The following is a 72,089-nucleotide window of genomic DNA, read 5'->3' as shown; positions in this document are numbered from 1 at the left end:
TGGCTGGCTGTGCCTCTACTGCTTGGACAATCTCTTGGCAGGTGCAAATGCTACTGTTTGGTGGCATTTACATCTGTCTGGGGATGGTGGTGTAGTCCAGAGGAGTCGGACTATTTACTGCTCTCATTTTACTACTTTTTTGTTTGATTTTTTTTTCCTACTGTGGCAAAATGTATAGATTTTTACTAGGAAAGCAAAACAATTTTGAGTCAGAATAAATCACTACTAACTGCTTAAATAATAGATGAAAGCCCTTAATACTTTTGAGTAAAGAGCTTTTGTTCAAGACCTTTTGTTCCTATGCAAAACAAGCCAATGGAAACAGTATACCTACTGCACCCCACCAGCACAGAAAATGAAGCTCCCCGTTTCTTGCACTGCTTGTCCAGTAAGCTTGTTTGCTCCTGAAGCTGGACATAAAGACACCTCCTCTTCTACAAGACTTAGGACAAAACCAGAGTGTGATTTTAATTGGCTGATTTTACATCAGTAACTCTTTTATTAGCATTTCTTTCACTATTGTAAACCCTTCAAATGGTTTCTGAATGACTGAGGCAGAAGATAGATCCAAATATTTTCACATAAATTAATATTTCTTGAATTGTAGTATAAGGTTTTCTTAAAGTTACCCTAGAAGGGAAAACTGTAGAAATCAATCATTTGAATGATCTTTTTGCAGGTTGTTGYAATTTAAATTAATCCTACCAAATTGAGAAGATTTAAGATCCATGGCGTTATTTAAAAAGACTTTTTTCCTTCCTTAGCTGCATAAGCATAGCAACAGTTGGTGCTGGAGCAAAATGACATCTAATTTGCATATTATACCAAAATTCTGAAAGCATTAATCCTCTTATTAAATGTCAGTTAAACTGAAGTGTTTGATGTGTAGTTGTTGAAAAAGAGCAGTAGCTTAGACTCACTGTAGGTAATTCTTTTGTCTGTAGATCGTCAAAACAAAACAAAAATAAACAAAGAAGTACAAAATGCAAAGCTCTACCAAACCCTAAAATCCAAGCAGACTCTGAATAAAGGGTTTGACCGAGTATTTTATTATTTCACACACAAACTTTTATGCACAAGAACAGATGTTTTCATAGCGACTTACTATGTTTTGTGATTCCTATAAAATGACTTCAAACTAACGATGATAATTGTCTGTTGTTGGTCAGAAAGGTTCTCTGAGGCATGCATATTGCTCTTTCATTTCATAACAAAAGCTGGCTGCTGCAAAAAAGAGTCCATTTTCTTATTTCCGGAGGCCTGATGCCCTGCCTCCTTAACTGTTGTGATCTGAAGTTTAGTATAAAATGTTGAAAAGATCTTTTTTTAATTATTACTCTCAAAGAAATGAGAAAGGTCATTGGTTTGATCGCTGAGACAAATTTGGCTCTCCTAACATTTTTCATAATGAAGAGACATTAGATTAATGTTCATTTAAGTAACATGATTAATGGCATGATTAGAAAGTAGCTCACATCATTGGAATAGAATGAGTGTAAACCATCTAATCAAACGAAATGATTGGGGGGTTTTAATTGTTTATAGCAGTATAAGGTYATGTGAAGTCCGTTCTACTAACTCATCTTTCTCTCCCTGTATTTTAGTTCTCCCTTTCTGTCTTTGGAATGATCATTAGTTATAATTAAAGGAAAGCAAAGCAGTTATCTTGACAAGCTCAGGATTTGGGAATTATTATAGTCATTAAAGGACCTTCTGATAACCATATTAAACTTCATCATCCACATACCATCAGTCATAAACATACCATACTGTCATAAACAAAGCAAAATACATCAGCTACAGCATTGTCTCAAGAAAGTGGAGCAAATGTATCACCTGTTTCAACTTCACTGAAGTAGGTGGAGATAAACTGCAGATTAATTTTCCCTGTGACATTCCAACATTAATATTAAGAATGAAACTGAAATGCCTGGCTAAGAAGGGTTCTTCTAGTCCTTGTCATTAATATATGGGAGCATCATATGAAATCCTCAGATATATCCTTAGATTTGATTTGTTGTTCAGCATCATGTTCTGCTTGGAGGTCTTGGTGAAAAAAAGCACAAAAATACAATTATAAGAGTGTGTTGCCATTTTTAATGCCACCTAAGTCACTGTGCTTAGTTGCTATTTCTGATACCATTTTAAAATGCCACATTGTAGTCAGGGTGAGACAAAAATAACTTAGGAAAATAAAATAAACATATTCTTGAATCCATATTCATATCTGAATGACTGTAAGATTTCTTATTTTTTTCTCTTAAGATTTCTATAATGAACAGGAACTGTATCCGAGCCACAGGAAGTAAGTGACCTAAGTAGGAACAACACTTTAACTTTACAAACATGTTAAGAGTCAAAAATTACCCTTCCTGGTAAAGGTCTGAACCCTTGACACAGAAAGGCATAATGCACTATTTTAAGAGGTCAGTCACACAGAGAGGAGTAACGTCACACAGAGCGCAGTGGCATGCTTCTGAATTTGCTTACCTGTGAGCCACTCRTGGCAGTGGGCAAAGGTCACCGGCAAGCTGATTAAAAATGTGCCTGCTAGACATCTTTCAGTATGTCACAATATGTCATTTTCTGCCATGCATTTCACAATGAAGTAGCTTTCTCCTTACAAGACATTGAGATTTGTTATGTCAGTTTGCTTTAGACAGGAAAAGTATGGGACTCTTTCTGATAGTAGCTACCTAAAACATAGCAATTGTAGAACCATAGAATAAAATAGCCTATTTTTTGTCTCCGTCTAAAGAATAAAGGGTATACTTTCTGTGAAACTAAAAACTATTTCTTCCTTTTTAAGAAATTGTTTAATCAAGTGCAAGTAAAAGTGAAGAGCAAACATTAATGATGCAGTATTTTCTTTTTCCTACTACACAGTAATATATTGCAGTTTCTAGGTACATAATAGAAGGAAAAAAATACAAGATGATTGTGGCCGTTCAGTCTCAGTTGGAGGTGTCAGGCTGGATTTTACATCACTTGTTATTTTTATATGAAGCACTTCCAGATCTAGTTTATGAGTGTGAATTTTTTGCAGTGTTATGGATAAAGTTCCRGTTTTTTGGAACCGGATTTCCTTTCCATCACTTTTACTCTCAAAATTTATTTTCCCCTTCCTGCATCCCTTTTTTCAAAGGTATGATGTTAGGAAAAGTTTCTAGATAGCAGTAAGGATCAGGAACTCCTTCAGAGGCAGTTTGCCACGCTGTGAATATGCCATATCTCTCTCAGGATAGAAAGAATTTCAGCTGACTTCAGCAGGACTTGAATCTCTGAAAAAGAGAATTAAGCCATACTAGCCTACAGAAAGGAATTTAAACAAAATGAATGCTTCTCCTCCACAGAGGAATAGGAGGGAAACATCGATAGATTCATTAGCCCAATAACTGAGGCCTCACTTGAACTTTTTCATCCAGATGTACTTCCTTTATACTATGTTGGCAAGCGGAAGATTTCAGGGCTGTTTTTCACTTTTCTTGTGATTCTGACTCCTAAGTTTTCACACATGTAATAATAGCTATACGGGGCTACATTAGAAGATTGTCGAAGCAAGCCTGCTTAAATCACATATTAAGGATAGACTCAGAAAGGTGCTTATTAATAAAACTACAAAGAGACTTGAGTGCTTACTGTCTGACTTTCAAAATCCCAGCTTGGCTACCGTCTAACCCTAACACTGTATGTTTCCTTCTTCACAGAGGAGGTGTTTTGGGTGAAGTGGTTAGAGACAACAGCTTTGATGTAACCATTCATTCCAAATACAAATGATCACAAGAGAATTATTCCTGTAATGGGGTGCAATTCACGAGTACAATTTAGCCAGAAATTAGTTTTGTGTCATTGACATCAGTGTGAAACAGCAGATGACTAATGAAACAAATGACACAAAACTAATGAAAGAGCATGCTAAATTAATACGCAGGCCTTTCTATTTCTATAAGCCGCTAAAAAAATATCTCTAATGGCTTTCRTTTGTGATCATCTACAGCCAGTATTTTTGAGAGAGTCATTGATCATATTCAAGGGACTAAGAACTGAACTCCACTACTGCCTATGCAAGTCTGCCTTCCCTCCTACCACTCTGACAAATTGAACATGCCAGCTGCCAATTATGCTAATTTTTAGTGGTGATCTACTGTGTTGTTTATTACTGAACTGTCCAATTTCTTTTTATTAATATTATCACTTCATTTTAGAGTGGTAATATTTTCATGTTCTTTGGCTTTATTTATTTTGCATGAAACATTTTAAAATTAAACCCTCTTACTCTTTTTCTCCATCGTATAATGGATTTCAGATATTATTCAATGAATCACCAATATGAACTTTCTTTCTCCRTATTAACTTTGCATTCCAAGGGTTTGGAGGGATAAAGTGGCCTGCACAGTGAGCAGTGTATGATTTTTGTACCATTTAGACAGTGGAACTACCTGATAATGTAGTGTCTCTCCATATAATTTTTATCCCGTATTTTTCAGGCAGCTTTCCTGCATTTCCTTGAAAGCCTGAGTAGATGTGCTTGGGATCTTGGAATTTAGAGTGCATTAAGCTATCTATCTGACTTGCATTGAATAAATTTCGCCAAAACTTTTATGGCCTCAAAATGATGAGTTTTGTGAAAGCCTTCTTATGATTAATTTATACCACAAATGCTAATGGGAGAAGGAGAAATAAAGACAAATTAATCATGAACCTTTTATGTTCAGAGATTTTCAACAAGTAGTTTTACATGGACTTTATTTGGTTAATTTCTCCTAAAAAGCTTATGTTAAAAGAGCTTAGCTGGAAAGTTCTATCTTTTTCTCTTTGAATTTTGCATGAATTATTGCATTTGGTTCCTTTCTTGCGGTATTTCAGTATTTCCACATCCAGCCTGTGCCAAAAGAAAGAATTACAGAGAGGTGCAAAATCAAAACAGAAAGTCAGCTCCATTGTTTCTGACATTAAGGTTTGGGTTTTGGTGGAAGGTTTGGTGGAATAATTCAATAGAGTTTCTTATTTCAGATAAAATGATTCAAACTTCCTGAGACACAGTCCTGACATAAACCTGAAAATAATAATCCACTTTTCAGTTCTCTCCCACCTCTATCTGCAGCAGTATCAGAATCCTCAAATGTGCTATTATCATGTTGTTGGACTCCAACATTTATAAATCCCTCAGTGTTTTAGAGCTGTTACTGCTAATCCAGACACTCACTAATCTCGTTCATGAGATAACTTTAGTAAGATTAACAGTGTTTAATAGTTGCAGGAATGACTTTACTGTGAAATGCTGACATCTGCCAACACAATCCAAAGAAACAACCCAAAGAAACTCGTAATGACATGCAGTTAATAATCAAATGTTGTAAAYAGAGGTTAGAAAACATTATATAGTAGTTTACAAGTGACATAAATACAATATCATCGGATTGGTTTAAGTCTCAGTCCAAGTTTGTTTTATGCAAATGCCCAAGTCTCAGATTCTATAGTTTTCAGAAAATAAAACTCAATAAAAATTTTGGACCAGAAGTATTTACATGAGTTAAATATAGCACAGTAGATCTCACTAGTCATTGATGGGGGTACAGATCAGTTCATGACATAATTAGGAGCAGTCATCAGTTTTGATTCAGCTGAAGTATTATGTTTTTAGACTAGGTTTCAGAATAACTTTCCCTGGCCTTTGGAAGCCTTATATGTGGAACATATCAAAATGGATAGCAAAGTGTAAGCTTTTGATAATTTTACCACTCTTATCACAGTTCCCAAGGTGGCATCACTTTTGGCTTCTTGTTACTAGATCAAAGCCCAAGAGTCTGGTCTTTGAATTTCAAAGTTTTTTCCATTTTTCTGAAAACTTTTTTTCTACATCCCTTCTTCCCATTACTAAGAAAGCCATCCAGGAAGCCAACACTGATCCTATCCACCCTTTCTCAGTGTGTAACCTGGTTTGTATGAACTATCCAATTTATTCTAATTTATGTCAGTGCATGGGCTGATCTTTTGCATACAAGTAAGGTCCCACAGACAAGTGAGAAAGTAATAAATATCTGTACATAGGAAGCCTGCTTCTGAAGCCCATGTTTGGACAAAAATACCATGGAAAAAGATGGCAGGACTAGGTCAAAAGCAGCAATGAGTTGCAGTACATATTGAACTTTTACCAGCCGTGAACACTCAGCTTCCTCCAGCTGACCATGAACTGAAATGAGCAAAGAATAGAGAACTACTGTCTTGAGTAGAATTTTGCATTCTTAATGAAGATGCACTATTAATAATAAATGCAATAATGATAATTTAATAGTCATCATTGTCATCATCAGATTATTTGTTGCTCTGAAATATGAAAGAACTGCACATACCTGTGGATTTTTTTTTCCAAGGGGAGTTCGGTTATAGCATGTTTCCTTATGGTTTATGCTAAGGATCATTGCATCTCAAAATGCCACTAATAATGGATTTCAGACCAATGCAGGGTGTTGTGAAATAAAGGAGAAACAATGGTTTATTATCTTAAGATCCCTGTAAACTACTTTGTGAAAAGGAGGGGTTGAGAAGACATTCAAGGGAAAACATTCATTTTCTTTTTGAAATGTTTTGGTTCTTAAGGCTTGGTTCTGTTCTAGGCATCTGCAATGTCATATTTCTCAATGATTTTCCAAAAGGTAGGCACTTCAATGTTTGGGTGCTCTAATCTTTCATTTCTGTCATAAGTCTATTTGTCTCTAAAAGATACATCCATCTCAAGCAATGCGCTTCTGTGCAGAAATAGAAAAGCTGCCTCTAAAGCCGCATGCTATCTRCTCATGGCAGCACAGCACTCCTTCCAAGGTAATTCAGATTCAGGTGTGGATCTTGTTTATGCATTTGTAAATTTGTGGTTCCTTTTGTACTGAAATGATGATAAAATAAACCAAGTCTGGGAAATTTATGCAGTGTTCTGCCCTCTGCTACCCCCCAAACTGACAGTAAATCAATATTGTTTTCAGAAATTAATTGTAACCTTTCAGAGAACATACAGCTCAAGCTCCATTTCTGAAGTTATAAACAAGTGATACAGACTCCCAGGTATGTGATTAAGTGATAATAATGATAGTGATGTTTAAGATCCTACCACTTTCAAAATCACACAAAGGCCAGAGATATTTAGACACCTTCTTGTTTGGGAGTGTTGAGTGAAATTTAAAAAAAACAGGGTTGAAGCATGTCATATGATGAGGCCAACTGAATCCCTTCCAGGAGGATTTAGGCCAGACCCTACAAAGAGCTGCAAAAGGATATAGTTCCTGTAACATTCAGTCTAAATATTAGACATCTATAACCAGGAGTGAAACCTACAGTTCATATCTTTGAGTTCAAAACACATTTTATTTGTATAAAAGTGTAAGCTATAACTAGGGAACACCTGGACTGACATTCATAGTGGCTGGTGTACAGAGAACTGAACGACTAAACCAGAGGAGAGGTATGTGTCTTGAACTTTATCTTCTGCATGGGTACAAGTGTCTACCACAAAACTATATTTGGACTGAGATTCAAAGCCTGAACTAGCTTCTTGAATGGTTTTCTCTTAGAAATGGGAMTGGTGGTATTATCCCATAATTTGCCTGATAGTTCAACCGAAAAATCACTCACTAAGGAAACATACAGCTTGGGTCCTAGATCCTCTTCAGCTTTTGGGAGATAAAGATCAATAGTTTATTGATTGCAGAGGAGAATAATACCTGTTAGGTGCATGTGTCAGAGGGAGAACTTTCTCCGCTCTTGGTGTTGAAACTGGATTACCATGGTGTAAAGAATGCAAGACCCCCTAGGCCAGGAAGCAGAAAACACATGTAGATCACGTGTTCATTGTAATCAGCTCATAAGTGGGTCCTGCCTCTGTGCCCTTTGTTTATGTCTGCATTTTAATCCAGTGGTCATTTAATATAGAATAGGTAAATAGCTCAGGTCTCCTCGTATCTAGATAGCACTTAATTTTAAGGTTAGAGTGGATTTCCTTTTGCATACTCTTTTTGTGATTCTCTGTATACTTTCCTGGCTGTCCCGCAGCATAACTTTAACAGGAGAGTTAGGGCATATTCATCATGCAGGATAATCCATAGCTGACGCTGAAATCGTTGAACAGAAGTCTACTCAAACTACAGAGGGCCCAGAACTCAGTCACCATTTTCTTAGTAAGTACTCTCAATGTTATGTGGCTAGGTATGGTCCTTTTTCAGATGTGTATGTTGCTGAACCCAAAACAGTCTAATCCATGTCTGAATACAGTTAGAAAATCTGGATTTTCAGGGCATCATCTGCTTGGTCTCACTTTATTTCTGAGAGTAAGACATAGGCTCCTAGGTCACCTAAACAGTACTGAAAATATTATCTAGATCCTCAAATGCTGTAGTTTTGAATATGTGTAACTTTATGCTGAAAATAACAATTCTGCTTGAACATATACTGTCCTGTCCTGAAGGTTACAGGATGATCTTGAGTATTACTCTGAAAGTATTTCCAGGAAAAGCACTATCTAATTGGAATATTGCTTGATTTCCTTTGTGCTGTCTTTTATAAACTTTGCAAAGATTTTTCTTAAATATCAAGTACAGTATCAGTGATAAACTCAGGCCTCTGAAAAATTCACATAAACACATATACTCATACATACAAAGCATCCTGTCATATTTCAAGAGAAACCGGACCAAAGATCACGTTCTTGGATAATGACATAGTTTGCACAAGGGCAGTAAACTAACTGATCACTGAATGTTAACTTTTCTCTAGATAAATAGATGGCTGAATGAGCATTTACTGGGATTTCTTTCTTTGTTTGTTTTCTTAAGGGAAGTAGCTCAAGCTTGACCAGATCAACACTTTCCTAATCAAAACTAAGCCTTAACCTTATGAGATTGTACTCAGAATGATAATAGTTTATGGATAGGTTCTCTCCATTCAGTAAAGGATAGATGGAAGAGAGAGAGACTGAAAAAAACATAGCAAATACTTCACTTTGACTGCCAAGAGTTATTCTGTGTGACTTGAACATATCTAAGAATGGGGTGTAAATTTAAAAATCATTAATGCTATCATTAGTATTTTGAATTGCCTCAGCATCTATCTGAAAACTGTAAAAATTTCAGATAATGCTGTAAGATGCTCAAGAACAAACAAGACACAGTTGAGAAAAACCTTTAGAAAGCCAGTCTGCAACTGCCTTTTCTGCTGGGAACCAAATTGAATCTCATGAGAAACGCACTCCAAATATAATACTGAATCTCACCTGGAAGAATGCCATGTATATACTCTGGCATATTTAAGGGAGAAATACATTTCAAAAGGAGACGCTCAGTGAAATCAGAAAAGGGGAGGTTCTGGCAAAGCAATTTACTACAAATGGGTATGCTGGGAAAGATGCTAGCTATATCAGGAGTTTACAGAGGAAACACAATATTGGTGCCTAATATTTAGTGAGCAGAACAAGTTACCAATGAGTCAGGACTTCTGGGTAATATTCCATTACTGAGTGGCTAATCACTGCGGTCAAATTGTTTCAAGTAACCATTTCTGTAAGGTGCTTAAGTTTCTGCCAAGCCTAACTTCAGATAACTCAGATCTAATTTTCAGGAGGGAACGTTCACATAAGCCTTGTCTCTTAATCAGGGTTTTCAGCACTTCTGAATGAAGAAATCCACAATTAGAAGTTCCCTTTCATCTGTGAGAAAAGACATAAACAACATTTTCTTACTTGACAAGCAGAGGAAGGACTCCCCAAATGTTAGAGAACATTTTGAAATGCCTAATTGAAAGGTAGCACATAAGGGATAAATACAGTTAAAGTCAATGCAAACATCCCTCATGTTTATGGAACAAGTGACACAAACCCTAAAACAATGGTCAATAACAGCAGTTGCAGCCTGATAAGATGTTTTTTTTTTCATGATGCAAAGCTGATTCATCTTGTACTTTGCCACAATAGCTATTTCCTGGCAGGGCCACAGATCGCAAAGGTATTTTTTCACATGCTCTGACTCAAAGACAGCTCCTTCTGGAAGGAAGTCATCATTCACTATCTCGTTCTCAGCCAGGCTCATCAACATGGCTGTAAGTAGTGACACAGCAATTAGATCCATCTCAGTTACCACAAGTCACAATGGTTTCTTAAAAACACTCTAAGAAACTTGTCATTTCCACATGGAAATAGTCAGCCTTGGACTATTCTTTCAGGAACTGACATTTCAGAGTCTGTCCATAACACTGAAAATCTGCCTGCTCTGTATTCCCATGGAAAAACATAATTTAGGTCCTGTAGAGCGCAGTGAAAATTTAGGGACAACTTAATGTAATACTATCTAACAGTAAAATTTTCCGGATACAGACACAATTTCCCTAACCTCATTGATTTCAGTAGTTGTGAAATATGTAGATGAGGACACTATTATATAAAATGCTTAATACGATGTATACGGAGTACAGTGAGAGGAGAAATTACACATTCTTTTTCTAGGTACTATACCACTGAAGGTAAATATCTTTCCCATTACCAAATCAGATACCATTTTGCATTTCAGTTCAGAAACAGAATATCGCTAAGGAAGTCACTGTATTCACACTGTCTTCAGATTTGTTCTTTCTTCCCTTACTGCTTTTCTTACTATGAAATAAGCAATCTAGATGTTGTTTGCTCTTCCTGCAAGAGATGTATAATATTCAGAGAGAGTGTAGTGTTTGAAATGTAATCACTGGATGCTGGAATTGGGTATGAACCAGTCTTAATGGTACTAGGAGAACGCTATGGAAGAGACATAGCTGCTGGTATACATATCCAAGTATAAACAACATAAGGTAATATAACCAATGCTGTCTTCAAAGCCATGTTCACAATGTTCACAAATTAGTACATTACCTGAAATTGTTGTTACACTGCAGATGCTTTTCTGAGTCTTTTCTGAGCTTTTAACACTATCATCTTTATTCAAACAAACAAAAAAAATCATTTGTTAATTCTAATGAGGCTAATTGAGAAGATTATTAAAAGAAAAGAAAAGAAAAAAAGAAAAGAAAAGAAAAGAAAAGAAAAGAAAAGAAAAGAAAAGAAAAGAAAAGAAAAGAAACTAAATGGCATGGTTCCTGAGTAATTTAAGCAGAGATCACATTTTGCTACTCTTGCCATGTCTATTTTCTCCTTGTACAATGATAATTTCCTCTTGTTCCTTTTAGTTGCAAATGTTCCCTTGAAATAATGTATTTTGTTATTGTGTTGTCTGTACCTTGTTGATTTAATTCTCTTTGTCTTATGGCATTTATGTGTAGAAATTGGTCTTTGTTACTGATCGGCCTTATGATGTATAAACTGGAGAATATATTATGCATATATCTGCCAGAAATCTACAGTGTGATTTTATGTATTTTGGGCTTGACTCCAAAACCCTAAATGGATTAAGATCTGGCAAAGCCCACACAATGTTACTCAGATWCATACTGCTCCAAGGATGGGTTAAGTCTCCTTGCACCTCCTCTGAAGGCACATGAGGTTCTTGTCTTCTAAATCATCAGTGACAATATATCCAAATAAATGACTAAGAATGTAGCCTTTTGTGAGTTTTCTGTATCAGAAATAAAATAATCTGTATTTCAATATTTCAGATTAAATCAAAACAAAATTTTAAATAACAATACAAGTTTTTTAAAAAAAAAAACAGTATCACCAAGAAAGAGTTCACCTTTATGGAATTACACTATGAAAAATATATCCTATTTTGACAAGATTTCTGGCCTGGCATATGTTTGAATTAGTGTAAACGTGACTATGGCACATAATTTTAATGAAATACAACATATTAGTAATGTCACAACAAAGAGGAGGCTTGACCATATTTACCATTAAACAAAGCTAGACATGTTTTTCACTTACAGAAAACAAATTTTTTTTTAAATTTGCTTTTGTTTCTTAAAAGCATGTCAAATGTCAAAGGATTTGGAATAAGTGCTGAAAACTTCAATGTTCTTCTAATGAAAGCTGTTTTAGTGACATGCATGCAAGGCTGCTGCTTGTTCTTGTTCTGCTTTAGTAAGAGATGGGAGGGGGACTCCTCCAGGAGAAGGACAGAACTTGTGCAACAGATAAATGCTGTAGCCACAGTTTTCACTAGTCCTGCACATGTGGAGCTTAGTTGTGGCCTTGTCACAAGCTCTGTAAAATAGAACTACCTATAGCAGTGTGGCCTTGGTGGGAAGTCTGGGGATGACCTGCAATAAGAAATACTGTTTGAATTCTGGCTCCTTCCTTGCATCATAAAGGAAGTCATTATTTCAGTGGTTCTACAGATTGGGGAGAGTCCTTCACCAAACTGGGGACAGGCTATGGTGAAAGAAAGAAGGGAGTGAGATTTTCCAGTGCATCCAATCCCATCCATTTTCACAGCAGAGCGTATGGTGTGCAATCAAGGGCTGTTTTCTTTCAGTCCCTTTAAATTTCCAGTCCTTCCAATACTCAAAGGATTTATAATCACAATACCATTCCTGGATGGAGAAGCACACTGATCTCACCATGACAATGTGGAGCTGTGGTACAGAGCAGCTCAGAAGCAGATTTGCAAAGACATTGAGGTTCCCAAAATACAGTGAAGAGTTTCATGATTTTGAAAATATTTAGACCTAAATATTGTCAAGTCTGTACTGCTTCTTGGACTCTTGACACCTACATGTCTTTGACAACCCCATGCTGTACCCCTCAGTGATTTTGCATATGTTCATCACTTAAGGATTCATGAGGTGTTTGGATACTGTGGTGTTTAGTACACACTAGTTTCCAATGTAAATGCATTGTACTCTACTATCAAAATTCAGGCCTAATATGGCTTAGCTGGTTTTAAGAATTCAAACTTGTATATCTACAGCTCAGATATGTATAATTCCATTGACTGGTGTGTTTGTCTGGCCTTCCTGGCATTTCAATGTATTCCATTTTTATGAAAGAACACTGAAAATTGTATAGTTCCTGTAAGACCAATAAAGAGTTTATACAGTCCCAGGAGCAATGAATATACAAGGTTTTTCTCTTTTTCCTAAGTGACTGCAAATGAAGATTTATCAGAAGCTGTTTGTTTTTACCAGAATTTTAAATAATCCATTTGCAGTTTGGGAACTAAAATATTTTCTCACATCTCTAATAATAATTAGATTGGCACTCAAGGCAATAAAACAAAATCATTTAGATAATTATAACCGGGTAAGTAACCAATTATTTGAAGATCTCTTTGTGGCTTAAGGAAGACAAACAAGAAAGCACTTCCAAAGTGAATATTCAGTGTACAGTCTCTGTAAATGTTTCGCATTCAGAGTGTATTATGGGTGTGTCACTTGCAGTCACTTRCAATGTGTTAAATCATTTCACATCTGATGATGATGATGATGTAGTGAAATGCAGAGTGCTCCTGTAATGTCTTGAGAGGAATGCACTGCTAATATCTGAAACACCTCTGAATGTCTCTTCCACGTTTTGAGTCCAGTTATCACATCCTGCTCAATCCTGATCTGCACCACCCTCCAAAACACCTGTGGGAAGCAAAATTCTCAGAACCACCTGCTCTACTGGCCTCTACTGGCATAACAAGAGTAAATCATCATTTTTTCTACTATGTCGCTCTTCAGGTTGACTCATTTCCACTGAATAAGGTGTAAACTGGTAACGAAACATGTAGTCACCACTTACTGAATGCTACCTGGCCAGGGAATAGTGGCAGTTGTTAACCACTTACACTTCCTATCATAGTTTGCAGGCCAAGTCCCAAAGTAGCCTATAAATTGCCCTTTACCAAGAACATCCAGTCCTAAATAACACAAATAGTTACTCTTATATGCTCTGCCAGCAGTTGAGCACTCTGGTCAGTAAAATACTGGAACTCATTTTGTGTAACTTGGCACTCATCACAGTGATCTTTCTTTCTTTCTTTCTTGGCAAAGCTCTTTTCTTGGTGTAATCAACAATAACAACAAAAAAAAGGCATTATAATCTTACTGCAAAGTTAGGATTTTAGCTTACTGCTGCAGGATAGTGACAATTGTCAGCATCTTGCTTGGTTTGTTTAGCTGGCTTTTATTCTTCCCTGACATTTAGAGATTTTTTCCTTTTCCTCCTCCTCATTGCTGGAGCCATCTGTGGGCCTTTATACAGACACATCCATTAGGAATATTAGATTGACAAAGCTAATGTGCACTGGAGTAAAATGACAAACTCCTTTTCTTAATTAATATTATCACTACTGCTCAGGCAAGGATTCCAAGCTTCTGAAGTGGTTTGGAAGTGAATTTGTATTTACATTTCCATGAACATTTTTTTTCTACATTTAGACTGCTTTTAAGTCAAACAGTGGAGTATCCTTGGATCCTGGTCTCCTGAAACCACATCTCTACTTGTGCATTAAGCATTGCCTGGGAACAATCCTGACCACTGGAGCTCAGCCATCCACAGTGCTCAACTTGGGGATCGTTGCTGCTGGGCTGCAGGTTTGCCTGGTTAGCTTTCCACCAGATGATCCGCAGGCCCTGCTCAGGACTCCACATGGGCCGTTCGTATTAGCAATAAACAGTTTTTATATGATTACTCCGTTCTGGAGTCTGAGAGAACTTAACAGTATGAGCTGGTGTCATACCAACTGGTATTGATGCCAGAGGATAGCCTGGGTCATGTTCAATGGCAATAGTTTGGCTGTCCAATATGAGGGACCTGTTAGAGCAACCACTGCTTCCTCCAGTTTATGTCCTGGATTTTCTGTCTGCGTAAACTGAAACCCAAAAGGATTACAATCCAGACACTGAAATCTGACCCCAACATAGATGCAAGACACAGCTGGGACAGACACGCAGAGCCATGACCTGGGAATTCCTCCCTGCTACAAATAATCTGAATTTGACCATAAGAATGAATATGCCTATTGGACACATTCACCCCACACATCATGTGAGCAACAAAAAATGCTAAAACAGATCTTACCTGAATAATAGAGATGGGATAGTGACTAATCCCCACCTCTGCTATACCTTAATGTGGCAATATTGTCAGTGTGAAGGAATGGAGTTCCTTACATTATTGGATTGCTTCATCTTATTGTTAGTAACAGCTGCATTTCCTGGCAAGAATCAGCTGGGACAACATCAGAGAAACTGAGTACTTCTTATTTTTCACYTTTAAAATTTTCTGAACACTTTACTTACCTGCCACTTCACTAGCTTTCCAGCCAAGCTAGGTCTAAAAAAGTTGCCTTCGTATTTAAGGATTTTCCTCTCTCTTCCTCTTTTGCTTTTTGTGTCTGAAGTCTACTTCCTGATTTGTATTTTGATAGCTCTTAAAAATAGTTTGGGAATGTGTATATGGTTGGTTCTCATGCTCAGCTATCATGGAGATAGGCAAGCTTATATGCTGATGTAACATTTTGACTTGCTTTTAGCTGTGTGCTCCAAAATGATTTCTATGTTTACCCCAGTCCTAATTTCATTGCTGCTAGAATTTTTCATTTTGTCCCTAAAGTCCTAAAGAGAAATTACATGCTTCACTTGCTTCTACAATTCTCCTTTGCTCTTTTCCAAAATCTATCCCATTTCTTATCATAACAGCTAAAAGTAATAAATAATATAGGATTCGGATTTCCAGATTTTAAGGCTGTGCACTGATCCTAAATCCTGAAAAAAAAAACAGCTTTGCTTTCCTAAAAGATAGTTTTGAAATGGCCTTCAGGAGCAGCATAGTATCTTAGAAGGCTTCCTAGCCTAAGAATCTAGAATCCTTTATTTGAGATGCCAACATTATGTAGCTCATAAGCATTAGTCAGTTCTCCACTTTTGTTCAGTCCCTTCTTATCCTTCCATCCAAGACCTTTGCTTATCCTCTCATGAAGATCTTGGCAAGTTCCTGAGTCTCAACCAGAATCGAGTAATCTAAAAATGAAGTAATTGACCTGTGGAACTCCCAGTTTAATGGATTATGTGTTTCCCTTTTTGCTCCACATGATTTTCTAAGGCATGATAAAATCATATATGTTACGTCCGACACAGTTCTAAAAGACTTTTAAATGGTATTTAGAGGTGGTTGAAAAAACTAGCCTTCTTGCATCTTCCCAGCTTCCTTCTCTCTTCTTTTTTTTTCTTAACCTGTTGCCATAATCATCATCATCATCTTATGTTTCATGTTCGGAAAAGCTGGTGATGTCTTTGCAATAAACACAAAGCATTTCCACACTGGAGTGCAAATACTTATGCTATAGTTGGCCTAAAATGCTTAAAAGTATTTTAGAAAACAGAACTCAGGGAATTCATCCCTCTGAAGGTCTAAACATTTTAGTTCAGATACATAGTTCACTGAATGTCTGTTCCCTTGCATGCAGTTTCACAGCTTGAATATATACAAAATATGAAACTTAAAAGTAATTCAGCCATTGAATTTAATTTGATTTGTGAAGACTTCCTATATTCTGTTACGCTGCATAAGCACATGTATTTATAATACTTAGCTTGAAAATCTCTCTCATGTTGCCTACTTATTGCCTATTATACGAAATTAGCATTAGGTAGTATCTGGGCAAATACATCTAGAAAAAGCACAATAATCAATCCTGTGAGACTACTTTTTGTATTGCATCAGCTCCTGGAAACTTCTGCCATGGATCAGAGTACATTTGTTCTTGGCACACAGCCCTGTGGTGAGATTTTAGGGGGATACCTTTTTTCTAGTGGATGATGTAAATCGTAGGGATTTGTTTAGGGTCTGCTGAAACACACAGAATCAAACTTCTCAGTTCCAACTGCAATGTTTCAGTTTTAATTATATCAAACTTATAATTTGTCTCGGTTCAAAATTAATCCATAGTACCATAATCATGACATTCAGGTGCCATGTGCCCTTATCTCTCTACTGAGATCTCTCACTATATGCTTCATGGTGTGCTTCACTCTGTTCTGGCTGAATTGCTGAAGTGTATGGTGACTAAAAGACAACAGGTAAACCTGGTCCCTATTAAAGTCCTTATTAAAGACAACCGTGCAAATCATCCAAACTACAAGTCTTTGTAGTGGTCCAGAAGATGCTGCAGCTATGTCTATGCCAGTAAACCAAACCTGTCCAGGGCTGTTCTCTGCCACGGTGCTCACATGACATGGAAGAGCTTGTATCCATACTACTTACACTTTTTAGGCTCCAAAATAGAGTGATCACATGCGAATTATATTGAGAATGCTCCCTAGCCCAAATTAACTCCCAAAGTGGGCTCAGGAATTGTTTGGAAATGTGCTAGTGAGCTCAGGTCATGGAATTTTCTAGCAATTTGACTGTATAAAAATTGAGTTTTATTATCTTCGAATGTTCCTTGGGAGTTTTTAATTTATAAGTGTAGAAAGAAGCTACATGATTGAGAAAATTGTTTGATTTTTGTAAGTACTGCTTTTAAGTCCTTATTCATTACTGGAGATTTCCTTCGAACCCTTTTCAACTTATCAACACCTTTCTTGAAGTGCATACACTGGTTCCAAGCATGCTATTCCTGAATCTGTAGAATCAACAGCAGCCATAACATACCACTACTATTAGTATTCTCTCATTTTCACATGCAAGGATCTTAGCCCATTTTTCCACTGTGCCGAGCCTGGCAATCTTAGCAGATTATCTATCATTCATGCCCACCAGAACCCTCCTTGGATGCTTTTGGTCGGTGCCAGCTGGCCCGCTTCCAAACAATTTCTGAGCACAGTTCAGATGCTGAGTATGGGCAAGACCCATTTTAAATAGGCTCGTCTCAGGTGGCAAATATAGTTTGGAGATTAGGAGTTTTTAATTGTATGGAGCCAGGCATATCTATCATGACATCTCTGTCTTTTTCAGAGTGGCTGCTTCTCCAGAAGAACTCTTCCATCAAATACTGGCCTTGTTTTTAGATGTGTGACTTTGCTTCCTTATCACTCTCCCAGCTTTGCGTCATTTGCCTTATTTACTGGAGATAATTTTATGCTGAGTCATTGATAAAATAGACAAAGAATCACATTCTACAATAATTTTTTGGAAACATCTACTCACTTACAATTATCCATTTTCAATTTAATATTGAGAGCTCTTAATTAACAGTTTTTAATCCGTTTAATGTGTTGAGAGTATATTGTTCAAGTTCTTTAATCAAAAGGGCATGTGAAGTGCAATCAGAAGCCTAATCATATTACACTAAACTATTATCTTTACCAGCCAATTTTTTAATCTCATCAAAAAAGATATCAAGTGAATTTGACATGATTCATTTGCCTGAACCCATGTTGATTGGCATCAGTTATATATTCTTTAATTCTTTGCTAATTAAGTTCCATAATTTAAATTCTGTATCAGCCATTCTATTACTGCTCAGTAAGAGATTGTTTCTACCCATTCTGGATGACTGAAACATGAAGAAATGAAGAGTCATCAAAGGTAATGAATAATATAAGAAGGAACAAGAAAACACACTTGTTTGTTCACAAGCACTGCAACTACGAGCAGTTCCTTGAAAATCAGTAAATGTAAGCCAATATCAAAATGATGGGTATTTGACTACTGACAACAAGGACAGTTTTTACCCCCCMAAAAAATTACATTTATATTTTCATTCAAGTGACCTTGCAATTTATTATAAACTTAATAGGAAATCACTGACATTCAAGTACAATTTTGGTTAAATGCATTTTTTATTTTTAGAACAAAATTATACAGCCTTATTTTTTTCCTGAACATATTTAATCACCAAATGCTCAACGTAACATTACTTTTAAAAATTGCTTTCCTAGTTTTACATTCAGAAAGCCAGATAAACCAGTTTAGAAAGAAAATAATCACATTGGTAATTTCCCAATAGAAAGATGTCTTGATATTTTGCAGCAATTCTATTCTTCCAATAGAAATCAGCTGTTTAAGTTCAGAATGTATTTTTAATGAGAGATGGGCTTAGTTTAATTTTAGTTTCTCCTTGTGAAAGACTGGACAAAGGCAAAATTCCATTCCTTTTTGGTAAAAAGGTGGATAAAATAAGTATGGAGACCAAATTCAACTACAGCTGTATCTTTACAGCTTATCAATCTATCATGACAAAAAATGATAGAGAAATACTAATTAATGATGGAGAAAATGCTAGGGATAGTAGAAACAACACCGTCAAATGATAAATTCAGTATTTTACACACTGTGTTCTCATTTGTTAGCTTTATGAAAAGTAGAGTTTGGTTGATGTAAGTCATCTCCTCCTTAAATTTTGACATATCATTGTTTCAGGGCTTCACATCTAAACTGTAAAATGAGATCCCCTAGTCCTGATTCACAAATGACCTGAGTATGGTTGAAGAATCCATAACATTTCCAAAACATTCCTGCTTTAAAAAAAAGTTCAACTTGTATATGTTGAATAAGACAAAAGGGAGAACTCTGATCTTTTTTCTAATTGTTTTACTTCTTGGAAATCGTGCTTTCAAAAACTGTAAGAAAACAAGACTATGTCCTGTAGAAGAATCCAGACATGTACAATGCCAGTGGAATCCTGGTGAGTCCACTCGCAATGTCCTCTGCCTGAACCCCTTGAAAAGAGCCAGACCTTAACATCTCTAAGGATTAGAATTTAGTGCCATCAACTTTCAAAATTCAAAGTAGCAGCTGCCTAATACAGTCCCCTGCAATGGGATCACTTCCATGGACTTCAAAAGGTTTTGGAGTAGGTCTTAATGTTACAGCTGGTTCATAGTTCCTAGGTGTTTAAGGATGTATTTCCCATATAACCTATGAAGAGGGATGGGAATCTCCAGAGACCTACTGGGTGGCCTGAATTTGGACAAAGCAAATTCTCTCCAAAATGGTAAACTGAAAGTGATTGGCACTTGTAGTTCAATCTGAACATTTGAGAAAGATAGTATTTTTTCCTCTCTTAGCAGCAGAAATGAGAAAATTGAACAGCTTCAATACCTTCCTGCCAAAAACTACTGAAAATATACCACAGTTATCACATTAAACTTTTCCAAAAAATTATGCTACAGAAATAAAGTAGGATCCTAAAACATATCTGATCTTCCCAAATTTGAAAATAGCATTTTAGAACATCTTTTTATTACTCCTTTCTCTGAAATGGTATTTTCAATCTTAAAGAGTCTTACAGACAAAAGATCACCAGGTTGCATGCAGAAACATATGAAATGCAGCGTATTTTGCAGTCATTCCCAGAAGTAGTTGAAGTCTGTTCCATCTCCTCTTCAGTGTCAAGGATCAAAGAAGAATCATTTAGAATGCAATAAACTTTGAGCCATTTCTCCAGGCAGGTGATCAATACTTTAGTGCGTACTAAATGTTAACATATTCCATTGCTAGGAATTGTACCAGAAATGTAATTTTATTATGGATTCTCCAGACTCATGCTACATTTAGAGATAGAAAACAAGCCTAAAGAGAGATTTATCGCTTTTAAAATATAATAGAAACTTTAAGGGGCGGGGCAGGGGAGGGGAGTCTAAGTCCCAGAAAAGCTAGTCCACTCAGTTCTGTCTATTGAGCAATGTGCTGCCATATGCCACATCTAAGGCAAAGGAACTGTATGCAAAAGCAACCAGATTTCAGTTTCCTGGAGTGGTCAGAGATAGGGAGAGTATTAAACAGGATATTCACTGACAGCTTAGGGTTTCACTTTAAAGATAAATAGATCATTAATGTTCTTCTTTGCAGGCAGAAACATACATATTAATTCCTAACCTGAAAGAAGAGAGAGCTTTAGGAATGGAACTCTTCTTCTGCATAAGTAGTGGCATATGGCACCTGGACAATTCTGGGAAAAGTTTTCATCCAAAGCTATAAATTAAATGGATACCATTTGTGATACTACTTCATACTTGCATGCATGTTCACTAGGCTTTTTCTGAGATTTTTCAGGAAATAAAAATACACTCAAATGTTTATGGAAAACAAACTGTCACCTAGCATCAAGTTCAATATTCAAAATTACTTTCTGGAAGTGTCCTCTAGACAGTGATGAGACTTTTTGTAGCTGATGGATATTTTTCTGCCATTATTACAGAAGACAATGGCCCACTTTACAAATTTCCATGTCTTTGTAATTCTTGCTTGGTATGTATTTGATTTAGCTAAAACTAACTGTGACAGCCATTGTAGCGAATGAATGCATGGACTCAGGAGGTTTTGCATCCTGAGACATTTATTGTTTATTTTAACACATATTTATACTAAAAAATTAGCTGCTTCAGCGATTTCACAGATACACTTTGCTAAGCCAATCATTATGCAGATTATGTCACAGGTAGCCAATCATTACACCGATCGTGCTCGCAGCGATCATGCCTTGTACTTTGCTGTTTGCTTCTTTGTTGGAGAAACGCTGACTTGCTCTTAGCCTTGGTTCCCACTGGCTTCTGCTGGTTTATCTGTACTTTCTCAAGATGTATCATCCCCAGCTGCACCGGTGTCCTTGGGTATGCTTGCTCCTGTTGAGACTCTTCTTTGTTCAAGCTAGCAACAGTTTCCCCAGTTCCCCTTTTCCCATGGCTTTCAACTTTCCTCCAACTTAACCCTGTCATGACCCTCCACAAGCCATGTAAGATATAATCACTTATTATTACTGGAAAATGTATTGCTAACACTTTAGTGTATAAGTTGCTTATTCTACAGTAACATTTCAAACTTGGATTTTTTGCCATATCTGAACCAGTAAAATGTAAATGAACCTTTCACAAACCTTTCAATACCCTAAAAACTATTTTAATTGAGTCTTTTTACAATAATTTTTGACCAAGTAAAATTATTGGKTTTTTTAATTTCTCAGTTCTTATTTTTATGGTTTTGAGTCATAGTCTAATGTTGGTATAAACCCTGTTGTCTAATAATCTGAATTTTAAAAGGCCATATTAATCATTTGTTCTGCTTTATTTTAACTTTTCAGAAGGCAAATCAATTCATTCTTCAGCTAATGCAATTTACTGATTTAGAAACTATGTTCTTCCACTCCACCCGTTACCCTCCTTCTTCTTCTCTACTATTTATCTTGTAGTATAATTCATACTGGAGGAACCATTTGCCAAGGGTGCATGAGGAGGACTGAGTGACAGTTGATATGCCAGCCAGATGCTGTCATAGTTACCAATGCAAGTCACACTCATGCTAGAATGTTATATTTTTTATTTTATTGTTATTTATTCCTAGAATTTGTGTTTGTCACCACTGTCATGGAGATGATTCCATATAACACATAGCAGGGGATGAATCTGCAATATAAAAGTCTCTGGAATCGTCGTAGAAAACTCTTAAATGGAAAGAAATCTTTGTGATCTGCTCAATCTTTAGCTAAACTGATAAATGAGGGAGAACACTGCTAGAAATTGATGATATCTCAGTCTTTATTGTCCTTTGGCCTTGGCTTGTCTGTTGGGAATCCAGGAAGAGATCCTACTGATACAGTGGGCTAACAAAGAAGACACTGTGGAAAATAAACTGAGATCATGCAATTCACGCCTGAAAGACCACCAAACAACTATACAGGATTTCCGTCTTGTTTAAAATCATGCTGTTCTAAGTTATTTACATTCATCAAAACACCAGGTATCTAAACTGAAGAAAGCCCCAGAAACAATGTGCAAGATAAAAGCTCTTTAGTATAAGTCATTCCAAGAAATGAACAGTTTAGCTTGCGTAGTAAATCAAAATATATTCTGAAATACCACCACACTAAACATTGTAGATGTTTTACTGTTTCTTATCTTTAGTGAGAACTTATTGATATGTAATTTCCTGTGAGCTGATCCTATTGATAAATTAAGAGAAAATGAGATAAAATGTAGCTCTGAATAATAATCGAACTGCTTTACTGTGAGACTCTAAAACAGTGTTTGAAAAATGAATGGTGTTCATTTTCCGCTAGAAAGTAAAAGAGCAGCAGGCTATATTAAAAACTCTTGACATCTGCAAGGTAATCAGCTCTCTGACATGCAAATAACATAGCTCCTTGCTGTAGCATTTGTTTCCATCTCAGGAATAACCTTGTTGGCTGAAAAATGTGGCACAGGTCAACAAGCTGAAAAAGAAAAAGGTACTGGGACAAATAAAACTGCATTAAAAATAAATGTAAAAAGCTGCACAGGTTTTAATTTCCCTTAACATTTGTTCCTAATTTTCTAGCGTAACATTATCACACTTGCATCTTGAGGATGTTTTGTCCCATCTGTGAGCCACAAGGCTAATTCATACAAAGTAGATTCAGAGAACACTCTAGGCTCAAAATACTCATTTAACTGGAGCCACTCTAGTCATCATGACCATTCTCTAAATCACCATCATCATCATCAGCTTCTAATTCCCTCTAGCTCTACGGATTTCTCCGTTAAGAAAGTCTGTTTTGGATGTCAGTTGTAATTCTCTGTCATTGCCTGCTTCAGTCATATTGCAAACAATCTCCAGCTTGCTCAAATGTGAGACTTCTTTTGCCACAGGATCTGGAAAAAGGGTGAGATATTAACTGTTACGAGATGGAAGCATTCACTTGATGAGTAAATTTTCTGCAAATCAGGGCAGCGTAAAGCCTATGCAATGACATTTACAATTTGTGTAGGCTGTGCTCCATGTGGGATCCTCAAGATGCTATAATAGCAAAAAATGTGAGTTTGTAGTGAACTCAAGCCAGAGCCACTGTGACCTAAAACTGTGCTGAATAAAGTTTGGAAAATGTTCTCTTGTCTTCCTCCACATGGTACTATCTCAAATAACCAGCTCCTTCCTGTTATACAGCAAGCTGTTTTCCAGGCACTTGTATCAGGATGTAATAAGCCACATGTCTTGCTATAGAGAATTGAAGGAGAAACAAAAAAGGACAAAAATATTAAAAAATGGCAATTAAAAAYTCTTTGCATCTCAGTTTTGTGAGGCATAGACTCCTCCAACTTCCATTACATGCTCTGAAGTCAAAGCAGTTCTTGCCTTACTGGCTTAGGACTCTAATTCAGTAACTTTAATTTTCTGTAATGTTTTTCACAGCTAAAGTAGATTCTATAATTTATTGTTAACATAGAAAGGAAGCATTTCAACTCAGAAGGGAAAACATTTTCCTCATGTCTAATACAATAGCAACTTAATGTCAATAAAATCACTTAGTTAGCTTTCCATGTGTTATCTGTCAGAGCCTTCCAGGTACAGATTAACTCCCTGTGGGATTAAAATACTGAAGGAAGACTGGCAAAAAAAATGCAAAGAATTCATTTTCGCTAATTACATCTGTTTGTTCAAGGCTATGTTAGGTTAAAATTTAGTGAATTATATTTTTATATTTATATTACTAAGACATTTATGCTACTAATAAAAAACTTAAAAACTTTAAGAGCTAAATTCTGACAATCACTGTTATGTGCCAGCCCCATCAGAATAAAAGCATGGTTCTTTGGCTCCTGTATTCRGCAGAAGTTAGATTTTGCCTGATAAACATAACACACACCTGATAAGGTCCACCTAACCAAGTGTCTCTGATAGTGGCTATTAGCAGAAACTTGAGGAAAAAGAGCATGGCAGACACGCTGTCACACTTCCCATGCGCGCCTGAAGCATCCTCCATTCTGCACCTTTGAGACTTCCTGAGTCACAGATGGTGTAATTGTGCTTAGCATCCCACTGATATATTTTTCGTTTCAGACTTTGCCTGATTGATTTTCCAACCTACATAAACTTTGGGGATCAACAAAGTCCTGTGGAAACAAATTCCTCAGTTTAATCATGTGTAAAAAGTATTTCCATTTGTTTGTTTTGAACTTGATATGTGATCATTTTCACTTGGTGCTCCTGGTTCTTTCACTATAAGTAGATAATAGCACCCTGCTCACTTGTAGCATGGTGAAAAGCTGAGTGAGAACTCATATTAAAATGATGTCAGTGCCATTAGTCCATGCCATTTCAATATTTTGTGATTTACTCTGAAACCAGATGTTTTTCTTAAATAATACATACTGAAATACCAGGAAGCATTTCTGGGTTTTGTTATCTTCTTCTGCACTCCAAATCAAGTCTATGCCAATTCACCATATTCCTTATTAAAGATATTTTTTCTTCAGAACTGCAATGAATTATACAGGATAAGAGGGGCCTTTAGAGTTTAATATATTAAGCAGGTGGACTTAATTGACGAGCATGCTGTCTTCTTATGCTACACAGTAAGCTTAATATCTCATGTAATGTTTTAAAGTTTGCTCTTTGCAACTATAATGTGTGAAATGTATATTCAGTTAGCAACTGAAAAGCTAGCACATGTGGTGATGGAAAGGGTAAGGTCCTCCTACAAATGTCTAATTTGGCAAAAGTACCCTTTCTGCTGTTTTTGCAGCTCTTCTACCAAGCATCCTATACCCCARTCTGTAAGAACAGAAGATCCAGCTCTTCCTGTGGAAATAAAACATTCATTCTRAGTTAACTGGAGAGGTTTTGTTTTCTTCATTTGACAGGGTGATTTGGATAAGTAAGCTTCTGGGATATGAAATAACAATCCAGTCCCTCATGCTGGAACTACGAGGAAGAGTGACGGAGTCACCAGGACTTGCAGGTGCTATAGTGTTTGCTCTCACAAATGTTTTCAACAATTGCTGTCTTCTCAGAATATATTGCAGCATTTTCTGCTCATTACAGTCCTCTGAAACAAAAGTGATTTCATTCCACTCCAAGTCCTGAAGCCATCTGAGACTGGAATCCAAACCTGAACCATTTAGATCAGCCTTGTAGAACCTTACAATACCATGAGGAATTGCTCTGCTTCAGGAGCAAATTGCACTCACCTTTTCAGCCCTCTCCCCCTCTTCAACCTCCCTGTATTCAGTCACCCAAAAAGAAGGTGGAGTTGGCCTAGCTGAACAGACCTGGCTAGCTGGGGATTTTTCCTTGAAATGGGCATCTTCATATGAGCACTTTCATCAACAAGTAGCTACAAGGGAACCTGAGTCAATGTTACTCATCACCTCACTATTTTCCTCAGGCCCATGTGTGTTCTTAGCACTTACGCTTACTCTGGGAATATTTTTTCCATATGCTTTTACTAATCAGTAATACAACTATTACAGAGTCAGTCTAATCCTCTTTTGTAAATAACTGTTGTAATTAAAGTGCCATAACTTAAGGCTCTGATGTGCTCTAAAGCTATTCTTCTTTCCAAATTTAAAGAAAAATGGACAACAAGAGGGAATCTTTTGCTTACAACCTCAGCAAATTAGCAGGTTTCAAACCAAAGAAAGAATTAGTTACTTAACAGAGCACACCAGTCCTGAGGTATTTCTACAGGACATGTTGATTTCCTTCTTTGCTTTAGCTATACCCCTTCTTCAGCACCRTTCTTGCAAAACCGGCAGGAACAAATTATAATGACTGGGTCAAATGCTAAAGAAATAGCCTATGGCCTTTTTACTGAAATCTTGTGGTGCGCAGACTCAGCATGATCAAAACCATTGAATTTTCTCTATGACTAACTGGTGTTTTCATTTCTGCACTGCACTTTTATAACAATGCTCTCCATCTCTACCTTCATATATGCCAACTGTCCCATTTTCAGCTAGACAATTCTCATTTTTCTTATCTGTTTTTGGCTGTCACATACTTTATCTGTCTTGTCCATTTTCTTTGCCCATGAACGTTAATGCACTTCAGCTGAGACAGAGGAAGTTAACAACAATATTTCTTCCACAAGGATGCAATTGGCCTGCATTATTAGTGCATGCTACATTTTCAGCAGGTTGAGAATTAACCTGAGCACAATTTAATTTAGAAGTGCAGGGTGTGGCCAGCCATTCAATTTTCCGGCTGTTAGTACTGCACCAAAGATATAGCTTAAAAGAAAAGTAAAACCTCATGTAAAACTCTGTGCACTGCCTTCATGTAATATAAGGAGAAAGGAGCTATTTATATATTCACACAATGGTACTTCCTTGTTTTATAAAACATTAGAGCCCTTTTTAATATACAACATTCTGATGCATGTCTTAAACAAATTTATCCCTTAAAGCAGAAATGAGTWTAGTCATTTTAGGTACCCCTTTTTCTTTTTCTACAGACAAATTCTGCATTAAATAGATTTCAGAGACAAAAAATGAATGAAATGAGAGGCCTGAAGTACCGATCTCATCAGACACATTTTGGCTCCTTTCCTGATACCAGCTTTTCAAGCAGCTGAACTAGAGTTCAGTACTTTTATGATTGTCTCCTGTTAAACAAATATCACACTAACACAGCAGTGTAATTGCCTCTTTTTGAGGAAGAGAGACAAGTCCAGGATTCCTGGCACACTTAGTCCCATTGAATTCTGCAGGATAAGTGTGTGACTCCCAGTACAATGAGTTGAGAATTTCTGATTTTGCTTTCCTCTTTATTTTACCTCCTAATGGGAGCCTGCAGCAAGTGTGGAACAGATCTTAGATGATTACCTTGCTTCAGACTGTCTGTACGAATTTCTTGTATTGAATAATAATAACAGCAACATCAATAATAATAATATAAAGGACTCTCGTAACTCTGATAAATAACCTGATACGTCTTTCTGAGCCAGGCATCATAGCAAGAAGATGACTCACGCAGCACACATGAATGCTAGTCATCCTCAGGGGCAAACTACAGCAAGTCCTATTAATGATTCATAGGGTGGAGTTTTCTGGTAGAGCTACGTGTTCCAGTTTAGCTGACTGACTTTAGCATTATCAGTAGATCAACGGTATTCAAATAAATGCTGAACTCATTCAGTCCCAGGACAAAATGCCAAAGGRATACCAGTTAGATACATGGCATAAATGGAGGGAACCAGGAGAAATTAAAAACTACTGGAAGCAAAAAAGAAAGCTAGGCTAATATGTGTTTGTCATAAGCAGTGCAATACCAGCAGCATATGTGAACACCTGCTATTACATTTAGAGGCGGTCAGGAATTTTCCAGGAACAAAATATATTACTGGAAAATGTGGCCAAACCCAAAACTTATTTTGCATCAATATTTTGGTTTTGATGACCTGCCACCCAAATGCCAGCTGGTTTCCAGTATAAGTCTGCCAGATCTTTAGCAGCTCTCCTGGCAGGCTGCTGGGACATCCTGGGCTTCCAGGACCTACATCTCTAAATCAGGGCTGCCAAGCAGATTTCCTCCAGCCAAGAAGCCCCACTGGGCCAAGGATCTGAGTTATGGGACAAAAACACTGAGCTGATTGCCTGGTACTGGAGGCTATATCCTTTCCAGGCTGCATTCGCAGAGAGGGGACCTGGGGAGTCAAAGCCTTCAACCAGGACGGCCTCGTGGGCTCGGAACTGCCTGGGTTATACTGTAGGTGCTGGAGTCGCACCTCAGACCCCACTCAGGATCTTGCTGCAGGATCTCACCACGAATCTCTTAGGGCCACTGCTCTCCCTGCTCCCATTAGATGAAAAAAGGAGCCCCAGGAGGCTCTCAGAGCTGTCTCTGGCCCCAAGGACAACCACAGCTGTCCATGGTTGTCAGAGCTGCTCAGACCAAMTCTTCCATCCTTTCTTTTTCTTTTTTTGGGGGGTGGTGGGGTGGGGGAGGGGAGATGAACTGGGGAAGAGAAAGAAAGAACACAAACTGTTCCTAAACAAAAACTTTTTAGACTTCCCTTTCTGTGGAAATTGTTAGGATTTTACAGTTTACGGTTTACATACCAGCTCAGACTGAAAGCTTTTCAAAACACCAGCATATCTCAAATATACCCAAATCCAGCATTTAACCTGCTCTAGTTATAGTCACATGCAGTCATCTTAATGAAAAAAGGCTGTTGTAGGGGGATCTATTATTAGCATCCCTTCCATCTGTGTGTATTTATTCACAATGGAACATTCATTTGTTTTCACAATTTCTATTAATAATAAACATATCAGCATTCTGTGAATTAGAGGCATAATGGTGAGGGATATTTTATTTTTAAAGAACTGATAAATAACTCAAGATACCAGTAGATGAATAGACAGTAGTGCAGAATGCTGGCTACCCTGGAGTTTACAGCAAAAGCATGTAGCTCTACTTGACTACTTTGAAGCCAGACTTCAAAGTAGTCATGTGTTAAAATGTGCACAATATGACTATTTACCATATTAATGAGAGAATATGGCAATACTCCTTTATTACAAAAAAAAATTTGTGCCATTTCTTCTTTTGAAGCCAGATGTTGATTTTAAATCAAGTAGTTAATGTAATTTTTGTCAGTTCCATTTTGAATGTATGTGGGTCACTGTGTTTGCATTAAGTGCCAGGATGGGAAAACTGCCTTAGTGAAAACTATGCTTTCATGGAGTGAATTTTAAAGATATTCAATCCTCCATTACTCATGTTTCCCCATTCCAGTGCAGAATGATGACATTTGAAAGTAGATAGCCAGACTGACATACTATGGGAAGCACTTGGAACCCATCTAGCTTGCCTGGAAGAAAACTCAGATGCTTATTTCATTAAAGTTTTTGAAATCCTAAGATAAAAACATTATAGAAGACCTTTCATTATTACAGGAACCAGGGAAAAAATCACTTTTTTACTAAAAATAAAACAGTGACAATCTTCCTCCAGAAATTCAACTGCTTCAATCTGCTTTATTCATGGTCACTTTTAACCCCAATGCATACTTTAACCTCCATTTTCGCCCCTCTGTTTTTCCCCCTTCCTTATTTTTAGCCTGTCTATAGAGTCTTTAATTTGTCACTCTCCGTTTCCTCAAGGCAGTAATAGAAGAGTGGGAAAACTTCCCTGACAGATGTTTGTCTAACCTGTTCTGAGAAACTTCCAGAGAAGAATCTGCAGCCTCTCCAGCTGTTTCAAACCATGTTCACAGTAAAAAGCAGAGTTAGAATGGTTTTCCTTATGCCTAACCTAAGCCTTCTTTACTGCAAAGAAATTGTTGTTGTTGTTGTTGTTGTTTTTTAAGAGATACAAGGACTACAATTTGGAAGAAAACTGATCACTGCCTTTTAACCATAATCTTTGTCTATCATCAGAATTTTATATTTTTCTTTGTTTACTCTTTCCTATATGAAGTATTGTATGTGCGTTAAGGTTTTGAAAGCACGTTTTTTTACTGCTGTCTTTTAGACCTCTTCAGGTGAAGAAAAGTGGACCAAAAAAGTGGTACAGGAAAAATTTAGGGCTTACGTGAGATCTTGGTCTATCTTAGGAAACGCTTTGGACTATAACAAGAGAGCGAGAGGTCTGTCCAGGAATGTTYATTCAGTACTGACTAAAAATCTGTCTTTTGTGAAATAGAATATAGTCCACCAAAATTTGCTGCTGGGAGCCATTGAAAAAATACAGTTTCCACCATGGGAAGAATACAAATGCAACCTTCTTCGCATACACTGTGACAAATCACACGTAAATAGACCATTTGTTTTGTCTGTGTAGCTCAGCCATGCAAATATCTATAGTTTCCAAAAACATTTCCCTTCAGAAAGAATGTCTCCCTGAACTGCCCATAATCCTGTGCTTCTGAAGTCAATGGGAGCTTTGTCAAAGTCCTCAAAGGAAGCACCAGGCTTATACTGCAATRTGCGGTCTGTGGGTCAGGGTCCTTATTCCATTCAGAAACATTCTCAAAGGCTGAAACCATAGATTTGGAAAGGTAATTGTCACTTCAGCTTTAATCCACATAGCTGATTGCCTCTGAGGCTTTTTGAATTTCATGTCCTGTCACTGCCATTCCAGCGAGGGGTTATAGTGTGTTTAATTTCCATTTACTACCACACCACATAAACACATTAAATGATCCAATTTAAAATCAAGCTTTAGAATTTGCTGCATCTCTTTTGTGCCATTTCAAATACATAACAGAAATCACAACCAGCCAACGAGAACCTGTGTCTACCCGTATGAGCTGAGCTGGTCATATATCTGTTTCAGCAACTCTGTTTACATCCCTTCCTTCACAATACAGCTATTAGAAAATGACTGTCAGGTGCTCATGTTGCTGATATACACTATACATCACAGAGCTCCCACTCTTTTGTATTGCCTCATGCTGGGCCTCTGTGGACAAAGCCAGCACACATTATATTTCCTCCCACTTGAACACACTGTTGTAATTAGGTGCAAGTCACAGGAAACTATTGCTTTAGTTCCTTATCCTTAGAATCACAGACCAGAGCTTGAGCTGCTGCGCAAAGAACTAATTTGGTATTTCAATCTTGTTTCTGTTCTCACTATTCCTATTGCTAAAAAGAAAAGAAGAAAAAAGAGAACTAAAAATGCTGAAGTGTTACTAATAGGATACCCTAAATGTTATTTCAAGCATAAACCTTTTTCATCCTAGCTCCAGTCCAGTTGAAACCAAGGCCCAGAAGATCAGGTAGGGAACCTGGATGCTCACTGACAGAAAAGAACTCTTGCAGTGCTGCAACTGAGGAAGGCAGGCAGGGACTGGACTGAGGGATCCTTTCCCAAGGAACAATTACCTAGTTTTACCATTGCCAAAGGAATGCAAAAGGGTGCTGAACCACCCTAGTCCCAGGTACACCGGTTTGGGAAGTTTGTATTCTACCTCCTAGAGATGTAGCACAGAAGTCACCTCGCCCATTAAGAAGTAGAACCATAAGTTCTTTGTCCGATATACCATAGTCATATACTAATTTGGCTGGTACCTCCTATTAATTGTTTTTCTTTCTGAAGACCAGCTAGGCTTTTCCTAACCATTCCTAGACACTAAGCTAAAAACAGTTCCCTTGGAGGAAAGAAAGGAATTTGAAGTAAATTATGTATCTCTTCAGAATAATTCTCTATGAATACCTAGTTGGACTTCAGTGTGTAGATAGATGCAGGTCTGCCATAATATCTAATGTGACAGAATACTAAACTTCCAAAGATGTAATTCAGTTGCAATCACTGCTCTAGAACTGTCGAGATTTTTAATCCTTCAAGCACAATATGATTCTTGCAGAGGTCCACTAGGGGATGGCAAAGAAAGTAGGTATAGTATTTACTTCTTAAATGCATACTTTTGCATGAAATATTAGAGAAAGAAATTAGTGAATGCACAGCAACAAACTAGCCCAAGTTTGATTTTCCTGATAATTTGCTTATTTCTTTAGCTAAAGCATCTGGCCCGATACAATCTGCTATCATATTAAAATATAACTCTTCTGTCACATATCTACAGCTGCAACTTACTAGAGAAAAAGATTAAGTGGAAGGATATTTAAGCCACAGTAGGCCTAGCAAGTCACCTGCTAAAGACTTTGGATTACAGTCAAGGGGTTAGCTGTATTCCCAGTTAAGTCATTCCGTATTCGTTCTCTGAAAACATCTGTGCTGAGGAATGGGATGGCAATGCATACATATGGACTTTTTAAATTTCTTGTGCTTAGCTAAACATATCTGCAATATGGTGATGCATTGCAGATTGTACAGATTTGTTTACCTCTTTCTGAGAAGCATGGGTATAAATTTTTTCCTTGACATGCTATCCCGTTTAAACCACTTACTTGCAGTTTTTTGAACATGACCACATCAGGTAAATGAATAATAATGAAAAGGCAAAATTCAGCTGTACAATTACACAATCCTGTCCCCGCTTTGTGTTCTCAGTCTGGCACCAATTTATATACAGCCTTTTAGTCTGTACTGGAGCATCTAAGAAAAATATTAAAGATAGAACAGAAAATAAAAATTACTCTGAACATGAAAGAAAACAACTTATTTTACTAACTGATACTGTAGTCCTCAGAAAGAGCAGGCCAGAGACTGTGGAGAGGAAGCGGAAAGAGATGGAGAGCACATTAGCTTTATGCCAAATATATCTCCTATCTTTCCTAGGAGAAAAACTACCAGACTGTAGAAGCTCACTCCTACAAATAATGGTCCAAAAAAAGCTATCACTGGCTGTCACTTGTCCTTGCTTTGCCCATATCTTTGATGCTGTTTTGATGTCTGGGTGAAGCTACCTGGATCTCTTTATGCAAATGCAAATCCCACTTAATGGTTATGCGGGTTTTAAGTCTTCTTTATTTTGGCAAAGAAGCTATGAGAGGGCCTCAGAAGTTAAACAGACACTACTGACTTTGAGATAATACTGCAGCATCCTTTTAACATTCCCTTCAGTGCTTCAGTTCCCTATTAGTGCTCTGTCATATTTAATCTTTTGGTCTCAAATTTTCTTTGTTTCACAGTGAAACTGGTAGTTATTTTACAGTAGGAATGTAGGACTGGGCAGGATCATGAGAATGGCCACATTCAGTCCCTTAAAATCACAGGAAACAATGTGCTTGATGACTAATTTCAAAGGATCTAAATAACTTGTGTAGTGCAAGTCCCCATACACCATAGGCTAAATACATTTACAAATATAAGACATGTAATAAAAGATCAAAAGGAAAAAATGTAATATGCCATAGGAACAGAACAGAAGAGAACAATATGCTAGATCCCAGGCGTAGCAAAAAATTCAGTAAATAAAAATTCCTACTGGTCCAGGGGAAACTCATGTGAGAGTGGAGGCCCAATGAAAAAAATATCCTCAGTTCCTGCCAATCTGACCTGATGGAAAATTCCTTTCATACCCCAAGTCTTGTTATCAGTTTATTTTGAGTGTGTGAGGAAAATATGTCAACCAGGTTTTGAAAAATTTAAAGTGTCCTAGGCATCTCTAAATGCCTTGCCTCATGGCCATTTTATCTGTGGCACATTTCCTTGCTCTAAAGGAAGGAACAAAATCCATAAAGTAGAAGTCAAACCTTCCCTTCCTTCCCTCCGGCCATTACAGCCCACTGGAAGCCCCAGAGCGTGGGATTAATGCAATTTAAGTGCAGAGCAAACAAACAGTGATCCAGTTACAGCCAGCCATCCTCTTTGCTTAGGGCAGGGGGAGCATGGCAAAGCTAAAAATGGAGCTGCCTTCCTGTGAATAGACAATAAGGAAAAGAAGATACAGAAAGTCGTTCGCTCCTTGGGAATGGGACAGTTATAACATCTGTGCTTATACAGCCTGTGTCCTGTGGGATGATAGCACAATGATAAATATAGAGAGAGAATCATTTGTTCCTCTCCTCAGTAGTTAGAGCTGAATGCACGGCAATCTACTGCTCTTAAAAGAAAATATAGACACCAGTTCCAAGCATGGTGTACACAGCATTCATAGCAACAGAATCTATTTTCAGTATGAAAAACCCACTCCATCCATTTTTCCTATGCTACCTGATATAGCTGGGATTTCCACCAGGATAGAATTTGAACCACAGTTATATGGTTAGCGATGGGTAAGATCATTTAAATCTTTCATGAGAGAGAGAGAAGGAGAAAGAAATTGTTATACACTGAACCTTGCACATTGAAGGCAATCAACCTTGTCCGACTTTTTTTTCCTCCCTTTATGTCAGCTATTTCTCTTGAATCTACTGTTCTCCAAGGGCCAAATAAGCAGCAGATATAAAATCAAGTAGCTCTCCTGAACTCAGTGGAGCTATATCAAATGAAGACTGATAAGAATTTCCCTTTAATTTTAATATTATCAGATCAGAGATTAATAGGATAGGTCCAAAAACCAAAAGAATTTATCTTTGAATGTCATGGTGTGTGTTTGTTTAGTAATGACTTCAAGTGTAATTTAGCCAAGATCAGAATGGCTAAAACAGATCAGGAAGTCTATGTAAAAATTGCTTTTGCCAGAATAAGAGGTGTTTATAGATATGCATGCAGGATAGCTTTGGATCTTCAAAGCAGGAAAACTGCAAAGCTCCATTGTGAATATTTCGTTTGCATGTATCTTATGAACTGTGATGAAAATAGCAGCTTTGCAAGCTGTTCCACAACATCTTTATGAAGACATTAAAGTGCTCTCATGAAAACACAGCAAATAGAATGGTACATTTCTGTTCAACTAAAAAGATGCTATTGATTCAAATGCTGGCATATATCACTGTAGAGGAAAAGGATGAAAAGCAGATCAGGAGTGTCACAACAGGGTCAAGTGCTCATGATCTGATAAACATTCAAAGTTCACATCAATTTCATTGAATTGCCTCAACACAGTTGGTACATTTCTAGCTGTACACAATGATGGGATGGTAATGCCACCAGTAACTCGATTACAGAGGAGGCCACTTAACTGTTTCATGTGTGTTGAGTACGAAGAGACAATCCACATCCTTGTGGAAAGGATGCAACAAAGGGTGTGCAGGTGCAAAAATTAGCAGGAAAAAAAAAGCAGGTAAAGGGCCAAAAAGTCAAGGCTTCATAATTTACTTGGAACCAAGTTATGGGAATAAGCAGTTATCAGTTAAGTGAAAATCTTACGTATCAGGCAAAACATCCCTCTGGAATCTGTCCCACGCAGTTAACCCAAACTTTGGATGACTCCATCAGGCGCACAGGTAGAAATCCTGTAGGTCATGGTGCAGGTCACCAAACACCAAAAGATCCTCCCCTCCTAGTGGGAAGGCCCAAATAAAAAACAGCAAATGCTACCAAACTGGCTGAATTACTCATTTGTTCTAATATAACAGTGTTCTAGAAAAAGCTAAAATAAATCCTCCTTGGTCAAGAAGACACTCAGTATAAGACCAGTAGTAGAAGGAAGATTAAAAACCTCAACAAAAGGAGTCTCTCAGGGGATCTTGGCAGTCTAAGACTATGTTTCCTAGGGACATTTTTTCTTTTTCCAAAAGGACGAAATAGAGAGTTCTAGCCAGAAAATAGCCTGTAATAGAGAAAGACCAAGCCTGAATCTGGGTCTGCAGAAATCCCCTTATCTTCATTTCACTGGGACTGTTTTGAACAGTAAATCTATAATCTTTAAAAGAGAATAAGTTTTAAAACATCATAACAGAAAACTAGCTTAGAAATAAATGTTACATCACTTGTTTGTATTAAAACATAATCTTTCTGTCTAACAAATGAAATAATGTGACCGCAATTATCAGTTTATTTATTTTCTTGCCGGGGGGGGTGGGGGGTGGGGGGGTGGAATTCATTCTGAGATGAAAATAATTGTTCCTTTCTCTGGAGAATGGGGTCCAGTAGCAAGTATGGTCTTTTCTTGCATTGCACTAGAAGCTTATAATTCTCAGGAACATCAAAAGCTCCAATTTATTTTTTCATTAAAAGCACAAGAAAAACAGTCATAAAGTATTAGCATGAAATACAGTGCTTAGTCTATATGTAGCTATGCAATGGAACTGATCAAATAGACTGCAGTATTTATTTAATTAATTGTTATTTATTAGATTACTATGCTTTCCATTCACATAATAACATTAATTTTTAATAAAGCTGTAAAAGCTTGAAGTCCTACTGGGCAAAATCCTGTAAATATAATACATTTCCTAAAAGAACAATGTATTAACATTGTTTTCTGGTAGTGCTAGCAGTGTAACAGATTTCCAGCGTTCTTCTAACCCCTTAGGGCATCTGAGGAACTCCAGGAAACAAAAGTATCTTTCAGTACTTTCTGTTGTTTCTACAAGCATTTAATATTTGATGTGATATACATGCCCTAATAGCACATGAAACAACATAACATAATGTGATCATGGCTTATATCACATACATAGTGTAACCGCTTGTTTTTTCTTCTATTTTGTTTTGCTATTTGGTATGCAAATCCACTCTGTGGTAACCTTATCCATGCACTGCCTGTCCTGCTCATGCAAATCTTTGTAGATATCCTGGATTCTGATGCCATCTGCATCTGCTTATATTTCTTGCCTTTAACAAAGAATCAGGAGTTAGCTAGACAGATGGCGAAGCAAAGCTATTATCAGAGATTATTGGGAAAATATGCTATTTTAAAGATTTTCTTTTAAGTAATCACCCTTATTTAGGAAAACATTAATACAGTAACATATTGTTACTGTTAAAGTTGCATCATTTCAATACATATAGTATTACAGCAGAGGGGGGCCAAAGAGATATTTTACTTTTTATTCAATGGCACCATTTTATAGCAGTTCTCTTGTCAAGTAATTGCAGTAAGATCGTTCTGATTTTGTTTAGTGATAATTCCACTATCTACTTAAAATCATTCCTTTTGATACAATGATGGGATAGAGCGTATCTAATTACAGTGGCTGAGCATTACTCATTGCCTTTTAGTTCTGTTAAGAATCATGATGTGTTCCACACCAAGTCATCTGGGAGGAGAGGGGTCATCCTCCCAGAAGTTTGGAGTAATTTGCCTGTGGTTAAATGCACTGAATTGTCTGTGTGTGAGCAGGTACAGCTTACCTTTATGGGTGTAGAGAAGCCTTGCAAAACAAACCTTATGAACTAGGATTTCTCTTCCATAGCCTTTCATATCTAAGGTATATATTTATAAGTCTGAGTTGGTCAGCCTTGGACCTCTGAATAGTCAATGAAGGGAAATAGGCACTCAAGATTAATGCATCTGAACGATCTCAGATACCTATCTGAAGATGAGTCAACATCAAAAAGGTACTCCACTGCTCTCCAATGACAATAAAAGGTCCCTCCATAATTACCTAATTCTGGTCACTTTGGTTAGATTAATGTCCCACCTGAAATACCTAACATTCCAGCATCAAGGTACATATTTCTTTCGCATTTCATAGGACTTTGTGTTGTGAAAGCCCAGAAAGGTAGGTAAAGGATTTGCTGGAAAGTGTCAAGGGCTGGCATGGAGCACCCTTCACTACAATGATTCTTATATGATTTATGTGATTATCTGAATTTCCTTTCTTATAAACAACTGTATTCACTCAACTGATAACTGTACAAACCTTGGTTTGTACACCAGGATGAGGGTGTGCACTGTTAGCAACTTCTCTTGTGTCAAACTTAATCCGAATACTGAAAGAGTAGAACATTACTCAGTTTTCATTTTTAGGCAGAAGGGCACTCCAATTTTGTCAGAAAGTTCTGCTCAGGAAAAAAAAGAAGAAAGAAAAAAGAAAAAAGAAAAAAAAAAAGCAAAGAATAGCACCAGCTAGCCATAAGTATTTGCCTAAAGCAATAAAAGTGAAAGAGAAACCACGTACCGAAGTTCATTCTCCTAAAGTTTTTAATCAGTCTAAGTTGCAACAAGAAAACCAAAGATATTTTTCCTTTTTGGACTTTCAGCTTCTAAAGTGTCCTCACCCATTTAATCATTGGAGTTTTACAAAATGCTTAGATGGCCATGATAAATTCAGTTCAAATAAGTATAAAAATTCCTCAAACTTGGTATAGGAGTGAGTAAACAAATCGGAACATCTGGAAGGATGACTGTTGGCAGCTGTGTTTACATAATTACAGGAGAAGTCAGATCCTGAAACTAGACAAGGAAATCACAGAAAGAGATATCAAATACTAAGAAGACACAGTTTATTAAAGTTATAGATGCTCAGATAATGATATACAAGTAGGCCAAATCCTCTACTGATGGAAATCACTGTTTATTGAAGTCAATGACCTCACACTAATTTGTCCTAATTAAGTAAATATAACTTCAATAATAAAAAAAATATTTTAATAGTTTACCTAATTCTCCACATCCCTGTTTCTTTATTATGTTCCTACTAAAGACAGGTTAAAAAAAAAAAATCATTATCACATATCTTTTAGAATCATAATTAATTTCATTTTCCCAGTGTATTACTGAACCCACTTTCTCTAGTACTTCTTTTACCTTCTTATGTTTCAAAAGCCCTTCTCATTCTCCTTATCCCCATGGCTGGCAATAATGTTATTCTTTCCTCCTCTTAATTTTTGCCTTCAAGCATTCTCTTCTGGGTTCCCTTTCACTTTCTTTTTGGTCCGCTGTCTTATTTTGCAGAATAACTCTATCTTCCATATGTTGGAAGTACATTTCATATCATCTGACATCAGGAAAATTCACCTTTCTTTCTTCCCAGTTTGTTGAATAAATCCTGTTCCAGGAAACAGTATATCTCCAGAAATGAAGACCACCCCCCCAAAAAAGTTCTATTTCAGACCTTTTCAATCCTAGAGAAGTTATAATAACTTTATCATAGATGCATGTAAACTAGTTAAGCCTTTGCTCAAATGGCTTTCAAATAACTTGGTGATTTAATTTAATTTGGAAAAGGGTTCAACTGCTGCAGATGTGCCTACAGTCTGAGTTTGCATAGATTTGACTACATTTATATCAGCTTAATTAAATTAGTGTAACTTTTGAATAGAGATGAAGCTAGAGAAAAAATGCTAGAGCATTTGTATTTATGTAATGGTCTTCATTATTAATTGTCTCCCTGCTTTTAACTTTTCATGGCATGAGAAGAATCTCTTGGGAGAACTTAAAAGGTCCCTAAAATTATTAATAATTTCATCATTTTTTATTCACTCCTGTAACTTGTTACCTACAAATAAATTTATGGCAGTTCTGCCTCATCTTAAGGACAATGCTTCATGTTTATTATTATGTATGTTCTCCCTACACCTGTGGGCAGCCTCATCTGCTTTCTTTTTTTTAGAAGGCAAATGTTTTGAAATCTATGACTCACTTTGCTAACTTTGCTATCAGCAAGATAGACTGGACTGTTATTGCTATGAATTGGCAGTCATAGCGCTGAGTAATGGAATAAATCTCAGTTGCGTTAGGTGCTGTACGAACAGAACAAAATGTTAGTCTCCCCAGATCTCAGGAAGAGTTAAGGGGTAACACAGAGAAGTCAGCAATATATGTTTAGTTTGTTTTCAGTCTGCTATTTCKAACAAATGAGCTTAGCAGACCATGTTTAACGTTCTTCAAAATTAACATGTCTTTGGCAGGATGGCATCAATGTGCTTTAATTTAAAATCACATTTTTTGTAATTATCCTTAAAATGTATTTAATTGCTGCTCCATTCTGTTCTATCATCATTCGAGTGCTACCTCAAGAGCACTAACTCAAAGCTCGTGAGTCACCCATCATCTAAAATCATATAGCTTTAGAGAACCGAATCATTTTGTTTGTCAAAAAGAAGCCCTTTAAAATTTCTCAGGCAGAAATAAATAATCATGAAGGCACAGAGGTGAGATGGAAAAAGTCTATTAAACATATTCTCACTTTCTGTCACTGCAATATTTTCTCCTACAGTCTTTTATTTTATCTTGTCTAGCTTTAAATCTCTTAAGGCTTCCTGTTCAATTTTCCTTGGGAAACTATTCAGTGACAATCTCCACCTCAGGAAATTTCTGCCGATGTTTAGCGTATGTTTATATTACGTAAAATGACACATGTAAAATGCTTTTCCACAAGCAACTTAACTTAGGTTCTTTTCTTAATCTTATCCAAATGTTTCTGGAAGACCTGACTGAATGGGAAAAAAAATATGTTCATAAGCATGCTTGCTAATGGTGATTAAATTAGTCCACACTTATGTCCTTTTGTGTAAGGGTTTCCAAGAAGATGTGGTTCATATTTTGTATTTTGATATTTGTACTTGGAAACAGGAACATTAATTGGCAGAAAGCAGGCACAGGGTATGAGACTGTGGAAACCAATGATTTGCAGCATGATACTGTGAGTGTCATTATCTGCATAAATAGTAGCATGAAGGAGCAGGCCAGACAGAAGAGGATGATCTAGTAGGAGGCAAGTCCATTTGCGTAGCCTACTACAGTTATGCTTCATATACAAAAAGGATAACAAATGAACAAAACTGGCAAAAAAAGGGACATTTTAATGAAAAAAATATCCTTTTTCTCCTCAGAAAACTGGAAAATTCAGAAAGTTTCACTGAATCTTATTTTAATCTTTTTATCTTTTTGGTTCATTTGCCACCTAATTTCTTAACTGAAAGTCACAGTTATTTGTAAACATTTGTCTCCTGTTTAAGAAGCTTAGATAATCACATCAGTTAGTAAAGAAAAAAAAAAGTGACTTAGATGACAGGTCATGATAAAATAGCTGTAACTTACAGTTCAAAGGTGAGTACATGAAGTGCATCTTTATGGTATATATGATGTGATGAATTATTAAAAATAAATTCAGGAAAATCGTACTAGCTGTAGCAAAAAGGGCTTTAATTCAGCTGTCCATCATTTCTCATGAATAAACTGCATAACTCTGATTGCTAGTTTACCGTATATTTCTAAAGTGATATATGGTTTACAATAAATACATAAATTCTGGAGAGATATCGTACCTAACTATGAATCCTTATACATAGGATGCCTATGTAGATTAATAYTGATGCTGCATACTGTTATTTCAGCATCACAGACTATTGCTGTTAGAAACAGGTACACAGCACAGTGCAAAGCAAAACTGAGCACAGCTTTCTACAGAAATGATTTAAAGGCGAAAATGCTAAGCTTTGTATTCTGCTTTGTATTCTTTTTTTAGCCTTTGTTTAGTTAGAAGACAAAATGGACACCTGTTTCGGAAAAAAAAAATCTTTGTGTAATTCTAGAGTGGAGGAATGGAACAGCTGTGTTGACTGTACTGAAAAAAAGTAGGACATCCAAGAAAATTGCACATAGCTTCATACTTCGCACTTGATTTATTTTTTGAAACTCAAGTTAAGGAACTTCAAAGTTCACATAACTTTAGTTCTAATTAAAACTGCCATATAGTGTAATACTAGCAGTTATAAACATTCAGGAATGTTATAATCCCTTGCATCTATGGAAAACTAAGGAATTTACACAAATGATGTCAAATTTCCTATAAACTACATTAAAAGATGTTTAATTTCAAGACAAGGCTAGAGTACAATTGGGAAATTAGGAAGCGATATAGTTTCATGCCCAGTTGCCCATGCTGATCCATGATCAGTAGGTGAAGTATAGCCTATATAAACAATAAAACAGCTTTGTTACCAGTGCTCAGTCATTCAGACATGGTAAGGTTGCTGCAACTGCAGCAATCTTCTGTTCAGATGACATCCTGTAAATCTGATACAAGTTATAAGCTAAAGAGTAATATAACTGTGAAGCTAGCTGCCTATGTCTAAAACGATAATAGCAAAAGGAAGTCTGAATTCGGAGTAAAGTCTTTTGTATGTCCAACATTAAGATACTGYGACTAGACTACAGTGTATTACTCACCATCCTTTTTGTTGTGTTGAATTTGATCTTTTGACCTGAAGAAGTGGCAGATATTCCACTGCTCAACCAAGCACCCACTGTTTCATTCAAATTTTTGTTCAAATAAGGCTGAGCTGGAAGGGTTGAGCAGTTCTTCCATGGAAAAAGTTACCCAGCAAAAACATTTAGCCCCTTAATCCTGGGGCTGTCCAGAAACCACAACTATAGCTGTCTAATGACAATCTTTTATACAGATTTCGGAGTGCAGCAGTGAAACACTAGAAATCCTTACTTTGCTGGTTGATGAGCTAGAGATGGGGCAAAAGACATAGCAGTTACTTTACATTTCCAGCTATTTCTCTGGAAGGGTATATATGTAGTATAAGGCTCACAGATACAATCAATGTTCTGCATTCAAATCTTTTTCTATGCCTTCGTCAGTGTCAGGTATTCATAAATAGGTCACCTAGGGAATGTCACGTGCACCAAGCATCTGGTTCATCTGCAACTGAAGTGTTTTGAAAGTCGCATTCACCAGGAATTTTACATCAGTCAATTATCGTGCAACTGCTATCTTAGTAAATGCTCTTAAATAAAATAGTTAGTGCACATCTTCCATCATGGTCATTTGGTTTCCTTGTATTTCTTTTGCTCTAAGGCATGATGAAGCTTATATAGTTAAGTGGTCTCTTTACATGAATGCAGAGCTGACTGGAAGTTATTCCAAATTGTCCAAAGACTGTTTCTAGAAAAAGAAAAATTCCACTTGTATTAGAATAAACATACAGTGTATCACTTCATGGTTGAATTGATGATTGTTTCAAGAGACACCTTCATTCAAATTCTCTTCTATCTGATTAACAATAGAGTTTTCGCCCTAAGTTCTGCCAGGAAAACCAAAGGCTGGAAGTTGGGCTTCTCACATCTCATCCTGATCCTCAAGCAGTTTAACTGCAGAACTAGTCATACTTAGGTCTGACAAATATTTAACATAAATTGAAATAAAACATGACTTGGAAAGGGATATTTAAACTTCAAAAAAATGGAATATTCCACTGCATATTTTCAGGTAGCACCAATTCAGGTGCATTAGAGGGACCCTCTTCTGTTTGCTGCCCACACACTCTTGTGTGTTTCTTCTGCATGGGAAGAGTGGGGACTGAATGCCCACTACGCACCTTCCTCATCTGCTCAGAGCTTTGGCTTCAGCCTCTCAATGCTTTTGCTAGAAGAGCAGGATCTAGTCAGGTTACTTGTCCCAAGGAGTGAGAAATGAATAGCAGAAAATCTTCTGTGACTTTTAGAGTCCTTGTTGTTTCATTAGATGGTGTGCCTGTTTCTGCATTCTGGCTATATGGGGTAGAGTCTGAAGAATCACACTGAGCATTTAACTATAATTATAATATAAACTAACAGGATACAGTAATAGAGATTTGTGTTACTAACTATTGCTAGTCCTTAATCTTGTTAGTACAATAGTATCCACCTAAGCATTATTCCTGACAGTTATCAGACATGCAGGTGTATTCACTTTTTACCTCTCTCTGAAAAGTTGTGTGAATCCATTTTTAACCTCAATTATGTGTATAAATGAGAAAAGAGGTATTGTCTTTGAATTTCCCCTGTAAGGATGTGTGTTTGCTTGTTCAGAAGAGACTATCCTTTCTCCCCCTCAGAGTGACCCTCTATGTGTTCTTTATGATTTCTTCCAGAGGAAAAGGAAAATCTCACCATATAGAGAGTAGGGAGCTGGGATGCTGGTTTGGTGAATACCACAAGTTGGTAGATCAATTCTAGCAGATGGATATATCTTGTCAGATTAGCACTGTTCTCCGTTTCAAATTGTACATTGTATCTAAAAATGACTAATAAAGCCAAATGAAAATCACTTGAAGAACAAAATACTCTGTAGTGTGCACTCTATTGCTTCTGAACTATGCCAGGCAGCAGTCCTTCTCTTACTGTACTCTATCTTTCATAAACCCTCTTAGATCAAGTCTTTAAAGGATATTGTGTATTTAGAAGTAAGGCTTCTAAAATTTAACAAATGTTGCTGAGCTTTTGTAAATCTAATATTATCTGTTATCTCTACTTCAAAGGGCAGAAAAGCTGCTGTTACCAGCTGGAATTTCTGACTTTTAAAATGAAAAAGTAACTGAGCATAGATTCCTTATACAGGTCAGGGAAACGGGATACTATTATGACTGTGGTTAAAAAACATCAGAGAGGGAACTGAAGAGGCACCAAGTGAATTCGCCCTCCATTTTTCCGTTAACATCTTCACTGTCAAAGTGATTTGTAACAATTCAGACAATGACAGTCTTCCTCATTAAATCAAACGGTGGATTGAGTCAAAAAAATCCTGCCTTTATTCTTCATGCCACTGGTCACTGTTTTCCAAATCAAAAGGTATAACTAAAACAAGGTTTGCAGGAAGAAGTAATGTCTTTTAGGAGGCTGACTGAAAAGTTACATTACTGTTCTCTTCAAATCATTATTGCAACTACAACATTAATATCATCAGTGTGGTAGAGAAAGCTATCACACAAAAGACTTATACCAAACGACTGGACTGCACTTGAAATAGCATTTTCAGTTATTTTGTTGATATAGTCTGACTTATTGGACTATATTAGAATCTTCATATGAGAAAAGATAATTACATTATGCTGTTCTAAGGTTCCTTCAACATTCTCACTGTATCACTGTTAGTAGATACATTTCTACGGGTCTTATTAGTGTTTGGGTCATAACCCTTCTATAATTTCCATATTTAAGTCAGAGATCCCACAAGGACAGTTTGCAATCATCCACACTTTCAGAGAGAGAATGGAGGATAGAAATACTAGGGATGGGATTCATCTTCACATTAGCCATCTAAAAGTTATGTCTGGCCTAAGCTATTTACCAAATTTTCCGCTAAACTCCGTGGAGGGGAGAGAGACGCATCCAGATGGCAAGTCCATAGATAGTGTCTAAAAATGCAAATATCAGGCTCTCCCTTTGGAAGTCCTCTCTCTTTTTCCACTGATTATAGGGGATGCCTAGAAAACAAGCTTAAACAAGGGGTACAAATTTTAGATGGTCAAATTAGGTGGTCGAATTAGGTGATATAAATCCTATCCGAAGCATAACTCAGCATAGTTCAAGAAGGCAGTTTCCCAGGAGATTTCTTTAGTCTAGATGGAGCTTTGTGCAGATATGGTTGTACTGTACAAGCTGAAGTGTACTCCACTGAAACCTCTCAAGGTATGCACATAAATTCAGACTGGAAGTCAAAGACTGAATGTTTGAGGCGTTATCCTCAAATACAGACTAATATCCTGTCCTGAACCATATGTCCTTTCAAATATTTTTCTGTAATTATAAGCTGATTTAATTTATGCAGCACAGTTCTATATTGAAAAGCCTCAACATTTACCTTAGGAGTCTATCCAGTAAATGTCACCATCAAGAATTTCCTGTTTTCAACTTTTAGCCTGTTATTCTCTCTTTAGACCTTTCTTACTATAATAAGTAACTATTTTCCTGCAGTGCACATGAATTTTCACTAGAAAACTTGCCTTACTCTTTCAACTCCCTGCTCTTCATTTAAGCTACCTAAAGAACAGAGAAGAGAATCTGCCCAAAAAAGACGATTTTGTTCCTTTGATACTTTCAAATGATGTGCTTGGCCTTTAGTCTAAGAAGTTTGGACTTTGCTGATCTAGATGCTCCCAAGAGGATTTGCATCCAAATGTTGACCTGATATAACCTTGCTTAGCTTGTGAATTGACAAGATTGTAGCACATGATTGCATGGTTCCTCTTAATTAATTTGCCATTATATTTCCACAATCTTGAGAGAAAAAGAGATTTTTAGTGCTTTATTCATTTTCTAATATCTACCCCTTGGCTGCAGGCCTGAAGTTAATGCTCACTAACAGTGTGTTCTTTGTCTGCCCAGTTACGAGGGTCATCGTTTTTCAAAAGAGTCCTACAGAATGTAGAAATGATTCTTCAGTAACTGTTTTTCTTTTTAACAGAGACCTTTTCTATGTTCCTTGTTCCTTTATAGCCTACAGCTGAGATGTTTTGCTCTGCCTTTTTTTTTTCCTGCACAGTCCAATTCCTCAGTCATCAGAAAGTGAACCTTGCATTTGATTGTTTTATTAGACAAAGTCACAGTAAAACTGGTATAAATTCTCCTAACCAGAAAGTATTTTGATATGATTTTAGTTTGTACAGAACCACCTTCAGGATGACATCACTGACAGTTGCAGGTAGAGTAGGATGAAGATGTTTTTTAACAAAACAGAAATTATGATCAAAAGCATAACCCAGAATGTGGTGTTTTCATTAGCTCAATGAAGAAGACCTATAAATAAATGTTCATGCTCAGTAGCATTTTGATAGGGTTTTCTTTTTAGTTATTTTTGCAAAAAAAAGAAAAAAGAAAAATAGCTTTTATATCCTGAGAATGTAAAAAATATGAAATTCTGAAGTAGGGTGAAAATTAAAGGAAAGAGGAAAAAAAAGGAAATTGTTGTTTAGATTTCATCAACAGACTTTGGCTGTATAATAAGGACTTGTATGATTTCAGTCATCATAGCTACCATGCTGGAGGAAAAAGAAGGACTTGAAATGGGATCGGAGATACACTACATAGAGATACACTAGATAGAGATAAAAAAATAACAGTTTTAATACATTGAGGGAGGCTATCATCTGTTAACATATTTCTAAAGGAAATGCTTCATATTTCAAATACAACAGATACCTCAAAGGCTTCTAAGGAAGCATTTCTTCAGTCACCACACTCTTCTGTTTGCCTGTAAAAAAGAAGACGCACAATGAGCTTTCTTAATTTCACAGTTTAATTGACAAAATAATATAAAAACATTATATAATTCTTTTGGTATGGGTTGTTTAGGACTATTTTTTGCTAACAAGAAGCCCAACAGTACTTCACATCTTCAGACACTGATGAAGGGATAAATATTAGGTGCCATATGACTGTTCTGGTTCAGAATGATGAGTTCATGAGGAAAAGGCATTTCCACATGGTGAGGATCTGCAGTCCTATTCACTCACAGATTTTCTACTGAGATATATTTAAAAGTCTTCAGAGTGCTCCATGACTTTAAATTTCAGCTCACCTACATCTTTGCATTATTGCCCCTGATCTTTTAAAAGCTTCCAATTTCCTTACAAAAAATCATATGACATATCTATTTCTTTCAGAAACCTGCATAATTTAAAATATGCACTAACAGCCTAGTAAATTCAAGTGAAATCAAACATGCTTCGGAAAGAATTTAAGTCATTTTCTATAAATAAATGAGAGAAGCCTGTGCTAGACAAACATGAAAATTAATCATGTGTGGTAGAATTGCTTCAGGTATTTAGCTATTTGGCAAGCACTCTAGAATAATTTCAAGAATTAATTCTGTTGCATTATTGACATGTTTTACATTCAGTTCTTGGATAAAAACATACACAGGTATTCATTCATCTACAATCTGATCATCTGTTATTTCAAGCTCAATATGATATATCTACCTTTCTAAAAGTACAAAGAAAGCCTATTTCTTCACATTCTATATTTTCAAGAGAGTTTACTGTTTATGCATGCTGATCACAGTTGGGTATAATATATCTATGTGTCAGAAATTGGAACAGGCAGTAGACATTATAGATGAATTGCCAGGAAATCACCCAGAGTGTGCTGACTTCCCAAATTCCTTCAAATGACTTAACAGGCTTGACATGGTAGCTCAGTGTACTATTCGCTTAGGGGACTTTAGGAGAATCAGTGCTTCCAAGCCATTGCTAAGGTATGGCTTTTCAGGTTTTAACATTTACATAGCAATAGGAAGCTTACAGAACCTGTAAAAGAAAAGCACTTCAGTCAGTACTATTATCAATAACAATGATTAAATTCATTTGTACTTCAAAAAAAAAACCTCTATTCTTCTAAGAAAAATTAGATAGGCAGATCATATTATTACTGCTCCTATGCTGATAAGCAGCATCACCTTTGATCTGAAAGGCTTTCAGTTCAGAGCAGTGCTAGCAGTAGCAGAAACACTCATTCCTGATGAGACAATGAAGTGTGTAAGGGTGACAGGCTTTATGGCAAAAGGCACTGCACACCTTCAGCAAATCACTCATTTGCCTAGTTCTGGATGATATAATTCTGCGACCTATGAAATCAAAAGCAGAAACCTTGATTTTCTCTTTATAGTTCCTTGCGTCATCTCGGATAGAGAATGACTGTCAGGTTCTCATAGTTAGATCAAATTAAAGACATTTTGTAAATGTGTCACCGTTCTGCTGAGGTTAGGGAATTCCCCTCTCATGAAGAACTTTGTGGTCTCTCTGGGAACTTACATATGTGAATATGAGGTGGATTCAATGAAATAAATACTATTGTTTATGTTAGATTTTCCCCACTACATCCTCTACTACTATTTCACAGAGCCCTTAGATTAGTATAAAACTAAAGCAAATAACAGTTGCCCAGACCTGGTGAGTAACAGAAAAATGGCCACCAACCACATTTTTCTAATTCTAAAATAATCAAATATAAGGTGTGTCAAACTATTTGTTAATGCTACAAGCAAAATATTGTTCATGTAATTAGAGCTTGGCTGATTTCCAAAACAACTACAGTCTAAGAATAAAAGAAAAGTAACAGAAATGAAGATTACTGAAAAACTGTACCACATTAGGCAGACTGTTGAAGACACCAGGAGGTAATTGGTTTGACTAAACCAATGTCCCTTTTTTAACTATGATATAACTATACAGCAATTAGGTTATTCTTGTAAATGGCATGGTAGCTACAGCTGTAATAAGACATCACTGCCATCTTCTGGTAATAGCTCATTTGGCTTGCCAGCTTGTGGTTTGTTATTTATTTACTTCTCTTTTTATAGAAAGCTAGACAGGCAATTAGTTTTTTGTTTACAAGACAAGGAAATGTAAGCATTGTATTTTAGCATTTGGAATTTGTTTTGATCAATAATTCCATGCTGCTCCAGAATTTCTGAGCCATGGTATGACTCCTACTGATGAAACATTCTTCAGATTAATTTTTTCTTTGATATTGCAGATATCGCAATTCCAGAAATGTGAATTTAATAGCACAATCTTATATTATACTTCTATCCCAGAGTGTTAGCTCTCTAAAGACTGCATGTATGGAAACAGAAATATTGTGAGAAATTTTACAAAGATCAGGTTCAACTGAGTAGCAGTGATGCTAATATGATTATCCTCACTTATATTTGCTGAGAATCTAAATCTCTTTAGCAGGTTACAGYTAAACATTTTTCAGTGTGACAAAAAAAATTGCTTTCTGCTTCTTCCAGACCCTTCAGGACTTCAGTCTTGTCACTGATAACCTGGTGGATCCTGTTTCTCACTAATCAACAAAAACAATGAAATGAAAACAGAAAAGCAAAAATCTGTCCTGTTCTATTAGATATAGCTTGATTTCTTACATGATCTTTACTCATCTTTAGCATCAGACATCATTGCTATTAATACCTAATAACACTATCATTAGTTCCAATTTTAGCTGACGAAGTATTAGTATTGATCCCTCCTGGAGAGCAGGAAATTGCCTTGAGTATAAAGGGAAATTGTAGAATGTAATGTAGCTGCTTTATAAAATGTAATACCCATTCCCATAAATATTTGTTTGGAAATCACTTGTCATACCTTTGGAATTTCCTCAGATATCAATTAAAAAAGTTTTTTCTTCACACTCAAAAAATTGACAGCTACTTGGTTTACCATAAATTAACGCATATRTACACATTTCTGGATGAGAACATAGACATAGGCCAGAAAACTACTGACCAGTTTTGAACAGTTTTGCATATATGAATCCTAATGTCTATGCACAGCAAGTATGGAATATATCAGGTCATCTGTTCAATGTAAACTAAGAGTTTCCAGTATAATGAAAAGCTTTACAGTCCTGACTGAGGTAGTCTGAGGCTGCGAGGGTTCAAAAGGAGCTTGAGAAAGCACTCAGCAGCCCGGCACTTCGGCCTTTCCAAAGCAGGCACTTGGGCTGAGAATTTACTAGCTTTGTTCAATACACAGTAAAGGCAACTCAAGGGTTTCCATTAATTCCTGAAGTTACTGTTCCTGCAAGAAGGACAAGTTACTCTTACATTTTTTATGGCTCTTTACAGTCCTAGATWGTTTCTTTGTTTTTTCCTTATCACTCTGCACTCTATCAGAAACTGGACAAAACTTGGCTAAAGGTGTCTAAACAGGCAAAGAGGTACTTCTATGTATATGGGAACTGAAAAAGTCTCTGAACTGAAAATTGTTGGAGACTGGGAAAAGGCCACAGAAAGTATCATATGGACTTGTCCTTCCATCCTAGACAGGATTTTCTGACCATAGTCTTTTTTTTTTCCTCTCTCTTCTTTTCTTCGAAACACCAGAACAAGCTCTTACCAACAGCCTTTGGGCAAAACCTGTGATCCTGAAAGGTCAATTTGACACGGAGTAGGGCACGGCTGAGCCTCCCTCTGTGTGTGCCATGTACAGCAGAAGCATTTTCTGAAATAGGTCACAGTGCTGAACAGGCCTTTGGTCAGGCCGGGCACGACAGTGCTTGTGCCCTTAGGGACTGCGGTTCAATTCTATCGTCAATACAGCAGTCTTGGTCCCTAGCATCCCCACAATTAACTGCAGATCAGGAGGACTACCTAGCGTCAACAACCGTGGCAGACTCTGCCTAGGCACCCACATACCTCCTCAGGCTGCCTTTTTTTTCAGCGTCAATCCTAGCACTAGCGTTTCTCCTTGGCTGGTGTTTCACAAGGGAAAAATATTTCCAGTGTACATCTTCTGTATTGCAAGCCTAGCCTCCATTTGTGGCCCATATGTTTAAATGTAAATCTTCCGTTCAGGTACTCATAGCCACTGTGAGAGTTATATCATTCCTGGAGATAGTTCCCTTTCAAAGCAGCAAGTCTGTCATCAAATGAAGAGATTTGGGAYGGTAAATTTTTCGGAACCATTTCTTACTGGAAGTAGAGCTGTTCTCCATAAATATAGGAGCCAACAGTCTTTAAATCCAGAGCTGGATGGTACATTTTCATTGTCCATTCATGCCAATGACAGATGCCTGGCAATCACGAGCTACTTGTCAGCGTTTGGACAGGAAGCACAGAACGTGCACGTCTGATGCACAGAGGCTGTTTGGTAAAACAAGCTTTTAGAATGAAGTTGGCGTACGTTTTCATACAACGTCACCCAAAACCTTTTGCACTGCAGCGCATCCCCCAGCTGCAAGCCAGCTGGTGATTGTGCAGGAGGAAGAACTGAAGTATGTTAAAATACTTCTAGTTGTAAGCGATTTTCCAAAAACAGAGTTGCAGCCCTAAAGAGCCCTCCTGCACCACAGATTCCTTTCCTTACCTGCTGGTTTTTTCATGTTATCAACCAACTGCTGATTTGGCAATTTTTTGTTAGTACACGGTGGCTTTTTGAATGCTGATCAAAAAGCAAACTGAAAAAAGGAATCCAAAAAAAGGATTACAGAGTGGGCTTCCTTGTTTTTTTGTTTTTTGTTTTTTTTCTTTTTTAATCTACTCACACTAGTTTACTAATTGGTACAGCATTCCAGGGCTTCCAGAAAAACATGGTAAAAATCACAGGAGCTCTTTCTTATAATTTAGCCATTAAAAGAGTGATTTTTAAAGCAAATTCAGTCCCATCAGTCTACCACTCAGAAATAACAGCTCAACCTCCCATTGACTTCATGGGAATAGTAGGTTAATATGCTTACTTAAGTGCTTTTGAAAATACTTCACAAACCTTAAGGAAACTCAATGGAAAAGTATGTTTCAACTTCAGTCTAGTCCTGAGGTGTGCAATAATCCCTCCAGCACAAAATACAGCATACTGTAATCAATGGCAGAGACAGATGGAGAAGAACTTGTAGCATAGAAAATTGGTGCTACATGATAAAACTAATGGGACAAATACTGGAAAGTCCCTTATTCGTGGACTTTTTCTAGTTTAGCAATAATCAGTGAAAATGAAAGGGAAATTATGGAACTACAACACCTATGGAACTATACAACAATCATGACATCTTAGTGTCATTTATTTTAGTCCCTTCTCTTCACTCCTTTTTATTTTTTATTTATAGTCTACCTAGAAATTAAAGCAGATTGTTGCATGTTCCCAGGTATTTTTAAAGAATTTTATCAGAGCAGTCCACCCTTGCTGGAAACTTTTAAATGTAACTACTCATAATAATTTTTTTTTTTCATGTTCTATTGACCCACATCAATATTTATTTTTAGTATATTAACATTAAACAACATATTAAAAACTCATCTTCCTTTAACGGTCCTCTCTTTACAACCACTCCTAGTAGACTGGCAGCTAAAATAATGCGTAGGAGTACCAACATCTCTGGTTTTCCAAGTTTTTCATCAGTGAAAGCAGTCCCTGTGCCAACACAGTTATTAGAGCTTCAGTGGCTTAGCCTGCAATTTTTCAGAGCAGAAGATAGATTGGCAGTAGTTAAATTAATGTAGTTTTGTAATGGCAGTATTCAGCTTTTATTCATAAGTTATGAACTTATTGCATTAGCTTTATTTCAAAGTTAACTGTGAAATGCTGTTTTGCTCTTAGGCTATTGTTTCTTATGTTTTCATTCATAATTTTCAGTGAAAGAATTTCATTAGAATTGGCATATAAATTAACTATTTGAATATTAAATTATTACAGTGTCACATAAAAGGACCATGCAGAGATCATAACGTGAATTTAGAGGTCTTGATGGTTCTTCCAGCTCTGTATTATCATAACAATGGGTAGTTCTAAGAATTGTAGGTAACCTGAAATAAGGAGTCCAAACTCTCTCCATCAGCCAGATTATTGGTTTATATGAATCAACCTAGCTCTGGTCTAGAACTTCTTTGCTTCCCTTCAGTTAGTCTTTTTCTTTTCTGATTAACTGATATGCAGATCAGAGCTAAGCAGGATATGAACTAGAGCCCAGAACAGCTGTTCCCCTATATCTCAATCCCTTTATGCATGTGCTTACTTGTAGTAGTTTTATTGAAAGCAGGTAACAAGTTGTGTGCCTAAACTTAAAACATGCTCTAACATCCTTCTGAGCTGGGTACCAATCTCTTCACATGCTGGAAGGAGTTCGTATGATAACAACAATTTCATTGGTCTGCAGAAGTCCTTCTTCAGGTGACTGTTTTGTTTTGTTTTGTTTTGTTTTGATTTGATTTGCTATATATATTTTACTACCTAATAAAATTTGTGACAGATCTACAAGCTCTGGGAATGGGATGGGAATTCTCAAGAACTGATTGTGGTTCCCTGCTACTGTGGTTCTCTGCTGACTCTGGAAAGAACAGGATGAGTCCAGTAATAAATAACCTGAATATTGGGACTTTCATTCTTCCCATGAAATATTATATCATGATTATAAAGGATTTTTTCCTTTCAAGYATGTAACAACGTTAGCACCTTTCCAAAGCCCTGTTCAAATCTGGTGTGTATCATACAGCGCTGCTCTACATGTCTGGCTGTAAGAGACATGATGTCAGCTTTAGTAATACCTTCCAACCACATTATCTTTCTGCTCTTACATTTTGCTTCCACAGACGTTTGGAATTTCTCATCAGCTACTAAAGCACAACATTCAAAATGGAAACCCGTTGATCACATTAATCGTATGAGTAACTGGAAGTCATTCTTATTAGTCACTATTATTATTAGTCACTATCACTGGGCTAATTATGGGCTAGCACTCTTGAACCCCTGAAAAATGCTGAAGAGCTGAAAGTAAAAATAATACAATGCAAATAAATTGATTCCTGCAATTGCTTCATTCTTCAGAAAGAATCACAAGAAGGTCTACCGCTGCCAATAGATTTACACCACCCTAAGAATATTTGTTGTAAAAACAACTAGAAATCACAAGGAAAAAAACCTTTTTTTTTCAGCAGAGATTTTAGGGGACCACTGTCCCTAACTTACAAATCTTTGAAAATTTGTCAAAATAAAGCATTTGTTGCTTGTTGCATGTCTTTCATTAATGCATGCTAATAATTCTGACATTTATATAAAAGACACAAGCATGCCAAACCTCTCAGTACATATGCCTGCATTTTTTTCAACATTTACAAATGCTAAGCAGATTTAGGAAGTGGAAAGTGACCACTGTTTGTTACGAACTGCGTTCGTAAATCTGCCTTGGATGGACTCAGATATGAGTACTTACTTGATATGAGTAAATGACTAATGGACTTGAATTACTGAACTGTAGCTTGCAGTTCATAAATAACATACTTTTCCTTAAAGCTGCCCATATTTTTTCCTGTGAGCTTAGGGTCTAAAAGCTACTGCATCAAAATGAGACTGGAATAGGAAGCTTTTTCAGAAACTGCCAAAAGAGGATCACTCATATATTAAAAAACAAGCAGCATTTCTATGCCACAAAGAACAGGCACATTCCTCATTGCATTTTTATCTTTAAAATATGGTACTAGTAGAATTTACTATGTGTTTTCCAAACTTCTTGTACAATCTCAATGGACTGGACAAACAGTTTACTTTCAAACAGCATAGCTTGATAAGAACAGAAATGAATATTTAAATATATGTCCCATTTATTGCAATCCTCTTTTTCTAGGACTGAACAAATAGTAATTAAACCTTGCAACACTCATTAAAGTTGGGAATGGCGTACAGGGACCGTTTTGTCTACATCTGAAATGTCGCAGCCTCTCCAGTAAACACTGCTTTTGGAACTCTACAGTATGAAATATATTTGTAACCTATTTCTTCTTTGTCAAGATTTCACTTCTGGTGATGCAGATACATCCATTAGTAATTAAACTTGAATGTCAGTATGAGAAATGTAATCACTTAAACTTGTACTTTAGTTTTGCAAAAACTGTTGGGAGGCAGTATTACATAGCTTTGTAATCTTTTATCCTGTATAAGATAGCATAGAGGTTTAAACAGCTATTTGGTTTGGAAAGTAGTTTATATGTAGCTTTCTTCCTGATCACATTTGTTTCCAAAAGCATTCTCCAAGTTGCAGCAAAAATTATTTCTCAACATTTGCTTGCATTTTGTCACTGGAGGAATTATTCTCAATTAGATTTTATTATAAAACGTGAAAACAATTCTTTTAAAGGTGTCACTGGTGTCTCTCTTGATTCTTTTTTAACTTCTTTCTAATAATTTTTGCTAGCTTCTGAGCATCATTAGTTTGCCTGTGTGTAAACAATAGGACATATCTATGTTATCCTAGTCAACAAATTTCAGGTTATAATCTTGCAAGGGATAGTTGTACAAGCTTCATTCAAGAAGCAGGCTGCCACTGCAATCTGTAAAGAACATTTCCGAAAGAGATGTGCAAAAATGGCTGAGTCTACAGCCAGTCTCCATGGCTGTTTTCTCCCTTGCTCTTCCTTTCACACTCATCCATACCAGATTTATTACCAGTGTACTTCCTAAAGGTCGTCAACTCCATTTAGAGGTGATGAAACTTGACTAAAGTTCTTGCACATATACTGAATTCTCTTCATCCAATACATTCTGTCAGATAAAGGAATCAGATATTTGTGGCATAGCTTGATATTGCCATTTTAAGGCTCATGGTTCTTTTCTCTTCCACTSCTTGCATTTATTTCTCTTAAGAAATAACAAAATGTTTTCTCTTTGGTTCATAATCAACTCAGATATTAAGAAGTGCAGATTACCAAATGTATTTGGGAGATTTGTTTGAATATGCTTCCAAAAAAACATGTTCTGCTTCTGTCCAGCAGTAGAGGTTTAGCTAAAGCACCATCTGCTGGTGGTTCTGACAGGCGCTACCAAGAGAGTGAAATAACACTATGAACCTTTTTAAATGTTTCAAGATCTTTTGGGGTAGGATTCTCTCTGACTGAAGGGTCAATGCAGTTTTTAGGCATCGCTTATGACCTTTCCTATATGTGAACTGATGCAATGGCCTCTGCGTATGGCTGAAAATTTACCAAAGAGGTTCTTCTCACAATAAGAAAAAAATTACTCTGAATGTTTTATGAGCTACTTGTCATGCCTACTGTAGGTTTCAAAAACTTTACAGAGTAGTCGTCCATTCGAATAGTCTTTGAAATTTTATTTTAAAATTAAAACATTCTGCAATATGAATCGATTTTGCTGTTCTTTTGTTTCTGAGGAAAAAGATAACTTTTAAATAAACATTTTTTTAATGGAGGCTTTTATTCTTTTCCTTTTTAAGAACTTCTTCCTTCCAAACTTATTTTCATTATACCATGTGTTTTATTTATTTAAAATACAAAATAATTAAATCTTTTAACCTAGTCAACCATAAATTTTGACTGAGCTGAAATATTTTTTCCTGTCACTGAGAATTTTGAAACTTGGGGCTCTTTTCTCAACTCAGAAGAAAAACAACTACTGTAATCTTACAGTATGCTGCAGAAGAGAATGGCTGCTCGCTTCCCACTTCTTATACAGCTTGGGAGTGTAGCAACTTCAGACACAAACGCAATAACTCTGGACAGAAGCACTTTCTAAATATAAGCACATCTAAATAGTATGGATATACCCAGAATATGCTCGAGCCAGCAAGACTCCCATTTGCTCAGTCTAGTGTCTTAATCTACATCTTCATTGCCATCCATAAGATGATCAGGTCTTTCCACTTATGATTCCCCACAAAAGGCCAATCTGGATTTAGGACTGGGATTGAAAAACATGTTATTACCAATTATAAAAATACAGAATATAGTGCAGTGAAATGACATGGTCAAAAGAGATATTTAGCATGTAATGTTTGCAATGGCTCTATTGGCTTACATATTATCTTAAGTGCGATAAACTGCAGCAAAGTTTTCCATTTGAATCAGCCTACAGTGAGTCAGAATTCCAAAGAAAACTATTTTAGCACTATTGTCGAGCAGAAGCAAAATGCAGCAATCACTTTTTCGCACAGAAATTTATAAAATTCTCATATTGGATAAAGTAGCAAGCAGTAACTAGGTAAGAACTGTTACAAAATAAAACACTATGTTGGAACAGCCAGAGCACTGGGATTCAGGATTAGACAAGAACTAATTAAAGCCAGAATCTTAGGCACGGCACCAAGCCCCAGTGACTCAGCTAGATGCTAGAAAAATCAAGGGAGACAGCTGGAAGTGCAGGGAAGAACTCTACCCTTCCAGCCTGCAGAAAATAAAAATAAAGTGGGACTATTCTGTGACAGTTACGCCAGTGTGGTGCCTCGCTTTCTACTCCATGGAGACCAAGGCACAGAGAAATTGCTTATCTGGCTCTGTGCTTAGTTTCCCCTCATTCATCTGTATACATGACCAATAAAAATGTTGTGCTGAACTTGCTTGAAATGTTGTGTGTTGAATTTTGGCCTGAATCAAATTTCTTACCCAGCTACTTTTCCTGGGTGCCTTCCCTTTGCTGTCTTCAGTGCTCTGCCAGATCTACACTGGTGCAACAAAGACGAAAATCAAAACCTACTACTCTTGCTTATCCATACACCATGAGGGGGAAAAAAAAAAAAAGAGGGAAAAAGAAACACAAGATCAGGAAATCTGCTTCCACAGTAGTTTTTTTCACAAGTTCAGAGATTCAGGAAAGAGTCAAGGTATCTGTCTCTCAGTGATTCACAGCAGTGCTGTGGGGGAGGGAGGAATATTTGCAGGGAATGGATGGTTGGAGAAATGCCTTGAAGACTCCTGGTTCTTACCCACAGAGATGAAATCTGTGCATAGAGGATCCCTTCTGAGGGAGGATATCAAATGAAACCATTTTGCCCAAATAACCATTGGGTAAATCTGTCCATGATGCAGAGTTTAGCCCTGTATTTTATCAGAAAAGCAACAGTGTTCACAAACATGCAGCTTTCCTGCCTTACCATCTCAACTATGCAGTACTCAGTCCTCTTCGTAAAAGTTTAAACCTATCCTGAAACACTGTCTTTAATTTTGGTCAAAATTTAGAGCAGGACACTTAGGTCTATACAGTCTTAGTACTTTATATAGTGCATTTTTCTTCTGATATTTGTACCGATTTAAAAAAAAAAAAAAAAACTTTCTCCAGTGTTTAAATTGCTGGCCTGTTTTTCTGCAATGAATAATGCAAGAAACTCAGTGGGAAGAAAAACAAATTTGTTAGAGCCTTTGTACATGTTTCTTTTTTTAAGTTTCCTGTTGGCTTAGGCACATTGTGTTCCTCTGTATCACATCCTTTTAGAGTCATATGTGGAAGCAATAAAGCGTATCCCTGCCATCATAAGATATGGAGTATTTGTTTAGCTAACTGACTAAGGAAAATACTATGAACTCATTAACAAATATGGTTATATGTGGTCAGTTAATCATGGAGAGCAGGCTGCAGAACAGAGCACAGGAAATATTAGTCAGCACAGGCTATGGATAACTGTCAGTTACTGATCTCAGGGTTTCTTGCCAGGGGAAGACAGACAGCAGGTTAGCAATTAAAATACATCAAGTCTGCCAGCAGTTTCCATTAAGACCAGATTTCCAACCATAGAAATGTTTGCAGATAGAGGTGATGATCACTGTCTAAATTCAAAAGGAGGGTTTTCTTTGTTAAATACTAGCTACTGCCTAGTACAGCTGCAGCTTATGTAGAAAGAAAAATATACAGGATCAGGAAATCTGTTTTTGCAACTGTCTTTTCCACCAATTCAGAAACATATAAATGTGCACCTGCACATTCCTATCTAAAGGAAGAATGAAATTTAAAAATTGTTTGTGAAATATCTGCCCATTTCTTCTTTGTATTGCTTTAGTACGTGTCAACCAAGAATGAAGAGTTCTCCTCTCTGTGCAAACTGACAATATGCACCGAAGAAAGAGACCTGGTTCTCCAGGGCTATGAAGTGCACGTGCCTTGAACATTTCATAACCAAAACATTTGATTTTATATATATATATATATATATATATATATAATATATTTTTTTCCCCATGACAGTTGCTATCGCACATAAGTAAAGTCTGAGGATGAATGTGGCATCAGGCTAACAGATTTGTCTGTCCTCTGAAGAGAGACAAAGTTTAAGAGGGAAGTAAGACAAATTATGGCCCAATTATGTTACAGAAGAAATACTGGAAAGGAAACGGCCTAGTCCAGCTTTCAATAATACTCATAGGAACAGCATCTAATTCTAAACTTCCATTATTTTTACAGTTAGAATTAAAAAGAGTTTAATTAAACATTGAGAATAATGATGAATTTTATAAAGTCTTCTTGGGAACTGAACTGTGTGATTTCAGAAAGATTTGCAAATATTTGTGACTATTTCTGGCTTTTCAAGGCAAATCTCTAATACTGGTAATCATGTTAGACTCTCTTCAATCTCTCGCATAAAGCAAGGGTTAACAGAGTATTAAGAATTGCCCATGTGTCCGAACTCTAGCCCACTTAACAACTATGGCATATGACATACATTTTGACGCGGTGAAGTGCTGCTGTTCCCACCGTGCTTTATCCCCTCAGAGGGTGTACAAGCTATACGAAACCATTGCCTGTAAAACCTCTGTGTTATTTGCTTCAGAAGCTGGAATGTGTGTGATGAATGAATTCAGTGAGAGAAAGCCGGGTCCCACAGACAAGTCATAAAAATATCACCCCAGAGGATTAACTTCTCTGCTGTTAAATCTCTACATGAAGATGGGCACATCACCAAGTCCTATTTTCTACATTTAAAGTGGATATATAAATGCAATTAATCAGGCTAAATAGAGATGTCTACAAAGTAGCTTGCCTCCACAGCCAGCAGCAATCTAGTCAATACAGAGAGTGGAGTGTAGGACACAGTTCATCTCATTCTAAAGAAGACATCCGTAATATGCCAGGGCAATTGTATCCTTAAGTATGCATTATATTTTCTTCTGTTGACTATAAAGGCAGACAGCTCAAAAATGGAAACCAAAGTTTAAAAGAACATGGTTTAACAAATATGAAGCAGAACTCAAACACTGGCATTGTGGAAGAGTTCTCTACATTAACAGTCATTAATAGTTAGCAATGCTATTAATAATAGTTACTAATATTAATAACCGTTTTCATTTTCATCTTTCTGTACCTATAGACAATTTTATCAAAGTACATCACTGAGGTGGTGTAATCATTCATTAACATTCACAAAGGACTCAAAGCTATAATAAGTGAATCCAAAAAATGCCTCTGAAGAAATTAATTATTCTGTATCTGGGATAGGATTCAGATGATTCGTGGTAAATATAAGAAAGGCCACAGAGGTTTATCTGCCCCAGAAAGGAAGATCATCTTTCTTGAACTGAATGAGGAAGGCCTTAAGGAAACAAAATCTTCATATACATACGTCTTTATATTTTTCATGTGATAGCATGCAAAAGAAAAGCCCAGACACAAAGGCTATGCTGCTGCCAGATGTCAGGTCTCTGCTCTAGAAACCACAATGAAGAAAGGGCTGTAGCATATTTCAAAATCTCACTAACCTTTTACTCTTGGGTCAAAAAGCAGAGTGGAAAAGCAGGAGGAAGTAAGCTGGAACTCAGTCAAAAGTGCTAGAGAATCGCATGGAGAAGTAGCTAGCCAAACCTGCCATTTTGCAGAGACACACTTAAGGATCATGAGTGTCTGAAAAGGGACAGCATGCCAAGGATCAGTAACATGCAGAGGTCATTTCACTCATGGGAAAAGCCGATAAACTTTGCAAATTAGGCGTAATATTGCGCTACTCTCATGACTGCAACCATCTTCTAAGACTTATGTTTGCCACAACCTCAGCTGAGGATACTGGGCAATTGTCATTTTCATTTATTTTAACAAAATCTTGTTATTCTTCATTACAGATTGCTTTAAGTGTAGCAACACTGCACTGAATCTGAACAATAATATATATTCCATGATACTTCATTTTTTCTTTGGTTGCCCTTGTCTGTTCAGCCGCTTTGCTTCTTCAGCTACTTCTCTGTCATTGAAAAAGACTGTCACTGTTTCCATTAATAAAGTGCAGATACTATGATAGAAATATATACCAGTATCTATCCTACAAAGATTTTAAAAGATCTCATCTCTAGAGTTATTTTACACTACAAATGAAATTTTACAGATCATTAGTCCAGAATGTGAGCTAGTTGTTTGACAAAATGAATTAAAAAGTCTAAGATTATTTCATATAGAAAAGTATAATCTGCACATGTGCTGTAATTACTTTTTGTTAGAAATTCCTAAGCACTATTGTATTTGCAGACTTATACTGCATAATTAAAGACTCTGTATATGGTACTGTATGGTCATGAGTAGTATGCAGCCTAAAAGCTCTAAATTAGCTGTTGAAAAATAATGCATATATGGGCAGATGAAAGAGTTCTAAAAAAAATAAGAAACTGCTCAAACATCTGCTGTCATCAAAATAAAGCAAGCTTCYTACCAAGAAATTCTAGTCTGTGTTAAACTACCTATTTTCTTTATTCTGAATGAGGAAAATAGAGAAATTGTATTTATAGCTATGAAAATAAACCTTGAATTTCAAAATATTCACAAAGAATTAAGGTTGATCTTCAAGTTTAACTTCAATTTGCTAAAAGGCTGGTTATAAATATTGTGTGTTTTTTATAGTTGTTAGAGAGCAAGAGCTCATTTATGGGTTCTGAAATTACATATTATGTTTAACTATGTTGAATTTGGTCCTAAGTACATGTAACTCACTGATGTCAATACAGCTACTCTGATTGACATCAACAGTTCTAGCTGTTATTTACCCACCTTTCCAAAACAAATAAAAGACTTCATTTTTTTGTCCTTTATTCTTCTCCCAACTACTGCATAGACATGAGCTAACTAGATCTGAGTAGGGAGAACTGCCCTCCCTGTTTGCTTATGACAGGCAAAACATCGCCTTTGCATTCAAAGATTTACAAAAGCCAATTTTTAGCTCAAGATGAGGATATCAACCTTCCATTTTAAAAATAACTACAAAAACAATGAAAAACTAACTGTATTTGGCAAAATGTTGGTACTTCATTAGGTTAAAGACCACCTAAAGGTAGAAGCTTTTTTCTTTTTTTTTTTCCTTTACTTTCAATATTTCTTGCTGTTTTCCCTATCAAAATGCTCAGGCATTGCCAGTTTTTTATTTATTTATTTATTAATTTTTAAGATTGAAAATTCCTAGTATATTATAACTGGGCCTTCAAGAAATAACACATAATTATGCTCAGCTTTCTTTAAACAAAAAACAAGAAATCTGCATTCTAACCATGACTTCTAGGAATGAAGAATATGTGTATGTGTGTGTTTTATGAATAGGGCACTTATTAAGATTTTAATTTGCTGTCAAGGACAACTTACCATATCAAGATGAAACTATTTTATGATTCATTTACCAAGTGTGACTGAGGCAGCTGAGATTAATTTAATCTGTGGTTGTGAGCATTAGTATTCATAAAGAATCAGAAACACAAATAGAAGCACTCAGTCTTTTTTGTTTCTGAAGGAGCTGGTTGTATGTTGTCTGTGTAGTGAAGATCACACTGACTTGTAGACTTTTAAATGCCTTTATGTTAAAATAAAAATACTGAACTGAAATAATAGCACTTGCAAAGATCTGCTGCTGCTCCTTAGAGATAGACTTGAGTAATATATTGTCAAAAATATATGCAAGTGTAATATTTACACCTACAAAGAAGTGTTTAACCCCAGCAGTCCCTGTCATTTCTCAATTGGCCCAGGAATGAAATGTTTGGGGTTTTTTTAATCCTGATTTATAATAGAAGGGATTGGGGGAAGGAGATTGGAAATAGCTAACTTACAGTTAACTTTCATTTCAGCTGCGTCCCATGTCCTGCAGAACACAAGACCAAGTATGGATTTTGCCAGCTTTATGATATATAACAGAAATTTAGGTTTTACAAGAGCAGGTCAGCACTATTGCGTAATACACATGGAGCTAGAATGTGTTTAGGACTCAGTGGGTCACAAAATATGTTTGAGTCAGATCTGAAAAAAAAATTATATGGCCTACCTACTGTCTTTTCCTTAGAGGAGAGTGTAAAAGGAGCCAAGGCATTAACAGCCAAAAGACCTCCTTCATTATCTGTCCCCAGTTTTTTTGCAATAGCAGAGAACGTGGGAGAAGGAGGCACAGCTCGTCYAGTACATGTGCCCAGCGCAGCATAAAAAGCGAACAGCCACTACTGCTGCATGACTGTGAGCCCTGGCATGGTCCCCACAGGGCCAAGGTTGGCCTGTCAAAGAGAATACGGAGGGACAGATGTTCCTTCAAATTAGGTGAATTGCACATTGACTTAACTCCTTTGACCTAAAGAAGGTTTCTCCTGACTCATATACGTGTGACCTGAGGGGGGAAAGAAAATCCTATTGTCAGCAACAGAACCAGCTGCAAAACTACTTAAAAAAGGGAATTGTAAGGAGGGTCTACTGAGGAATTTCCACAAAGAGCTTGGTCTGTTATAGGTCTTCAAGTAAGCAGACTAATACCTGTTAAATGTACCTTCAGATGCCTACAAAATAGAAGATGTAACAACTTAAACTGTAGCAGAAGAAATAATACAGGGAATGAACAGAACTTCGAGAAGTTATAGATTTGAACAGGAAATACACTTAGAGATATAAGGATCCAATCACTTCATGATCTAAGGTTTTTCTTTTATTCCATTACCAGTTTTGCATTTCAGTCTAGACAACCTTCAGCAACTGCATGTATATTTTAAAGCTCTGGCTTACGGAATAGCAGACTGATTTTGAAACAGAGCTGGCTGGGAATACAAATATTGAGGGTTGCTGGCTATGTAAGGCAAGCTAATTAGGTAAAGTACTGATTCTTTAACTTTCATTGACATAGCCATATGACACTAATAATAGCCTGGAGACAGTAGATAGTGGAAGAGACAGTGAAGGAGTTTCTAGGCTGAAAAGTAAAATGCATGTATTCATTTAAGAGAAACTCATTTAATTGTCTGGGTGCATTTAAATAACCAACAAAATAATTATTGTTTTTGTACTCCTTCAAAAGGAATAATAGAATGAAGTTACAGTAATGGGTAATCAGATCAATTCAATAAGAACACTATTTCATAGCTAAATTAAGTGTGCCTAGTTTTATCCACATTACATACATTGATCCTAAACTATACAGAAGATTCCATCTTTTATAATTCACTGTGTGTAGTTAATGTCCTTTTTTTCTATAGCTGTCCTAATGACCCATATATTAATGTCACATCAACTAGAATTTCACTTAAAAGCAAAAAGTGAATTCACAAAGTAGGAAATATTTTCTGTCTTTAAAGAAAATGAGCCTGGTTCACTACGTGTTTTTTTCCATATTTCAATATATAGAATTGTAGATTATAACGCCAGTGGGAATTACAAGGAATTTCTAGTTTGACCTTTTGCATTAAGTAGGACATAGGGCTTTACTGAATTAATTCTTGTTTATAGTAGACCACAGAACTGAGGAGGGGGAAGTATTCAATCTTGCTTATAAAATGTTTTCTTGTAAGCCACAACTTTTCCCAAAAGCATCAGCACCAAAAGAGGGACTTTCATTACCATTTTGAAGGTAACATTCAACAGCTACAATAAGATGGTTAATCAAGGCTCTTCTTCGCCTTCAGCTTTTCCTGTTTCAGCTCACAAGCTTCCATAGAACTTGCATGGATGAAAAGAAAACCAGCAGTGCCTTACTGCCACACTTTGGCAAGATTCATTGGTGAAAGTGTGAGAGCTGAAAACAGCAGCTTCATGCATATATTTAAAGGACGATGTTCCTTTTTTGAGGGTCATCATTCAGACTGCATTGAAATTAAGATTGTAACAGTTTCTTGAACTGGGACCAAAATAGCCTAAAAAATAAGGTAATGAAAATGAACGCAGTTTCCCTTTAAGAATACTATCTGCTTTATGATGATGAATCATCCATACCGAGGCACCTCGAGTCACCACATGAAATGTAAGATTCCTAAAAAAGAATGAAAGAAAACGGCTTCTCAGCCTAATGTTGATCTACAGTGACATTTTGTTTTTGGAGACCTTTTAACTCAAAGAAATTATCTAACCACAAATACTGTCAATAGATTAGAAATTTTGGCCCTAGGTTAATCTGACAGATATGACAGCAATATTTCTGCTATGCAAGAAGGGAGTGAAATCTGTCAAACAAATATTTTTGAATATCTTTCCTTTAATGCCTCCACTATCTTTGATTAAACTGTAATTGAATTTTGAACCACAGAAAGATCTGCCAAGAGTTCTGGGTTTGGAGTGCTGTACATAAATGAGAAAGTGCCGTTGGAAAGCCAGAATAAGTTGGAAGCCTTAATCTGTAGCCATTTTTTCCATCATCCTCATTGTAACATGATACATAAATATTATTTGTGGAAAACTGCTTAGTGTAGTTAAAAATAATAAAAAGAGCAGCTAAAGTAAAATAATTGTATTTTTTTAGCCCCTGCTACAATTTGTAAATATGTCTTTATTTAATATTTTTGATTTTATGTCTCTTTATTTAAGGAAAGGCAAAGTGATTTTCTTTCATTTTTATCCTTCAGGATTCTTTCTGATGCTCCAATCCAAACCTACTGATAGCAGCAGAAAAAGTCCCTGAGATTTCAAGTGAGTTTGGATAAAAATTTATTGGAAGTTTCACTGGATTTGAAAGATTAGCTATTTCAATAGGAACTTAATTACAAGTCCATGAAAAGGTACCTCTGAAATACTGTGCTCTCCTACGAARCATTTGGTTTTTTTCCATATAGCCACATATAAAGACATACAGCTGAGGAAAAGAGAAGTTTCTCACTTCATGGTGAGAAACTTAATCCAGGGAATCAGYGTCTTTAAAAAAAGTATTGGGATCCACTTAGCTAAAATTAGAAGAACATCTAGAAGAACATCAAGTGATACTTGGATCAAATGAAGAGGCTAAAAATTAAGTGTTTTACTTTTGTATTTCATACTATGTTCTGTTCTACCGTTCAAAAAGGCAGCTCCTTTAGAGGTAGTTCAGAGTAGAAGCGTGAGCATAAAAAAAGAAGTAGAAAGCTGTCTGACAATGAAAGAATTTAAAAGCTCTGTCTAGAACTCACCCAAGCGACCATAAAGGAAAGACTCAATCACAGTGAGTAAGTGCTTTTTTGGATACAGCCCGTACAAAGTCCAAGATAATGATCAGCAAAAAAACGTTTAACTGTGAAAACATCTCAATTTCTGCCAGAAAACTTTCTAAAGACTTTCTGCAGCACAGAGCCAGAATTGCTGTGACCTTGGCTGGGCTTATCATCTGGGCTAAGGGAAACACCCACATTTCTGTCCCTGATTCCAGGAACACAGATACCTATTTTTAATTTGTTTTTAACAAACAATCACCTAATGTATAATACATAAATAATCTAGGGAAAAAGGCCCTGAACCCAAGACTACCCTGTTCAGCTAAGGGCCTAACCACTAAGATATTGTCATGCTTTCTTCTACTTGCTCTGATTCTGTTCCCTGACCCTCACACCCTTTTCCACAAATGGCAGAGATGAACATAAAATAAATGATGTGCTTATTTAGATTATTTTATGTGTACAATGGGACAGTTTTTGATAAAATGTAAGATGGAAGTTTGAAACTTTTTGGAAAATAAAGCTCTTTGTCTCAGAAGTCCTGTAATATAGCAAGTAATATAGCTATTTCCTAAACTGTCTTTGAAAAAGGGGGTTAACTGTCCGCGCTCAACATGATGACTTAAGAGTCTCGGGCAAGGAACTGTTTCTAGGCTTTGAATACCCATTTCAGAAACTTTATTCAGCCTGCATTTAAGCAATTAAAGTCACTTACTGAAGAGATAAGTTACAGTGAACATCCTGGGATGCCAAATTCACCATGCGGATAACCTCGATGTGTAAATTCTGTTTCTGGTAATGATTGCCTACTCTTCTTCTGCATCTTATCTAAGGACTGTGTTTAGATTAACCATGTATTTATTTTAATTAGGAGCCTAAATGGGTTTGAACCCTATTTGGTTTCCTAATTTCCCACGTTTTGTGGAATTAGGGTGTTGGCATCCAAGAAACTTGAAATCAAGCATAGCAATAGTTATTTAAATACCATTAAGGATTTAAAGCTTGATTTTTTCTTATTCAGTCAACTTCAAACTGATTCTCAAGGTTGAGACTGAATGAAAGTTTCTTGGATCACAAATCTGAACTTAGATGCCTCATTTGACTCAAATCCCATTTTGGGAATGCAGGTTTTCTTTGGCTCTTGCCAGCAGTACCTTCACAAGGTCTAAAATTATGATATCAGAGGATTCATTAGACAATAAAAGACAAATATGAACCAGTGGCTGAATATTGAAACTCATTATGTTCAAGATGCACAGAAAGGTGATTTTTTTTGACAGTGAGAGCAATTCATCTCCTGAAGAATTTAATAGTTGGAAATTTTCTATCAAGATATTTATAGCTTGGGTTACATGATTACTGAGCTGAAAGACTATAGCAGGTAACTGAAGCAGGACTGAAATAGGCAGCTGAGCAGCCTAGGCAGAGATGCTACAGGGAAGGAAAGGGGCAAGAAGCAAAGGTTGAGCAGGAATCAACATTTATTCTGTAAACCCTCCAAACACTAAATAGACTCGAATGTGTATTTCTACTGCTTAACATGGCATCTGCAACTGAACCACATAACACTTCTTGGCCTTCTCCTCTTTGGAGGTCTGCCCATTTCAAAGGACCACTTTCTACCCTCCGCTCTGCTTGCAAATCTGTACTGTATCTGCAGTATCTGTGCCCTTCCCCTAAAACATAAATAATAATTGGGACAGACCGATCTGGTTTTGGTTCGCTCAATAAAAAATTCTGAAAAAGCTAAAATTTGCACTTATTACAGTTCTCTTTCGATTGTCTTAATTCATCAAAAAATGTGTGCTTCCTTTTTAGCTGTTACCAGATCATTACCCCTCATTCACAATTTAATCTTCCACACTTAAAACAAATCCATGCTAAGCTCTAAACACAAAGCATGCATTATAAAGTAAATTTCTTTTAAAATCCTAAATTAAGAGCAACAGTACAAATATTAGCACTCATAAATCCGATCTTTTTAGTCGCATAGAGCTTGTGCTACAGTATACACAATCTCATAATGGTACAGTATCACTAAGTGGATATTCTTTCCAACACTTCTTTGTTTGTTTGTGCTACACAACATCTGCCAATGGCTAGAAAAATGGGAAAAATATCAGCAGTGCTGGTACAACAAGTTGAGTTGTTATCAGAAAATAAAGCTTCCCTAAGCATGCAAGCTAACTTACATTTTCCATTGTTTACAGAGTTGCTGCGGAGTCAGAGGGGAGGGGTGAGTTATGATGTGGTGACTTCAGCAGTTCCTTTCTGACACTTCAGTGTTCCAAATTCTCCAAACATACAGAGCAAAGAATTTTCCCTGTTACTTTTGTTTTCCTCCAAAAGTGTTCCATACTGCTTTACACAAAGTGTAACTGAGTTTCCTCCTCAAAAATAGAGAATAAATGTAATATTCCCCTTGGCCATTTTGCCGTTGCATAGTTTTTAGTCTAGACATATTCTATTAAGGCCTATTTACTTTGGGCCATGTTTTGATGTTCCAGTACAATAATACTTCACATTGTGAGTAAAATTTTGATACCATTCTTAGATTTTTGCAGCTTACTCCCATGACAACAGTCATCTCAATGAAATCAATGGGGCAACTGGAAGATACTACTGTGTGAGTAAATTAGACCTAGACAAGCCTTCCTAAATCAGCTAGGGGATTTATAATCTGGCAATCTGGACAAATGAGATTATTTGCACCGATATTATTTACATGGCATTTATATAAAAGAAAGCAATCCTAAGGAACTGAAATCTGAGGTATATGATACAAATAAATGTGGTTTAATTCAAGAGAGTTTGCTATTTAGCTCTTAGCTCTTTTAGGGATCATTGTTCCTAATATTCAAAAAAGAAGGAAAAGAAAATTATTTGCTCATTATGGTAAAGACTCAATCCACACAGACATTAACAACATAGAGCCAAAGGTAATGAAAAGTTCTGGACATTGCTAAATGAGATACTGGCATTTAAATAAATCTTGGAGACTAAGACGAGGGAAAGGCCTGTGAGTTCAGGATCATCTTACCGCAATGGAGAGCTGCTGCCACCCATTACAGAGGGCTGCATCAATTCCAGAAGGCAGATACTCCGACTTGAGTCAGTCCAGCTGAGTCTGGGCTCACGCGTTACCTTCTCCACAGCAAAAGCCATGATTATAGAGGAGAAGTTGCCACCGGATCTCACTTCCAAATTTTACTCAGCGCTAGGTGTTAAAGATCTGCACATTTGCAGGTGCCATGTTTGGAAGCCTTCTGCACTGGCCATGTTTTATCAGCCACATTTGCACTTTCCATTGACTGTGAGAACATTGGTCAGTGTCCTTAAAATTACCTTCCAGGTAACATTCAATTCTGATGATTTATTCTGACAATTTGGATCTTCATAGCTGGACCCCCAGGCAGGTCACAACTCTTAAACCATACAGTTTGTATACGTGAGAGTTTACCAATTTTTACATCCACAACTGAGATGTCTATGGGAGAGGCTTCCCCTGGCATATCATGTGCACTCACCAGCTTAAAAGACAATTCATTTGAGCATTGTAATATCTGTACTGTGCAACTTTGTGGATTTCTAACTGGAAAACTGGTCATCATTTCCATAGATCGTATGATCTTATCATGTTGCTCTTGCTGCTAAGAAAATCTTTGACTAGATTGCCTCTATGTCAAGACCGATACTTCAGCTCTTACCTCCAAGTTGCTGTAAGCGTCCAGTCTGAGAAGAGCGGTAATACACAGAGCCAAATATGTTTATTTCTCCTTGCAGGTATCACATGCGTTCTGCAACCAAATACGACAGCTTCAAGTGTGCTGTGTGTCAGAGTGGCAAAATGGTGAGGAAACATTTCAGGGTCCCTAAAGATGTACAAAACTTTCTTTCTGCACATGAAGAAATGCAGTCTTAGGGGCATATTGATGCATTAGATGGTAAATCCTGAAACAGGATATTGAGACTCACAAGACGTTATGGCAACACTAGAACTGGCATCTGCATTGTTTTAGGCAGATGCTTGGGCAACAGCAGTTCTGCACAGCCAGAGAAACCGTGCTGAGCAGGACAGAAGGAAGCATGCCAAACCTGTTGTAAAACAAGTGGAAATATTTTAATGGAGGGATGGAGGTGGACAAAGATACAAACTTCTCAGTAATGAAAAATTCAGGAGGAACTGTTGGTAGTAAAAGTTTAAAGTACTTAAAGTGAAGTTCAAAGATTAGAAGGATGAAAATGGAAGTGGGAACAAAGAGGTCTGTCAGCTTTTTCCATACAAATTACAAGGCTCATGTGACACAGCACTGAAGACATATGGGTATAATAAGGAAATATGATGTAACTGGGATAACTGAAAGTTGACCATATTAGGAAACTGACTGGATTATATAAATACTCCAGAGCCACTAAGTTTATAGAAAGGATAGTTTATATAATAAGAAATATTTATAGACTTAGACCTCCTGCTTATGTAGAAAGAACAAGATGAAAAGTATTGCAAATGTCAGTTATACCTAGCTTTTATACAAACCATTGTTGTATTTTGTATCAGTGCAATGTATTTCAGTATGTTTTACACAAGTATTATTTCAAACAATACTAAAAATTAATGTCCTGATTATCTATGCTGTTTTATCATAAGATTTTCATTACATTTTATATTTGCTATCTAGTAGTTTATTATGCTTTTTTGTTTTTTTGATAGTATGTGATTTTTAGGATAACATATGACCTTACTTCCTATTGAGGAATGCCTGGACTAACCCTCTGATTTTCATAAACATATACAGCTGTCCTTCATATTTCTGTGCTTAGCTGCCTGGTGGTAACAATGTTCCAGTGGTTGCTCAGATATCCATCCAAAGCCTTAATGAAACCTAAAGCCCCAAATGGAATGAAAACATAAATTGGCCATAATTCAGCAGTCCCTCAGACATACACATAACTCCCATTCAACATGTCATGTAAGCCTTAATTCAAGGCAGCATTCCTACCCAGCAGAGCACATGCTTAYGTGTTTAAGTCTAAGTGAAGTCAACAGATATTATCTTTTCTGTCTGAAATTGCTAAGAATTTCTTAGAAATGGACTAACATGTGTTGCTAAACCATGGAATTAATGTCAACATTTCAATAATGTTTTAAAGCAAATGACTTCAATGGCACTGGGAAGAGCAATGAAGCTTCTCATCTCTAAGCACTGATCAGAATCTACAGTATCTGAGACCTGGTACTGCTGCTGTTATTCTCTGATATATGTAAAACAAATAGTTGATTTCACCCCCAATTTGTAAGGAATTCCCACTGAAATATATTTAATGTTCCTTTTATTGGTTTCAAAAGAACCTGTACACAGAACAAATCAATTTTGCAGCGTTACAGTGATTTTTTCCAGCCTAAGACTAACACCTCCAAATCTAAAATAACCTCTGCAGGTTATGAAAAAAACTCTCAAGGTTTTGAAATTGCTAGAGACATTTTATACTCTAGGAAGAAAAAGTAGCAGCAATATTTTCAAAGAAAATTATGGTGCAGAAGAATTAAGTAACCAACTCTTGGTAATTCAAGTAATCTTATCTATATTACTTTAAAGGTTTATGCCACATGAGATGTTCACCTTCTTCTTTATTCTATCATTTCAGCTGCCACTCAAATGATTTAAGTTTTCTCTCAGCAAGCATGACTGATGATATGTCTGATCCTGATAACTCAATGCAACCAGCTGAGCTTTTCAAAATGTTGTAGTGTCATTCCCATTGAAATCTTTTTGAGTTCCATAATCTTTAGAAAAAATAAGACAGGTGAAAAGCTTGTCCAGGAGTTAAGGCCACTGGCACTGATTTATAAATCAGCTATCTTCAAACCATTAGACTGTTGGACTGAAAAACTTGGATTTTAACCATTAACATGCATGCATGCAAAAGTATACAAAATGGACAAATGATGGCATGTAATGACACTAGTTGTAAGTTTTCTGAAATAATCTTGGCCATGATCTTAC

Source organism: Apteryx rowi, unplaced genomic scaffold (assembly GCF_003343035.1).
Source record: "Apteryx rowi isolate R43461 unplaced genomic scaffold, aptRow1 scaffold_314, whole genome shotgun sequence".
Classification (NCBI taxonomy): domain Eukaryota; kingdom Metazoa; phylum Chordata; class Aves; order Apterygiformes; family Apterygidae; genus Apteryx; species Apteryx rowi.
This window is presented reverse-complemented; position numbering follows the sequence as displayed.